The 72,089-nt window shown below is 42.1% G+C and overlaps 2 protein-coding genes and 1 long non-coding RNA gene across 3 annotated transcripts; 1 reads left to right on the plus strand and 2 right to left on the minus strand.

Annotated features, from left to right (window-relative positions):
• Positions 1 to 19,027: 19,027 nt before the first annotated feature.
• On the plus strand, positions 19,028 to 23,894 carry LOC308297751. The gene is made up of 4 exons (XR_013962684.1): positions 19,028 to 19,149; positions 20,544 to 20,729; positions 22,496 to 22,681; positions 23,732 to 23,894. It is a non-coding gene; the product is annotated as an uncharacterized lncRNA (long non-coding RNA).
• A 17,471-nt stretch (positions 23,895 to 41,365) lies between these two features.
• Positions 41,366 to 52,756, minus strand: LOC308297815 (uncharacterized protein; the record flags this gene model as incomplete). Its single annotated transcript, XM_080741382.1, has 5 exons — positions 41,366 to 41,388; positions 45,177 to 45,425; positions 47,163 to 47,282; positions 51,869 to 52,013; positions 52,739 to 52,756. The coding sequence occupies 5 exons, from the start codon at positions 52,754 to 52,756 to the stop codon at positions 41,366 to 41,368; spliced, it is 555 nt and encodes a 184-aa protein (XP_080597508.1).
• A 3,520-nt stretch (positions 52,757 to 56,276) lies between these two features.
• On the minus strand, positions 56,277 to 57,653 carry LOC308297816 (E3 ubiquitin-protein ligase TRIM65-like; the record flags this gene model as incomplete). Its single annotated transcript, XM_080741383.1, has 1 exon — positions 56,277 to 57,653. One exon carries the CDS (start codon positions 57,651 to 57,653, stop codon positions 56,277 to 56,279), a length of 1,377 nt encoding a protein of 458 aa, XP_080597509.1.
• Positions 57,654 to 72,089: the final 14,436 nt, after the last annotated feature.

Here is a 72,089-nt window from a genome sequence, read left to right on the forward strand (position 1 = left end):
CTAGATTTTTCAAAGTGCGATAACTCGGAAACCAATAGGTTTTAAGCGCCTGTCTCTTAGTATTTTGTATAGCTCTTCGAGACGAACGCGTGGATATGAAATTAATTCATTTTTTTCAGATTGTCTTCAAAAGCCCCAAAATTACATAAGGCTATAGTAAGGCGTCAAAACATAGATTTTAAGTATTACATTTCCGATAGTTTCTATCCTTTGGTATGTTGTATAGCTCGTCGAGACAAACGTGTGGATCTGTGACACATTGCTGTGCGACCCCTGGAACCCTACTTTTTTTCGACAAACGCAATCCTAGATTTTTCAAAGTGCGATAACTCGGAAACCAATAGGTTTTAAGCACCTGTCTCTTAGTATGTTGTATAGCTCTTCGAGACAAACGGGTGGATATGAAATTAATTACTTTTTTTCAGATTGTCTTCAAAACCCCCAAAATTACATAAGGCTATAGTAAGGAGTCAAAACATAGATTTTAAGTCTTAAATTTCCGATAGTTTCTATCCTTTGGTATGTTGTATAGCTCGTCGAGACAAACGTGTGGATCTGTGACACATTGCTGTGCGACCCCTGGAACCCTACTTTTTTTCGACAAATGCAATCCTAGATTTTTCAAAGTGCGATAACTCGGAAACCAATAGGTTTTAAGCACCTGTCTCTTAGTATGTTGTATAGCTCTTCGAGACGATTTTTCAGATTGTCTTCAAAACCCCCAAAATTACATAAGGCTATAGTAAGGCGTCAAAACATAGATTTTAAGTCTTAAATTTCCGATAGTTTCTATCCTTTGGTATGTTGTATAGCTCGTCGAGACAAACGTGTGGATGTGTGACACATTGCTGTGCGACCCCTGGAACCCTACTTTTTTTCGACAAATGCAATCCTAGATTTTTCAAAGTGCGATAACTCGGAAACCAATAGGTTTTAAGCGCCTGTCTCTTAGTATTTTGTATAGCTCTTCGAGACGAACGCGTGGATATGAAATTAATTACTTTTTTTCAGATTGTCTTCAAAACCCCCAAAATTACATAAGGCTATAGTAAGGAGTCAAAACATAGATTTTAAGTCTTAAATTTCCGATAGTTTCTATCCTTTGGTATGTTGTATAGCTCGTCGAGACAAACGTGTGGATCTGTGACACATTGCTGTGCGACCCCTGGAACCCTACTTTTTTTCGACAAACGCAATCCTAAATTTATCAAAGTGCGATAACTCGGAAACCAATAGGTTTTAAGCACCTGTCTCTTACTATGTTGTATAGCTCTTCGAGACGAACGGGTGGATATGAAATGAATTACTTTTTTTCAGATTGTCTTCAAAACCCCCAAAATTACATAAGGCTATAGTAAGGCGTCAAAACATCGATTTTAAGTCTTAAATTTCCGATAGTGCCTGCCTCTCCTTTGGTATGTTGTATAGCTCGTCGAGAAGAACGTGTGGATGTGTGACTCATTAATGTGCGACCCCTGGAAACCTACTTTTTTTCGACAAATGCAATCCTAGATTTTTCAAAGTGCGATAACTCGGAAACCAATAGGTTTTAAGCGCCTGTCTCTTAGTATTTTGTATAGCTCTTCGAGACGAACGCGTGGATATGAAATTAATTCATTTTTTTCAGATTGTCTTCAAAACCCTCAAAATTACATAAGGCTATAGTAAGGCGTCAAAACATAGATTTTAAGTCTTAAATTTAAATAAGGGTTCCAGGGGTCGCACAGTGCGACCCCTGGAACCCTACTTTTTTTCGACAAATGCAATCCTAGATTTTTCAAAGTGCGATAACTCGGAAACCAATAGGTTTTAAGCACCTGTCTCTTAGTATGTTGTATAGCTCTTCGAGACGAACGCGTGGATATGAAATAATTTTATTTTTTTCAGATTGTCTTCAAAACCCCCAAAATTACATAAGATGAATAGATGACACAGTTTGATAGACAACATGACAGATAATAGATGATACAGTTTGTTAGACAACATGACAGATAGATCACTAACTGACAGGACACCGCAGGGAATTGAACCCCGTCCCAGTGAACCAGGAGTTCCATACCAGTGCCTTAAGGTTGTCTTAACGTTGTGTTCTCTTTCTATTAGAGCATACTACATGTGTTAAATACAGTAGCTCTATGTTGTGATATTAATCATTGCTATAGTGTTTGTTCAGTAACAGTGTTAAATAGCTCTATATTGTGTCGAAACCCCTAATAGACGACATACTATGCCTTATGTCAAAAGTAACCCCCAAAATACGACATACTATAATAGCCTCATGTCAAAACCTCCAAAAGACAACGTACTTTAGCCTCATATGGAAACAAAGATATTCCAACTTTTTCTCAAAGTCTTCGTTCGAAAAACCCCAAAAGACAACCTACTATATAGCCTCATGTGGAAACAAAAGACGTTCCACCTTTTTTTCTCAAAGTCTTCGAAAGACAACAGACTATAGTCTTTTGTCTTTTTTGGGGTTTTGAAGACAATCGAAAAAAATGAAATAAACTCATAGTCACGCGTTCGTCTTGGCGAGCTATACCACATACTTAAAGATGGGCGCTTAAATCCTATTTGTTGCCACGTTATCGCACTTTGAGCAATCTAGTTAAATTAAGTGTGCCTGTCATGCAATGCAATGGCAAAACACTTATTGTAATCCGCCATACTTAGTTAGTTATATCCGTAACTAAGTAATGTCGCCACAAATTTCGGCATGTAATAACTGCCCACAATGTACGGCACCCCCGCAATATATACATCAAAACGTGCTGCTCGGCCGGGAATGGGGTGCTATTACTTTTCTTTCCGATCCACGTTACCATGGCGACGTAATTCGCAAAAAACTACGCGTGAAAACCCCATTGACTTTGAATGGTGGAAAGCAGAACAAAACAGATACTTTGGCGCCACGTAACTCTGCGATACTTTTGCCTAGCAAAGTGATTTCAAGCGCTCACACGACTTTGGAATCTTTCTGGTCAATAGGGACGAATTGTAATTGCTGAAGCCCCGCCACCCCTCTGTCTTCCAATTGGCTGAGCTTTAAACAGACTTTACTCCAGTTTGCAGAATGGTAACCTCTCAAAACTCGGTGTCTGAACTTAAACGGCCAATAGGGACTTATTAAAAGGATCCCTGGCTAATATGACAAAATATGCCTTATTATAATTGTCTTCTATAACTACAATGTAAAATGAAAAATACCTTAAACATTTTATTTCTTCTAGAAATAGCTAATCTTTCACTCAATAGGGGAAATGCCCGTCGCAAGTTGTCATAAAACCATGTGTGGTCTATCCCTATGGAATTTATGGCATGCATGTGCAAAATAAATAAAAAGACACACATTTGAAATATTGATTTGATGCTCATATTAACCATAGTAAGTATTACTTCTTTTTCTTTTGCACATGCGTGCCATAAATTCTATAGGGATAGATCACACATGGTTTTATGAAATCATCAACTTGAGACAGGCATTTCCCCTATTGAGTGAAAAATTTACTATTTCTAGAAGAAATACAATATTTAAGGTGTTTTAAATTTGACAATTATAATGTATTAAGGCATATTTGTCGTATTAGCCAGGGATCCCTTTAAGAAAAATAAAATAAAATGAAAGAAAGTAATTATCTCCACCAGGCCGATATGCCGGGAGGAGATTATGTCCTCAAACTGAAAGGATACAAAAAAATTATAATAAAAAGAAATGACCCCCGAGTATCTCTTGGTACCTGGTGCTTGGTTAAAGGAGTAGTTCACCCCCAAAATGACCTTTTTTCTATTGATTACTCATGCCATGAAGACTTGAGTTCAATAATATATTTTTTTGTATTTGTCGGATTCCTTTGACAAAAGAATTATATATATAGTAAATTTACCCCCATTGATTATGGATGGGGACCCAAATGCATTCGGGGGTACATTTATTGTAATCAAATTATTGTCTTAGGAATGCAATGAAACACTAAAAATATGATTGAACTCAAGTCTCCATGGCATGAGTAATCAACAGCAAAAAAGTCATTTTGGGGGTGAACTATTCCTTTAATAGGAACATTTAGTCATCAAGATGGAGCCTGGAATGGAACCTGTGACCTTCTCCTTAATAGGCATCCGCACTCTAAGCATGGAGCTGCGACAGGAAAGCATAGCTTTAACTTTAAAAAATAATATTGTCCATTATAATTGTCCATTATAATTCCTGCAGGGGAAACTGCATTTCAGCTTTACACAGCTGACACTGTCATATCTGTACCAAAATAAACACATGTACTTTTGTGCCGCGTATGAAAAGCAGCATGGAATGAGCACAGTTCCTTACCTTATAACTAAAGACATCACCCTGTGCACAGCTAACTCCAGGTAAGAACTATAAATGTTTCCTCTGGAGGTGGTTTATAATTCCAGCAAGAACCGTGGAAGACTGCGTCCCGTCTGAAGACGGGTCTTATGACCCGTCTGTTGACTCTATCTACAGAGTCCTGTAACGTCCCGCAACGAAGGAGAGAGAATAGTTATTCAGTATATATTTTAGTGCAAAATAAAGGCTATTCTGAACCAAGCCCAGATTCCACCATAGGTTATTGCATTTTATGTGAATGAATACAGTTAAACCCAGTGATTCTCTGCCAATTTCATTTCAAGGACCCCTGATTTGATCAAAATTAGCCTAGGCCATTGGATATGATTTTAATCTCTGGACTCCAATCTACATGTGTTGGGTCCCTTTTACTGACAATAGAGGCTTTAGGCTACATGTGAATAACATCAATATTTATGACTTGTGAAGCCCACATTTGTATGTAAAACTAGGATGAATAAAAATAAATCCTATTTTTTATTTCTGTGTAATTTTCAACCAGACTATAGTACTTGTCCAACTTTATTCCGTCTTCCATCTTCCATGGTCTCCGAAGTAAACTTTTTTTCCCCCCGCGCTACTCCTCCCACAGTTTTGGTGGCACGCACTTGGGCCTTATGTCAAATCAATCGGCTTCATCGCCTTTTCTGAATTGTCCACACAGCCCTCCTCCGAGACACAGTGAACATTAGTGAGAACCATTAATAAGAAGATATGGTGAGAATGGAAAAAGAGAGATCAGACATTTGCCCGGGACCCAAACTAGTAAAAAGAAACAATCTACTACTTCGCTACTTCTTAAACATTTTTGCTATAATTTATGGAATGTCTTGCCTTTTATTTTATTTTTGGGGAATGTTTTTTGAAAATGTTTTGAAATGGATGGATGGATGGATGTTTTTATTTTATTTGTGACACTTGCTTTGGCAATGTAAACGTATGTTTTCTCATGCCAATGAATAGAATTGGATGGATGGATGGATGGATGGATGGATGGATGGATGGATGGATGGATTCCAGCTTATTCCTGTTTTAATTGTGCCTGCTAGTTTATTTGTTTCGCCACCTTCAATTTCATCACCATTTACCGTGCATCCCGTATCTTGTATGATTCTCTCATCTGAATGAATGAAACTGCTATACCAACCTGACCTTTACTTCAAATAGTAGAATCAACCTGAAATTGGCATTTCATTTAACCCTCGGTTCGGGTTTTGACAATTTTTACATTTTCATTTGAAAAAGAAAGAAAAGAAAAGGGTAGACGTTAAGAAAATAAAAATACACCTGAAACTCACTGGCCTTAAAGGTGTTAGAAAAAGAAGAAGAAAAACATAATAATGTTTGCCTACACCCATAAGCATTTCTTTTAACTGACATTGACTAAAAAAAATACCTCTAGGTGTCAGTGTTGGCCCACATTAGGCCTACACACTGGTCACTGCACATTTAGTGCTTATCTTTGTTTTTATTTTGCTTTTATTATCATTTGCTTTCTTATCTCTTTCTATCAATATATCTCTATATATATATCTATGAGGCACGTGCATACACAGACATCAAAGGGGGCTTGAGCCCCTGCCCTTTTGCCTGTCTGTAAAAAAGTGCCCTCTCTCCAAACCATTGATGCAGCATGTATATGCTGAAGCTCAGCGGCAGGCTTGTTGTGGCTTTTCATATTTCTTGACCAGTGATATTACAACATTATTGTTTGAATATTCTTCAGTTTGTGGAGATTTTTCTTTTATTTATCTTTTTCTTCTGTATAATACAAAATTCATAGTGTTAATTTAAAACGAAATATTCCTCTAAATCCGTTTAGAAATATACATTATGTTTCGCCGGCACCCTTTTCAAATTCCAGCCCCTGCCCCTCAAATTCTCTCTACACGTGCCTGCAAGCTTATGTGGCTGGACCAACTTATAATCATTATTATGTTTTGTGTGGTAATTAAACTAGAAAACATGCTTAAATCATTCTTGGTGCACCACATCTCTGTAGTCATGTGATCATGGGACACTGAGGGTGCTGGGGGCATGTTCTCTCCTCCGCGTTATCAGTGTCCACATCCTATAGGTGGGGTTGGTGAAAGGGCCTTTCTGTGTGGAGTTTGCATGTTCTCCCCGTGTCTCCTAGGGTAGATACCCTCACAGAAACATGCAGTAATCCTGGTCTCTAAAATGCCTCCTGGCCAGCCTGATGGAGGGGAAAAGGAACTGGTGGGAATAACGTGTTCCTTCCATGCGCTACGTCCAACCGCGGAAGCTCCACCCTGTCAGGTGAAAAGAAGCAGCCTGCAACACTCCTCATGCACTGAAGGAAGCATGAGCTCATGTCTTTGCCACAACAACCTCTACTGTCAAATGATGAGCAATGTACAGCTCCGGAAAACAATACTTGTAGGCCAATCTCAGATATCAGCTTCATGACATCATATTGATGATATCAAGGATCTGTATAATAGAGCGGACACAGAGAGACATTCATACACAAACGCACGCATACAAATATACTTGGGGTTTCTTTTCTTGGCGACAGACTTCTCCGTAGGGTCAACACACCCTTGAGTCCTCAAGTTAAGCGTGAGAAGTTCATACATAAAGATTCCGGACCCCATTTGTTTTTTTACACTCTCAGTGACAGAGCGGCTCGAGTGGCAGGAGGTGCTTCTCCGAGTTCGCTTCTACCTTTTTATAAAATCCACTGCCCGGTGATTACGTTCACCTATTCACACACACACACCCACCCACACACACACACACACACACACACACACACACACACACACACACACACACACACACACACACACACACACACACACACACACACACACACACACACACACACACACACACACACACACACACACACACCGGTGGCAGAGGAAACCATGCAAGGCACAATTCTGGCCTCTTTGCACTGAATTCCAGTTAATTTTAGCGTTCAGTTCAAGGTCCTAGTGCTCACCTTTAGAGCCAAGCACCTGAAAATCGAACAGACCTGCTGGAACTGTATGTGCCCAGCAGGACCCTAAGGTCTGCTGACCAGGGTCTACTGGTCATTCTTTGAAACAGGTTAATGATAGCCACAGAGTGTGGATATCACTTTTGTGGAAAGTTAATGAGCTTCTCCAGGTGTGAAATGTATCTCCTGCTGTTTTGTTTTGTTTCTAAGATGTATTGTAACCTTTAACCTACAGTTCTGTGTTTTGTTCTGTTTCTTATCATTTGACTTTTTGTATTTTTGTTTCTGCTTTTTTCTGTTGTATGTCAAGCACTGAAAAGTGCTATACAAATAAAATGTACTTACTTATTACTTACCCTGCACCCCAAAATAGAGCGTCACCCTGATTCCATACATGCAGCTCTGCATCCGTGACACCCCCAAAACCTGTGATTCCCCGCCTATGCCTATTGAACATGAACATTTGTCTAGGTTGAACAGACTAACCAGAGCACCTCCACATCAAGGTTGTAATCGTTTTGGATTTTTAATAATAGTTAATATATAGCGGGTTTGCTAGTTTGTATTAGTTTAAACTGAAGTGACAACGCTTAGTATAACATTTAAAAAATGTGTTCAACAACAAAAACTTCCTCTTTTATTTTGGTCTGTTCCTACTTCCTCCCTCACATAAGAGAACAATAGAGAAAAGAACAATGTTACGCCTCAAAAATACAGGGACAGTGGGTGCATGTATGCAGTGGTGGGAAAAGTACTCAGTTTTTACTCAAGCAAAGGTATCAATACTCCAATGTAGAAACACCCTGTTACAAGTAAAAGTCCAGAATCACATTTTGACTTGAGAAAAAGTACACACACACACAAACACACACACACACACACACACACACACACACACACACACACACACACACACACACACACACACACACACACACACACACACACACACACACACACACACACACACACCTGTCTGACCAGGGTAACAGCTGAGTGCTCCTGGGGGCTTGCGGGGGAGGTGAGTTGGTGGTGGTTGGTCATCATCATCAACATGTATAGAGTGACCCAAAAAAAAAGAAAACATATCTGATGTTACTTTGTTTCAACAATAGCATTCTTAATGGCCTATCTAGGTCTCAGTCAGAAATTACAAGTTTCTGTTTTTAAAGATTTTCATAAGGCCTATGATTCCCATCATTGTAACACATTAAACAAACCAATTACAAATAGGCTATAGCACGTAAGTAACGAACACATCAGGCAGCCCAGCACTCACACAGCCAGGTTGTGCAGAATAGCAGTCACTACGATGACCTGGCGGCGCTTAAAGGGGGATCGGCGCAAGGCCCACCCGAGGTGTGATGAGGTATTGGTGCGGAGGGGGTAGAGCAGGGTTCCCCAAATAGTTTTCCCCAAGGTCCGAATTATGTCTAGGGTACCAAGCCGAGGGCCACAACATTGCATGGGGCGACGGTGGCGTTTCCACTACTCCAGCGACAGTTCACATATCGTCACTCTCGGGCAGAAACCTTGTATCTCCAAGTTTCAAATATGTACATTTTTGGTAAAGCAAAGCCCTGCTTCATCATACAAGATCATCTCACAAAACTAGTGAAAACAGCAGATCTACAAGCACACTCCTTGTAGATCGGCTGTTTTCACTAGTTTAGTAAATTTTTTGATGATAAATACAAAACAAAAGGTTTTGGACATACAAGGTTTCCACCTGCTAACGACGATATACTAGTGTTTTTGCTGCTCTTCTACCACCATTATTACCAGTTGGGGTTGGTCGGGGCCAGACAGTAGCCCGCCGCGGGCCGAAAATGTCCCGCGGGCGCCTATTGTGGAACCCTGGGGTAGAGCCAATGTCACCCAGGAAGATGCTCCCACCGAACTCTCCCATGCATGTGCATGCTCTCTCCCACAGAAGAGTTCTCCCGCATGAACATGAGCGTCGTGGCTGGCTCCTGGCCATCTGGCGACGTTGCGACGATGTCCACTATGACAGTGGTTCTCAACCTTGCAATTTGCGAGTTGGGAATGATGCAATGCTATGGGTGACCAATAAACACCATTAGTGTGTATTATTGTTCTGGGAACTCAGATTAGTATTAATGGAACACCTTAAAGACCTTAAGTTAAAGTACATTTAACAAATATACTTAACAAATATACTTAAACATGATACTTAGATACTTTCCACCAATAGTAGAGTATGACAGTATAGTATGAATGTGAGGCATAGGGCTTGTAGATCGCTTATTGTTGAGTGTGTGTGTGTGTGTGTGTGTGTGTGTGTGTGTGTGTGTGCGTGTAGGGTGGTCAGGGCTGACTCTCTGTACATGTGACAAACTTTACATTAAGAGCAGTGACATGTCAATGTGACACATGCACGCACGCCACACACACACACACACACACACACACACACACACACACGCACACACGCACGCACGCACGCACGCACGCACGCAAACAAATGTAGCGGAGTGATTCACAGTCTTGGTCCATATAGGTATATCCCTTTGGATCAATGGTTAAGATGTTGGACTCTCACGTGGGATACCCGGGTTCGAATCCCGGGGGTTACACATGACATGGCGTGGAAACACTATTGGGGACTTGTAGGTGTGGGTCTTCATCAAGTCTGACGAAGATGAAGACCCAGACGAGTGGAAGTGTTACGGATCAGTGAGCGAACTTCCCTTCTGCTCCATTGTACGTATTTTTGTTCCGCACTTTTGTTAATTTTTTTAGATGTGCGTGCTTCCCTCTTGAACTATTTCTATTGTTTTATCATTTAACCCTCTAAGGCCCACGGTTGTAATATTCAAACGTTTGTATTTTATCCAAAAAAAGGTTTAAATCATTTTATTTTAGCTCCCCTTACCACCTAAACATCACCATTGGATTCTATTGTTTAGTATTACAATGCCATTGGCCACAATATTTGCATATAAATACCCCCCACAGGGGCTGACATTCACACCCGCCACACCCGCTGACATTCCAGAGTTTTGACGAACAACATCTCACTTTTTCATGGAAGCTATTCCTCACAAAAACATAAGTAAAATGCCTGTAGTATTTTTTTTGGTGATCATTAGAATGTCTAGAACATGTACGTATGTTATTATTGTGAAAAATATCCCCCATATGTAAATTAGAGCATGATTTATGATTTATGGCTATAAAACCTTACAAAAACATTTTTTTGAAAAAAACATTACATTTTCCTCTTATTAGGACTCCTACAACACCATCTGATTTTTTTCAATTTTTTATTTCAAGTATTTCTATATTTGGGCCTTAGAGGGTTAAGGAACTTAAAGCATGAGCAAAAATCGACCAGATAAAATTGCATGTCTCTTCAATATTCCGACACAGCTCTTTTTGGGCAGACGTGTCGTGTAGCAGAGACCAGAGAGCGCAACGTTACGTTCTTCAGTGCTGACCGCAGCAGGGTAGATTTAGAGAATCCTGTTATTTTTTTACGCCGATGTCCAAACCGAAAGTTTATGTTGCGTTCATAGGAGGTGAGAAGAAGGCTGTCCTGATGGACAGTGTGAGTGTCTATTGTGTGCTGTCTGTAGAAAATCTTGTTTTGACCATTTTTACATTTTCATTTGAAAAAGAAAGAAAAGAAAAAGGGAGACGTTGAGAAAGAAAATCCACCAGAAACTCACTGGCCTTAAAGGTGTTAAAACAAAATATCTGTTTAGAAATATAAAATGTTTCGCCGGCACCCTTTTCAAATTCCAGCCCCTGCCCCTCAAATTCTCTCTGGACGTGCCTGCAGGCTTATGTGGCTGGACCAACCTATAATCATTATTATGTTTTGTGTGGTAATTAAACTAGGAAACATGCTTAAATCATTCTTGATGTACCATATTTATCTCTGTAGTCATGTGATCAAGATGTATCCGGCTGATTTCTCAGAGTCAGATTCCATACCGATTGACTATTGACTACCGATTGACTACATTTTTCTTTCAAAGTTTGCAGGGAAAAGGGGGAACTGTTGCCTCACAGCTAGAAGGTCCTGGGTTTGATTCCTGACGGGGGACACTGAGGGTGCTGGGGGCATGTTCTCTCCTCCGCGTCATCAGTGCCCACACCCTAGGTGGGGTTGGCGAAAGGGCCTTTCTGTGTGGAGTTTGCATGTTCTCCCCGTGTCTCCTAGGGTAGGTACCCTCACAAAAACATGCAGTAATCCTGGTCTCTAAAATGCCTCCTGGCCAGCCTGATGGAGGGGAAAAGGAACTGGTGGGAATAACATGTTCCTTCCATGCGCTACGTCCAACCGGGGAAGCTCCACCCTGTCAGGTGAAAAGAAGCAGCCTGCAACACTCCTCATGCACTGAAGGAAGCATGAGCTCATGTCTTTGCCACAACAACCTCTACTGTCAAATGATGAGCAATGTACAGCTCCGGAAAACAATACTTGTAGACCAATCTCAGATATCAGCTTCATGACATCATATATTGATGATATCAAGGATCTGCATAGAGCGGACAGAGAGAGACATACATACACAAACGCACGCATACAAATATACTTGGGGTTTCTTTTCTCGACGACAGACTTCTCCGTAGGCTCAACACACCCTTGAGTCCTCAAGTTAAGCGTGAGAAGTTCACACATAAAGATTCCGGACACCATTTGTTTTTTTACACTCTCAGTGACAGAGCGGCTTGGAGTGGCAGGAGGTGCTCCTCCGAGTGCGCTCCTACCTTTTTATAAAATCCACTGCCCAGTGATTACATTCACCTATTCTCACACACACACACACACACACACACACACACACACACACACACACACACACACACACACACACACACACACACACACACACACACACACACACACACACACACACACACACACACCGGTGGCAGAGGAAACCATGCAAGGCACAATTTTGGCCTCTTTGCACTGGCTTCCAGTTAATTTTAGCGTTCAGTTCAAGGTCCTAGTGCTCACTTTTAGAGCCAAGCACCTGAAAATCGAACAGACTTGCTAGAACTGTATGTGCCCAGCAGGACCCTAAGGTCTGCTGACCAGGGTCTACTGGTCATTCCTTGAAACAGGTTAATGATAGCCACAGAGTGTGGATATAACTTTTGTGGAAGGTTAATGAGCTTCTCCAGGTGTGAAAAGGCCTATGATCCCCATCATTGTAACACATTAAACAAACCAATTACAAATAGGCTATAGCACGTAAATAACGAACACATCAGGCAGCCCAGCACTCACACAGCCATGTTGTGCAGAATAGCAGTCACTACGATGACCTGGCGGCGCTTAAAGGGGGATCGGCGCAAGGCCCACCCGAGGAGTGATGAGGTATTGGTGCGGAGGGGGTAGAGCAGGGTTCCCCAAATAGTTTTCCCCAAGGTCCGAATTATGTCTAGGGTACCAAGCCGAGGGCCACAACATTGCATGGGGCGACGGTGGCGTTTCCACTACTCCAGCGACAGTTCACATATCGTCACTCTCGGGCAGAAACCTTGTATCTCCAAGTTTCAAATATGTAAATTTTTGGTAAAGCAAAGCCCTGCTTCATCATACAAGATCATCTCACAAAACTAGTGAAAACAGCAGATCTACAAGCACACTCCTTGTAGATCGGCTGTTTTCACTAGTTTAGTAAATTTTTTGATGATAAATACAAAACAAAAGGTTTTGGACATACAAGGTTTCCACCTGCTAACGACGATATACTAGTGTTTTTGCTGCTCTTCTACCACCATTATTACCAGTTGGGGTTGGTCGGGGCCAGACAGTAGCCCGCCGCGGGCCGAAAATGGCCCGCGGGCGCCTATTGTGGAACCCTGGGGTAGAGCCAATGTCACCCAGGAAGATGCTCCCACCGAACTCTCCCATGCATGTGCATGCTCTCTCCCACAGAAGAGTTCTCCCGCATGAACATGAGCGTCGTGGCTGGCTCCTGGCCATCTGGCGACGTTGCGACGATGTCCACTATGACAGTGGTTCTCAACCTTGCAATTTGCGAGTTGGGAATGATGCAATGCTATGGGTGACCAATAAACACCATTAGTGTGTATTATTGTTCTGGGAACTCAGATTAGTATTATTGGAACACCTTAAAGGCCAAAGTACATTTAACAAATATACTTAACAAATATACTTAAACATGATACTTAGATACTTTCCACCAATAGTAGCGTATGACTGTATAGTATGAATGTGAGGCATAGGGCTTGTAGATCGCTTATTGTTGTGTGTGTGTGTGTGTGTGTGTGTGTGTGCGTGTGCGTGCGTGCGTGTGCGTGCGTGCGTGTGTGTGTGCGTGTTGGGTGAGGTCAGGGCTGACTCTCTGTACATGTGACACATGCACACACGCACGCATGCACACGAGCAGTGACATGTCAATGTGACACATGCACACACACACGCACGCACGCACGCACGCACGCACACACGCACGCACGCAAACAAATGTAGCAGAGTGATTCACAGTCTTGGTCCATAGGTATATCCCTTTGGATAAATGGTTAAGATGTTGTACTCTCACCTGGGATACCCGGGTTCGAATCCCAGGGGTTACACATGACATGGCGTGGAAACACTATTGGGGACTTGTAGGTGTGGGTCTTCATCAAGTCTGACGAGACCCAGACGAGTGGAAGTGTTACGGATCAGTGAGCTTACTTCCCTTCTGCTCCATTGTACGTATTTTTGTTCCGCACTTTTGTTAATTTTTTTAGATGTGCGTGCTTCCCTCTTGAACTATTTCTATTGTTTTATCATTTAACCCTCTAAGGCCCACGGTTGTAATATTATAACGTTTGTATTTTATCCAAAAAAAGGTTTAAATCATTTTATTTTAGCTCCCCTTACCACCTAAACATCACCATTGGATTCTATTGTTTAGTATTACAATGCCATTGGCCACAATATTTGCATATAAATACCCCCCACAGGGGCTGACATTCACACCCGCCACACCCGCTGACATTCCAGAGTTTTGACGAACAACATCTCACTTTTTCATGGAAGCTATTCCTCACAAAAACATAAGTAAAATGCCTGTAGTATTTTTTTTGGTGATCATTAGAATGTCTAGAACATGTACGTATGTTATTATTGTGAAAAATATCCCCCATATGTAAATTAGAGCATGATTTATGATTTATGGCTATAAAACCTTACAAAAACATTTTTTTGAAAAAAAACATTACATTTTCCTCTTATTAGGACTCCTACAACACCATCTGATTTTTTTCAATTTTTTATTTCAAGTATTTCTATATTTGGGCCTTAGAGGGTTAAGGAACTTAAAGCATGAGCAAAAATCGACCAGATAAAATTGCATGTCTCTTCAATATTCCGACACAGCTCTTTTTGGGCAGACGTGTCGTGTAGCAGAGACCAGAGAGCGCAACGTTACGTTCTTCAGTGCTGACCGCAGCAGGGTAGATTTAGAGAATCCTGTTATTTTTTTACGCCGATGTCCAAACCGAACGTTTATGTTGCGTTCATAGGAGGTGAGAAGAAGGCTGTCCTGATGGACAGTGTGAGTTTAGGAGTTCACAATGAGGCATTTGAGGACAAAGAGACAAAAGCTTCGACATTACAACGACAACACTCCATCAAGACTCCACCACCAACATGCCACCAACCAACCAGCAAAGGTAGAGTAAAGACTCATTTATGCACCCGGTCTCTGGACTAGGGCATTCACCAAATATTCGAATATTCGAATATCAAAGTCACTATTCAACGTTGTTCACCGAAGTCGAATATTCGCTTATTTTTTTTTTTTTTTTATTGTTTTCTCTTTTTTCACAATGTACACCTCTTGCTTACTTAATATTTGTAAGTTTGGCCAGTCCTGACGAATATTCGACTATTCGAATACTTTGAGATCGAATAATTCGAATACTAAAAATCACTATTCGTGAATGCCGTACTCTGGACCGGGTGTCGCGTGGCGAAAGTAGCACACCTATAAGCTTGTAGGCCTGCTATTTTCGTCCCGCGACTCCACGTGACAAAGTATGAATCATGGCTCAGGGGTTGATGCGTCTGTCTTCTTAAAGGGATACCTTTTTTATCGATTACTCACCCCATGGAGACTTGAATTCATGGATATTTTGCACTCCATTTGATGACCAGCAGTGGTTCTGTTGTGGAGGTTTTTGGACGTACATACATTTCAGAGGCAAACACGGTGCTGAGAGTTGTTTCAATAAGAAGCACTGGGTCGGGTTTCTGATGTATTTATTTATCACGAACATAGCATTCTGTCTCATTGACAGAGCATGTCAATGAGATTAAGCATAACATACTGTAGCAAGCATACTGTATGTCCGGGCACATTGTCTACTGACAGCACGTGGCTGTCACTAGAGCCTGGGGTGCCGCGACGGCAGTCCAGGGGTGCCATAAGATAATTTGATCATATTTGACATTTATTTGGGCATTTAAAAATTAGTATCATTTTAAACTTGAAGTACAAAGTTATTTTCAGTTGGTTCTAACTAAAATGGCTAGTATCTTGCTTTCCTCGCAACATAATCGCTAAAGTATCCTATAAATATAAGGTGCTGGGAGTGAAAATTATAGGAATATAATAATGTAGGGGTGCCTCAGAAGAAAGAAATATTGATAGGGGTGCCCTGAGCCAAAAACGTTTGGGAACCCCTGCACTAGAGGATGACACCCCGAGTTGCAACAAGACACTTCTATTTATGCCAGGTCTGCTCCTCCTTTTGGGGGAAGACTTGGGATGGGCCAATTCAGGCTAGAGATGTGTCACTCATAGTGGAAATCATACAACACACAAAATAGCACAAAGCATATTTCATTCTGTACATACATTGATTGTCAATCATCAGACAAAAACAATACAATGGTACATGAAGTTACACTACATGAAAATACATACTGTAAGATAGACAGATAGATAGAGATACCGAGACACAGAGAGACAGAAATAGGGAGGTGGAGAGTTAAGGGGTTCCACACGGTACGCAGTCACCGCCTACTAGTAATTCATTTTCAATGAGAGGCGGGCGGCTTTTTCGGCCACGCAGCAAAGTTTTGGGGCGGCGAGGCGAGCGCCGAGCGGGCACGGTCCCGTGAAATCCACCGCGAGCGTGCTCGTTTGTGCATGCGTACGTGGGCGGTGAGAGATGGATTGTGTTCATCTTTGTGAAATACCGTGCAGCGTTTACTCACTGAGCGAGTGTGTTTGTGTCTCACCGCGGTGCGGCCACCGCTGATCCTAGCGGCAGCCCCGACGGCAACCGCGTACCGTGTGGAACCCCCTTTAGTTGAACACAATCCACCAAGATGAACACAATCCATCTCTCACCGCCCGCGTACGCATGCACAAACGAGCACGCTCGTGGTGGATTTCACGGGACCGTGTCTGTCCGCTCGCCTCGCCGCCCCAAAAAAAAGTTACGTGTCATAAATAGCAACTAGTCCTAAATGGCAATGTTAACCATTTGCCATCCATGTCTTGGGTTCAAGTGAGAGTAATACTGCAGTCATGTATATAACTTATATTTATATACTGTGTGAGCTTGAAGAAAATTTCAACCGTAACCCATGCATGGACACACAAAGAGTCGTCTCAAATGGTTGGTTTAGGAATGCGACAAAAATAAATAAATAAATAAATAAATAAATAAGGCATGGGGTGAGTAATCGATAGGAAAATAAAATTGGGGGTGAACTATCCCTTTAAAAGGTTTACAGTAATGTTGATACATTGATATCTTATGAATGTAAATGCATTTCCTTTGGGTAATCGTAGACTGTAGTCGGGTAGACTGTGTTTGATATTCATGATGGATGATATCACACCAAGCGCTGCATAAAATTGTACATGAGTTGCCTTAACTGTATCTCACAAGTGGGCACACCAACAGAAGTGAACAACTGACTGGCACTATGCCACCTAGGAACACAGAGAAGTAACCTCATATTTACATTTGAAACCCCATGAACCTAGATGGGGGCCGCTCTCCATTCGGACATGCTGCCATTCAGACATAATTGTCTGAGTGGCAGCACTTCCATAGAGGTTAGGGTTATGGTTAGGGTTAGGTAGGCTTAGTGTCAGAATGGGGCAATGTCACCAGTGCTGTAGTAGAAGTAAAATGATTGAAAATGGGAAATACTCAAGTATGTAAAAATACTCAAAATTGTACTAAAGTACAGTACTTAAGTAAATGTAGGCCACACGTTACTTTACACTAGTGTTTACATCACTAAAATGGTGTGCGCCTCCCTCCAGTGTGTCACGGGGTGACGACGGGGGTGACATACTGACACAATGCTCTGAACAAATGTTAAATTTATTTAATGACACACACACACACACACACACACACACACACACACACACACACACACACACGACAAACAGATGCTGTATGTTGTTCACAGTTACTTTATTATACCTTTCAGAGAAGAAGAAGAGCAACTCCAGGCTTCTTGTGGTGGGTGTGGGTGTGGTCATTGTGCTCCTAGTGGCTGGGGCGATAACTGCAGGAGTCCTCTGTAAGTATTCATAACCAGGATTATAACGGTGAACTAAAACTATATCTATCTTACTATCTATCTGTCTATCTATACAAATCACTATTCACAATTACAGTTAAAGGACCACTCCACCCATTTCAACCTATCTTCTAATTGCACCTCGTTAATACTGGAATTGCTGGTAGGTTTTTTAAAGGCAAACGGGAGGTTTTGATGTCAGCTACAGCTAACAACAAAACATTAGCAGCTATGCTAGATAGAAGCAACTGCCTCTCTTCAGTTCAAAGTGGTCCAAAATGGATTCAAACGTTATTTCAAACATAATAAATAATGTTATGTTGTAATTATTTCATTCATGTGTGGGGGAAAAAACATTATTGCTATGGGACTTTATGGTAGTCTCCGTGGCTACCCGGTAGTTCGGGCCAGGTTTTCCAGAAGGCTTAAGCCATGTGAGGCCTTGCTGAGGGAGATAAATTGACCGAGTCACCAGGCCGAGGACGTTTTCAAAGTTCGCTTGAGCCGACTCAGCGCAGTTCAAGTTGCAAGTAGGGACATAATAGTAAATTATCCCATTTTCCATTATCATTTGCATTAGTGAGGACGAAGGTTGAAAATGGGTGAAGTCGTCCTTTAAGCCAGTTTTAATACTTAAAAACTTTAATACTTCTTTTTCCTCTGCAGTCTCTGCAAAACTGAGCACCAGTGGGGACAAGATGGATGGTAATTTGATCTTTTAAGGATAGATATTATTCTAAAAATACTTTATATTATACTAATATAGGCCTACTTTATATCAAATTGATGTTGTTTTCTAAATGTAAAGCGCACATGTATTTATGATTGGCTTAATGCTAATATTGTGATGATTTCAGCCCTCCTTGCTCAGCTGTCTGCCATGGAAACTAATTCTAACTAAGGTCTGTGCGTTGTTTTGTTTTTTTTGGTCAAAGTTGATCCCATGGCAAAGCGCCAGCGCTCGGCCAGCAGTCTGCTGTCACCCAGGCGGATGCAACTTATGAGAAGTTCCCGAAAATTGCCTGAAAATCTAAATTACATCTCTCTCTCTGTCTCTCTCTCTCTCCCCCCTATATCCAGTACATGGTAATTGGACAGAATGGCCCAGTTGGAGTCAGTGTTCAACTTCCTGTATCTCAGAAGGCCGTAATTCGACCAGGACACGTTCTCGTTCCTGTACTAACCCCGTCCCTTCCTCCTCCGGCAACAGCTGTGTTGGAGAAGCCAAAGAAACAGGACTCTGTAATCACCTGCCTCCCTGTCCAGGTACAATATTGACAACCCGGTCAACTTGCTCCCTAGTCTCGCGTGGCCAGACTGTTGCCTCCGTGATTTGGGCAAATGCTCCCGGCATACAGTCTGGCAAACCGGAGAAGAAACGATGAGTGCGAGATAAAGCGGAAGTGAAGCCTCCTCGTCACTTCCGTTTCCGTCTCACATCGCACACATTTATCATTATATAAATAAAAATCATATAAACATGTTTAGCTTGCTGCTTAGCAGAAATGACATTTTAAAATATATTTTTTTGAACAGTAATGCCCGTTTCCATTACTCGCCGTTCGGGAGCTGCTGTTCCAGACTCTATATAGCATTCAGAGATTGTGGAATAGTTGTCTGGCTACGCGAGACTACTTGCTCCCTATCAGAAAATGGCTTTGCTGATAACTTTTCAATCAGATGGGCTAGAAATGCAAACTTGGTGTCTATTTCATGGTTTCAGAGCATGGTAAACTGAATGAAATACTTATCTTTATGACTGGATGTACCTGGACCTTTAATTTTCATGTGTTAAGATGGATGCCACCCGAAAATGAGTTTTACTGTGACTTTTACCGTGACAGATGGCTGTTATGGCAAAAAGTCAGCTTTTTAAGCAATATGAACACATTTGGTCAGTTTGAGTTTTAATTTCTATGTTGTCAATATGACTGCAGTCATAAATATTATAGGGTATTACATTTTCCCTCTGATTTTATCTAGAGCAGGGGTCTTTAACAGGGGGTCCGCGACCCCTAGGGGGTCCGCTGGGATACTGCAGGGGGTGTCTGAAATTGTTAGAGAAAAAAAGTTTTATATATTTTTTTAAAAATATAAGACAAAATAAAATTTGTCTTTAAAGATAAAAAAATAATTCTGTCTCTTTTGATATACATGATTCAGTCATAAATATTGTAGGGTATTACATTTTCCCTCAGCATCTATCTAGAGTTGTGGGGATGATTGCAGAGAAAGATCTGAGAAAATGCCCACAATGTATCGTAAATATGACATTTTAATAAAAAACTACAATAAAAACACAGACCACAGACATCTACCGTATGATGTCAGTCAACTCTATATTTGGGAAAATAAGGCCACATTATTTCACGCTTCAAAAAGTTATCACCAAAGCCATTTTCTGATATCTTGGCCACATGTTGTCCAACTTAAACAACCAACAAGGTCTGTGCTTTTTTTGGTCAAAGCTGATCCCATGGCAAAGCGCCAGCGCTCGCCAGCCTGCTGTCACCCTGGCAGATGCGACTTCTGAGAAGTCCCTGAAGATTGCCTGACAATCTAAATCTAAATTACTCTCTCTCTCTCTCTCTCTCTCTCTCTCTCTCTCTCTCTTTCTCTCTCTCTCTCTCTCTGTCTCTCTCTCTCTCGACTATATCCAGTACATGGTAATTGGACAGAATGGTCCAGTTGGAGTCAGTGTTCAACTTCCTGTATCTCAGAAGGCCGTAATTCGACCAGGACACGCTCTCGTTCCTGTACTAACCCCGCCCCTTCCTCCTCCGGCAACAGCTGTGTTGGAGAAGCCAAAGAGACAGGGCTCTGTAATCACCTGACTCCCTGTCCAGGTACCACACTGATCACATGACTTACTGTCCAGGTACCACACTGATCACATGACTTACTGTCCAGGTACCACACTGATCACATGACTTACTGTCCAGGTACCACACTGATCACATGACTTACTGTCCAGGTACCACACTGATCACATGACTTACTGTCCAGGTACCACACTGATCACATGACTTACTGTCCAGGTACCACACTGATCACATGACTTACTGTCCAGGTACCGTACTGATCATATGACTTACTGTCCAGGTACCACACTAGACTTAGTCTCTGTAAAGATAGATGTGAAGGTACTGAATGACTGTTTATTTATCTCTATGTGAAGGTACTGAATGACTGTTTATGTATCACTGTGAATGTACTGAATGACTGTTTATTTATCACTGTGAAGGTACTGAATGACGAATACCAGAAAACTCGCCCTCTTTCAAAGTCACCCCAGACTCGTTTCCCAACGGGTCTGTGGCCTTAAGCTAGATGCAGATTAGACTAAAATCAAATCTGTGCTTCTGGGGGTCCCTAGAACAAAAATGTTTGCAATAGGGGTCCATCCGTGGAACAAAATATTTTGAGATGGGGGTCCACGGCCAAAAACACATCTTGGGGGTCCTTAACCACTGATAGGCACATTCTACAAATGTTTTCTAAATCATAACAATTTTCTGAAAAAAACCTATGTTGCCATCAGTGTTTCTCAAACTTTGTCATGTGAAGGACCCCCAGAATGATATGTATTTGGCTACGGACCCCCATCACAAAATAATTTGTTCCAGGGACCCCCAGAAGCAAATATTTGATTTTAGTCTATTCTGCATCTAGCTTAAGGCCACAGACCCGTTGGGAAACGAGTTTGGGGCGACTTTGAAAGAGGGCGACTTATCTGGCTACCCTGAATGACTGTTTATTTATCACTGGGAAGGTACTGAATGACTGTTTATTTATCTCTGTGAAGGTACTGAATGACTGTTTATTTATCACTGTGAAGGTACTGAATGACTGTTTATTTATCACTATGTGAGTGAGATTAAGTCATGCAAAGGTAAGGGTTAATGACATACAACACTATATTATGAGAATGTGTCCAATTGGTGATAACATTTCAACCAGATGGGCTACAAATGCAAACTTGGTGTCTATTTAATGGTTTCAGAGCATGCAGAATACTTATCTTTATGACTGGGTGTATCTGGACCTTTAATTTGCATATTTTAAGATGGATGCCACCTGAAAATTAGTTTTACTATGACTTTTAAAGTGACAGTTGGCTGTTATGGCAAAAAGTCTGCTTTTTAAGCAATATGAACACATTTGGTCAGTTTGACCTTTCATTTCTATGTTGTCAATATGGCTGCAATCATATTGTAGGGTACTAATTTTCCATCAAATTCTAGCTAGAGTTGTGGGGTTGATTGCAGAGACAAATCTGAGAAAACACCCCCAATGTACTGTAAAGATGACATTTTAAATTTGTAATATAAACTACAATAAAAACAGTCATCTCCATATTTGGCAATATATGGCCACATTATGTCACGCTCCATCTATCTTGACCTCATTTTGTCCAACTTAATTAAATTCAATTAGACCAACCAGGTCTGTTTTTTTTTTTTTTTTTTTTCAAAGTTGATCCCATGGCAAGGCGCCAGCGCTCAGCCAGCAGTCTGCTGTCACCCAGGCGGATGCAACTTATGAGAAGTTCCCGAAAATTGCCTGACAATCTAAATTACATCTCTCTCTCTGTCTCTCCCCCTATATCCAGTGCATGGTAATTGGACAGAATGGTCCAGTTGGAGTCAGTGTTCTACTTCCTGTATCTCAGAAGGCCGTAATTCGACCAGGACACGTTCTCGTTCCTGTACTAACCCCGCCCCTTCCTCCTCCGGCAACAGCTGTGTTGGAGAAGCCAAAGAAACAGGACTCTGTAATCACCTGACTCCCTGTCCAGGTACAATATTGACAACCCGGTCAACTTGTTCCCTATCAGAAAATGGCTTTGCTGATAACTTTTCAACCTGATGGGCTAGAAATGCAAACTTGGTGTCTATTTCATGGTTTCAAAGCATGGGAAACTGAATGAAATACTTATCTTTATGATTGATGTACCTGGACCTTTAATTTTCATGTGTTAAGATGGATGCCACCCGAAAATGAGTTTTACTGTGACTTTTACCGTGACAGTTGGCTGTTATGGCAGAAAGTCAGCTTTTTAAGCAATATGAACAAATTTGGTCAGTTTGAGTTTTCATTTCTATGTTGTCAATATGGCTGCAGTCAAAAATATTATAGGGTATTACATTTTCCTCTGATTTTATCTAGAGCAGGGGTCTTCAAAAGGGGGTCCGTGACCCCTAGGTGGTCCGCTGGGATACTGCAGGGGGTCTCTGAAATTGTTAGAGAAAAAAAGTTGTATATATTTTGTATTAAAAAAGAAATAAAAAAATGAAATGTGTCTTTAAAGATAAACAAAGATCCTGTCTCTTTTGATATACACGATTCAGTCATAAATATTGTAGGGTATTACATTTTCCCTCAGCATCTATCTAGAGTTGTGGGGATGATTGCAGAGAAAGATCTGAGAAAATGCCCACAATGTATCGTAAATATGACATTTTAATAAAAAAACTACAATAAAAACACAGACCACAGACATCTACTGTATGATGTCAGTCAACTCTATATTTGGGAAAATAAGGCCACATTATTTCACGCTTCAAAAAGTTATCACCAAAGCCATTTTCTGATATCTTGGCCATATTTTGTCCAACTTAAACAACCAACCAGGTCTGTGCTTTTTTTGGTCAAAGATGATCCCATGGCAAAGCGCCAGCGCTCGCCAGCCTGCTGTCACCCTGGCGGATGCGACTTCTGAGAAGTCCCTGAAGATTGCCTGACAATCTAAATTACATCTCTCTCTCTCTCTCTCTCTCTCTCTCTCTCTCTCTCTCTCCCTCTCTCCATCTCTCTCTGTCTCTCTCTCTCTCTCGACTATATCCAGTACATGGTAATTGGACAGAATGGTCCAGTTGGAGTCAGTGTTCTACTTCCTGTATCTCAGAAGGCCGTAATTCGACCAGGACACGCTCTCGTTCCTGTACTAACCCCGCCCCTTCCTCCTCCGGCAACAGCTGTGTTGGAGAAGCCAAAGAGACAGGGCTCTGTAATCACCTGACTCCCTGTCCAGGTACCACACTGATCACATGACTTACTGTCCAGGTACCTCACTGATCACATGACTTACTGTCCAGGTACCTCACTGACCACATGACTTACTGTCCAGGTACCTGTAATGAGCTCCGAGTTACTAGATACCCCTTCACCTATTAGGGGACCCCCCGACGCCGTCCGGAACCCTCCTCAGGTCCTAAGCCCAAGAAGTTACCAGATCTTTTTTAACAAAACACTATCACTAACACTACACTATACCTTTAAGTTAACACAAACAGGTGTTATAACCTTTCTCATTTGCATAAACCTACTATTACACATATACATATACATATTTACATATTTACATTACATATACTTATTTAACACTAACATAAATACACTTCTCTGAATGAAAGCTGAGCTATCAATGAGACCCTCTTTAACTGGTGAATATTATTACTTTCTACAGCGACTATTTATTTTAGAGACCAAGATATGCACCTTACTTTAGAAATGTAGACCTTAGGTCTGAATGGAGAATGCAAACCACAAAGACCATGTAAAGTATGAGTCTGACACCTAGCTCTCACCAGGGGCTCGGGAGCGACGCCGCTTGACTTATTAGTACAAACCGTCCAGTGTGAACATCAGTTCATCCGGTTTAAGGGGTTTGGAGATTTGTACTTATATTCTGCCAAGCTCGCCCACCAACTCAGCACGCGCTGAGTTGGCTTCTGAGAAGGTGAAAAGACTTTTACCTAAGAAAACACTCTTGTTGATTCTTACCAAAAACCTCACTCAGTCCCACAGCCAGGAGATGATTCGAGTGCCTGAAGGTGTTCAAAACCTTCCTCCCATAAGTGCAGCCTTCCCCGTAGGGAAGGAGAGAAAGTCAGACCTTAAAAAGTTGTAAACTCTTAAAAAATGAGTTCAGACAGACACCAGATAAAAGTGAATAATAAAAAGCTTTACTGGTAAAAACGGTTACAAAATATAAAACCACCAATACAGTAATTGGCAATGAAATAATGAAGAAGTACAATATAAGTACTTGACTAAAAACAGAGAATCTAACAGAGTCAAAGTCTCTCTAAGTACAGGAACAAGTGGTGCAGAAATTGCACTAAGTACAAAAAGGTCCATCCCCGACCCCTAACGGGCCGGGGATAGCTGCAACAACTCAACTCTACAAAAAGACCAAGAACAACTAAGAAACAAGACTGACTAAACAGGAGACACGAAGCAGTCTCCTTTATACAGTAGTCCGTTGCAGTCACAGTGACGTGATTTACACACAGAACATATTTTAGCACACACACGTTTGCACGCTCTCACGCACTTCTGCATGCACTAACACGCACATCCTTTCATAATCGAGACGGTGAAGGTCAGGCTAGACTCCCCCATCCATGCCAGGTTGGGGAGTCGTCCGTTCTCACATCAGAAGCTTCTGGGAAACACCTCTCTCCCAGGATGTCATATCTCATGTTGACGTGATAAGAGATAACAGCACGGCCCGAACGTTAGGGAGGGACGGGCACCTGTCTCACTCACGCTCAGTCCAAGGTTGGTTTCCCAGACAGAGAGAAGATAACAGCTCGTTAGCGTGGCCAGCTGCATTTGATGAGTCATCTCCAGTCCAAGGCCATCTTGGAGCTGGATGCCTCTCTCTCTCCACTCAGCAGACACAGTGCACAGGGTTCCAAAAGACAGGGTGCCATACACCTGGGGTCACAGGCGGGACCCCTAACACCCCCTCTGGCACCCTGGATCCTCTCATCCGCAGCCACCACGGAGTCAGGTGGGTAGAGTGAAGTGTCTCGGGCGATCTTCCGAATCCCCAGTTGGGGCTCAGCCAACTTCCCTCAGATCCAAAGACAGCCCCCAGACAGCCGAAACGGTTCTGGCCAGCCGCCTGTGTCTCGACGGTAGCCCACACCATGCCGTGCTGGGAACGCACCTGTTCCTCCGTGACTTTAAAGATGGACACACAGGCGGGGTTGATGGAGCGCAAGTTGTCTCCGACCAGGCGTGTGATGATCACAGACGTCTTGATGGAAGCGGCTTTCATCACCCTGTAGTCATCCCAGGGGGGCATCATGAACGGCTCCCTCCGGGGCAGGTGTCCTCTCCGGATACCCACGATCTCCTCCCAATTCTGGGGGAACTTAAGATCATCATCTCTGAGTTTATGGCCATTGGTGCCATAAAACTGCAGTCTTGGCATATTAGAGTCCTCATCGTCAGACAGAGACTCTAATGCAGGCATGATTGCACTCCCAGACCCCATCAGAGGGTCCAGGAAGCTCAACAGGCTCATCCATAGGAGTGACAGAGCCACTCCGGTTCTCCACCGGCGGGTCCTCAGCGAGCAAGCCAGGCTCCGCAGGGTCCGTACCGAAGAGGACGTCATCTTCCATGTCCCCCAGGCAAATGATCTGGTCGTGTTTCTCCTTCTATGCAGTACATACAGTGCATATGGTTTCAAAGGACAGGGGGCCATATTCTTGGGGTCACAGGCAGGACCCCTAACACCCCCTCTGGCATTTGCATTCGGCCAGGGCAATGCCCAACCATGAGCAAGAACATCTGACCACAGCTTCAGTGGTCATAACAGGATAGGCTGCCAAGATGATGCACAGTCCATACAGGACGTAGCACCGCGGGCAAACCAATGCTCAACATCCCCTGGGCCCCTCCTTGGGCCCAAAGGTAAAGGCCTCGCCACCAGGGCGAAGGAGAGGCTTGCGTGAAGCCTTCCCTGGCCAACTTCACCACACCATCGGATACGCCTAACCGGCGCTGGCACTCTTTCCAACTCCACTGTCCCCAGGTGGCGGGGACCGTCCTGGCGCTACACAGATCAACACTTCATATCTGGCACACTCCAAGGCAAAGGGCATCTCCTTACGAGAACAACAGTTACCTGTCCCATGCCTTGGCGCAACCTCTCCATGCCTAACTAGGGGTGTACAACCCAAAGCTTCGGCCATTTCTCAGTGCTCACCTGGTCTTGCGAACTTGGTCAATATGTACTATTACCGAGTTCTCCAACCTAAGCTGAGCCAATGTGGGCTCGCCCTGCCGACCGCTCCCTGAGGTAGCATTATCTAAGAGGTAGTTATTGAGGTAGTTATCTGCGGCGGTGGGATTGGCGGAGTCCATGCCCAAATAACTTAGGTTGGTCGCAAAGTCGTTATAATATTATTAGATGTTCTCAACTGCTATTTTATCTAGTTCCTGATGGAGATGTTTTTACCGAACTGGCCGTCGGCTGTACACACCGACCTCCACTTCACTATGTTCAAAATCTCCGACGCTCTGGGGAGTTTTGTGAATAAAAAACACTTAAGCCTTGATAATATTAACTATCCTTTACTTCTGTAGTAAATAACTATACTCCAAGGGTCTCTCGGCTATTCTTTATGTGGCAGTGGACACGAATTTAATCAATCAAATATGCCTATAATTAATCAATTACTAATCAATAATATTATGCCTATAATTAATCAATTACTAATCAATAATATTATGCCTATAATAAATGAATTACTAATCAATAATCAATAATCAATCAATGCCCACCCAGGGACGCCATGTAATGAGCTCCGAGTTACTAGATACCCCTTCACCTATTAGGGGACCCCCCGACGCCGTCCGGAACCCTCCTCAGGTCCTAAGCCCAAGAAGTTACCAGATCTTTTTTAACAAAACACTATCACTAACACTACACTATACCTTTAAGTTAACACAAACAGGTGTTATAACCTTTCTCATTTGCATAAACCTACTATTACACATATACATATACATATTTACATATTTACATTACATATACTTATTTAACACTAACATAAATACACTTCTCTGAATGAAAGCTGAGCTATCAATGAGACCCTCTTTAACTGGTGAATATTATTACTTTCTACAGCGACTATTTATTTTAGAGACCAAGATATGCACCTTACTTTAGAAATGTAGACCTTAGGTCTGAATGGAGAATGCAAACCACAAAGACCATGTAAAGTATGAGTCTGACACCTAGCTCTCACCAGGGGCTCGGGAGCGACGCCGCTTGACTTATTAGTACAAACCGTCCAGTGTGAACATCAGTTCATCCGGTTTAAGGGGTTTGGAGATTTGTACTTATATTCTGCCAAGCTCGCCCACCAACTCAGCACGCGCTGAGTTGGCTTCTGAGAAGGTGAAAAGACTTTTACCTAAGAAAACACTCTTGTTGATTCTTACCAAAAACCTCACTCAGTCCCACAGCCAGGAGATGATTCGAGTGCCTGAAGGTGTTCAAAACCTTCCTCCCATAAGTGCAGCCTTCCCCGTAGGGAAGGAGAGAAAGTCAGACCTTAAAAAGTTGTAAACTCTTAAAAAATGAGTTCAGACAGACACCAGATAAAAGTGAATAATAAAAAGCTTTACTGGTAAAAACGGTTACAAAATATAAAACCACCAATACAGTAATTGGCAATGAAATAATGAAGAAGTACAATATAAGTACTTGACTAAAAACAGAGAATCTAACAGAGTCAAAGTCTCTCTAAGTACAGGAACAAGTGGTGCAGAAATTGCACTAAGTACAAAAAGGTCCATCCCCGACCCCTAACGGGCCGGGGATAGCTGCAACAACTCAACTCTACAAAAAGACCAAGAACAACTAAGAAACAAGACTGACTAAACAGGAGACACGAAGCAGTCTCCTTTATACAGTAGTCCGTTGCAGTCACAGTGACGTGATTTACACACAGAACATATTTTAGCACACACACGTTTGCACGCTCTCACGCACTTCTGCATGCACTAACACGCACATCCTTTCATAATCGAGACGGTGAAGGTCAGGCTAGACTCCCCCATCCATGCCAGGTTGGGGAGTCGTCCGTTCTCACATCAGAAGCTTCTGGGAAACACCTCTCTCCCAGGATGTCATATCTCATGTTGACGTGATAAGAGATAACAGCACGGCCCGAACGTTAGGGAGGGACGGGCACCTGTCTCACTCACGCTCAGTCCAAGGTTGGTTTCCCAGACAGAGAGAAGATAACAGCTCGTTAGCGTGGCCAGCTGCATTTGATGAGTCATCTCCAGTCCAAGGCCATCTTGGAGCTGGATGCCTCTCTCTCTCCACTCAGCAGACACAGTGCACAGGGTTCCAAAAGACAGGGTGCCATACACCTGGGGTCACAGGCGGGACCCCTAACAGTACCTCACTGATCACATGACTTACTGTCCAGGTACCACACTGATCACATGACTTACTGTCCAGGTACCACACTGATCACATGACTTACTGTCCAGGTACCACACTGATCACATGACTTACTGTCCAGGTACCACACTGATCACATGACTTACTGTCCAGGTACCACACTGATTTGCGAATCTCTGCAAAAATACGCTCCATTCTCCATGAAAAAATCGATAGTGGAAAAAATGCATTTGTACGAAATTTTCAAAAATTTTAAAAGAGCAGTAAATATTCGCCCTTTCAGAAAATGGCTTTAGAGATAACTTTTCAACCAGATGGGCTAGCAATGCAAACTTGTCTATTTCATTGTTTCAGAGCATGAGAAACTCAATGGAATACTTATCCTCATTATTGGGTGTATCTGGACCTTCAATTTGCATATTTTAAGATGGATGCCACCCAAAAATGAGACTTTTACAGTGACAGTTGGCTGTTATGGCAAATAGTCAGATGTTTAAGCAATATGAACACATTTGGTCAGTTTGAGCTTTCATTTCTATGTTGTCAATATGGCTGCAGTCATAAATATAGTAGGGTACTACATTTTCCCTCAGATTCTATCTAGATTTATGGGATGATTGCAGAGAAACATCTGAGAAAACGCACACAATGTATCATAAAGATGACATTTTAATCTATGATGTCAGACGTCAGTCATGTCCATAATTGGGAAAATGTCACATGTCACGCTTCATATATCTTGGCCACATTTTGTCCAACTTAAATAACCAATCAGGTCTGTGCATTTTCTGTGCATTTGGTCAAAGCTGATCCCAAGGCAAAGCGCCAGCGCTCGCCAGCAGTCTGCTGTCACCCAGGCGGATGCGACTTCTGAGAAGTCCCTGAAAATTGCCTGACGATCTAAATCTAAATTACATCTATCTCTCTCTCTCTCTCTCTCTCTCTCTCTCTCTCTCTCTCTCTTTTGACCAAATCCAGTTCATGGTGGTTGGACAGGATGGTCCAGTTGGAGTCAGTGTTCTGCTTCCTGTAAACCAAGAGGCAGTAGCACACCGACCAGGACACGCTCTCGTTCCTGTACTAACCCCGCCCCTGCCTTCCACGGCAGAAGCTGTGTTGGAGACACCAAAGAAACGGGACTTTGTAATCACCTGACTCCCTGTCCAGGTACCACACTGATTTGCGAATTTTGCAAAAATACGATCCATTCTCCATAAAAAAAATCGATAGGGAAAACAGGGATAGAAACCTGTGGAAAAAATGCATTTGTAAGAAATTTCCAGTAAAAGAACAGTAAATATTGTCCCTTTCAGAAAATGGCTTTAGAGAAAAATCTGAGAAAATGCCCCAATGTATTGTAAAGATGACATTTTAATATAAACTACAATAAAAACAGTCATCTCCATATATGGCAAAATATGTTTTTTTTTTGTCAAAGTTGATCCCATGGCAAAGCGCCAGCGCTTGGCCAGCAGTCTCCTGTCAGCCAGGCGGATGCAACTTATGAGAATTTCCTGAAAATTGCCTGACAATCTAAATTACTTCTCTCTCTCTGTCTCTGTCTCTCCCTCTCTTCTCTCTCTCTCTCTCTCTCTCTCTCTCTCTCTCTCTCTCTCTCTCTCGACCAAATCCAGTTCATGGTGGTTGGACAGGATGGTCCAGTTGGAGTCAGTGTTCTGCTTCCTGTAAACCAAGAGGCGGTAGCTCACCGACCAGGACACGCTCTCGTTCCTGTACTAACCCCGCCCCTGCCTTCCACGGCAGAAGCTGTGTTGGAGACACCAAAGAAACGGGGCTTTGTAATCACCTGACTCCCTGTCCAGGTACCACACTGATCTGCGAAGTTCTGCAAAAATACGCTCCATTCTCCATTAAAAAAAGTCGATAGGGAAAACAGGGAAAGAAACCTGTGGAAAAAATGCATTTGTACAAAATCTTCAGAAAAGAGCAGTAAATATTGGCCCTTTCAGAAAATGGCTTTAGAGATAACTTTTCAACCAGATGGGCTAGCAATGCAAACATTCTATTTCATTGTTTCAGAGCATGAGAAACTCAATGGAATACTTATATTCATGATTGGGTGTATCTGGACCTTTAATTTGCATATTTTAAGATGGATGCCACCCGAAAATGAGTTTTACTATGACTTTTATAGTGACAGTTGGCTGTTATGGCAAATAGTCAGATATTATGTAGAAGTAATATGAACACATTTGGTCAGTTTGAGCTTTCATTTCTATGTTGTCAATATGGCTCAGTCATAAATATTGTAGGGTACTACATTTTCCCTCAGATTCTATCTAGGGTTATGGGGATGATTGCAGAGAAAAATCTGAGAAAACGCCCACAATGTATCATAAAGATAACATTTTAATCTATGATGTCAGATGTCAGTCTTGTCCATAATTGGGAAAATGTCACGTCACGTTCCATATATCTTGGCCACGTTTTGTCCAACTTAAACAACCAATCAGGTCTGTGCATTTTCTGTGCATTTGGTCAAAGCTGATCCCATGGCAAAGCGCCAGCAGTCTGCTGTCACCCAGGCGGATGCGACTTCTGAGAAGTCCCTGAAAATTGCCTGACAATCTAAATCTAAATTACATCTCTCTCTCTCTCTCTCTCTCTCTCTCTCTCTCTCTCTCTCGACCAAATCCAGTTCATGGTGGTTGGTCAGGATGGGGTAGTTGGAGTCAGTGTTCTGCTTCCTGTAAACCAAGAAGAGGCACCGCGAGTACACCGACCAGGACACGCTATCGTTCCTGTACTAACCCCGCCCCTGCCTACAATGGCAGAAGCTGTGTTGGATCTACCACATCTACGGGATACTGTTATCACCTGTCTTCCTGTCCAGGTACCACACTGATCACATGACTTACTGTCCAAGTACCAGACGGATCACATGACTTACTGTCCAGGTACCTCACTGATCACATGACTTACTGTCCAAGTACCAGACGGATCACTTGATTACTTGATTGATTGATTGCAGTTTGCATAGGAAAAGGTACAGTTTCATGACGGTAAAGATGTGCCATTTCAAGACTTTACATGTCCTGTCATTGGCAAGAAAATAGATTTTCAGGGGATTTACAGAGCATTGAGCTTGTATATTTTTACTATTTTTACGACTTTTACGACTCTGACTTCGTTTAAATCTAGCTATGAAGGTGGATTCTGCTGGTGGATTCTGAGTGGTGTCTTGCCATTTGAGAATTTCTGCAAAAAAATTCTCTCCAATCTCCAAATAAGGTAAAACTGGGAAAGAAACCTGTGGAAAACATGCATTTGCAGGACATTTTCAGGTAAAGAGCAGTAAATACCGAAGAGCTGAAACGGCACGTCTCTACCAACGACTGTTGTTGAGTTCTAGGTTAATAAGCTAAGTGTTGAGTTTGGAGGGAATGGTATTTATTGCTAGCTCTAGTGACACTAGACTTAATCTTGTTAAAGATGATGGACAATGGGAATCACCAGCAGTATGTGAATGTACTGAATGACTGTTTATTTAAACCCTAAGTGAAGGTACTGAATGACTATTTATCACTATGTGAAGGTACCGAAAGACTGTTTATTCAGAGTGAGATCTGGGCTGTGTCCGAATTGCGGAACATGTCCCCTATAGTCCAGGCGTTTCGGGCAGTATTTTGATGGAATCGTGCACTTTATGAAAGAAGCATGAAATTTGGCACACAGTTAGAACATGCCATATGGAAAATTTTTGGCTATAGGGGCATCGCAGATTTGTCTTGGGAAACTTGTGGGAGCCAATCAAAGTTGGGCTCTCATAGACTTTACTATAGAATAAAATAATACATAAATATGCTTTAAGTAGCATGTGAGGGGTCAAACTAGGTGTTTTTCGGGATTCTGAATCTAATGCAAACATTTGTTTTGCAGGAAAAACATTCCTTGGGCTAAAATCGGACCCCATACAAACTATGGTTTAGTGATGAGTCATCACTTTTCACAGTTTTAGGGTTGTTTTTCGTGCAAAAAAAATGCTTGCATTGGATTCAGAATCCCGAAAAACACCTAGTTTGACCCCTCACATGCTACTTAAAGCATATTTATTTTTTGTATTATTTTACTCTATTGTAAAGTCTGTGAGAGCCCAACTTTGATTGGCTCCCACAAGTTTCCCAAGACAAATCTGCGATGCCCCTATAGCCAAAAATGTTCCATATGGCATGTTCTAACTGTGTGCCAAATTTCATGCTTCTTTCATAAAGTGCACGATCTTTGCCTGAAACGCTCCCACTACTACTCCCTAACCCTAAATGAGGGATCCAGATGTAGTGTATATTGTAGTGAACTCATCAGCGCATTTCGGACACTACTCCGTCGCCATCTGGTTGCGTCATCGCTGTCGCACAGTTAAAACGCTCAGAGCACTGGCTTTTGAAGCAATAAATAATAGCCAATCTACAAGCTCTCAACACAGGGCGAAGCGACGCGTTGTGAGCTTGTAGATCAACTCCCCAATGCTTGTTGATTGTAAATAACATACCAACATGTTGCAGTGTTATTATGAGAAATAGGCCTATATAATTATGTTTTTATTTATCGGAATTCAATAAAATGTTGTACTTTTTAAACTGTTTAATTCATGGATGAAGGAATGAATAGTAGGCCTATGTATATGTGTGTGCCACATTCATTCATTTGTCTCACATGCAGATATAGGCCTACACCCATTTTTGTGATAAAACAGGTTATTGAAAATTTAAACAAAATATTAGTATTATGATTATCGTTATCAGCTGTGGAAGGTTGGGAAGAAAAGAGAGATCGAAAAACAGCCTCCAGCGTCTATTCTCATATATTCTCTTCATAAACAACTTATAGCTTTCTTCATAATTTGTTCTCTGTTGACAAGGCTGTGGACATTTGTACGAGTTGTTTTCTTTAGCCGGTGGTTCTGCAACGGACGGCTCTGTTGCGTTTGCTCAGCAACAGGTGGGTAGGGCTAGCTGCGTTTGTTGCCTCCTGCCCAGAGAAATGTCTGCAGTGTGTGTGTGTGCGTGCACACTGCATGCGCGTGCTCAAAGCGCAAGACAGCGGCCCCAGTGCAGTGCATTGTGGGGCAGGAGGGCTTGAATAGTGGCAATCGAATGCGCCCTACAAATCCAGATGCATTGTGGGATACTTCAGTACACTATATTAGGGTAAAAAAATGCTCACTATACATTCTGACACTACTTCAAAATGGTGGAGCTCCCTTTAGGGAATAGGGTGGATTTCGGACGCAGCCTAAGTCATGCAAAGGTAAGGGTTAATGGCATACAACACTATATTATGAGAATGTTTCCAAGTAGAGCATTAAAATAAATAATGACTTGAAGCAGTTATGGCTGGTAGCAATTTGCGCTGTTTTTATTTTATGATACTCAATAGTCTTTTTAATGTGACATGTAGTGATAAATCATAGTAAATCTACAAATTAGGATAACTTGTAACTAAAGTCTTTAGTGTAATAAATGTAGTGGAGTAAAAGTACACTATTTGAATCCAAGATGTAGTGGAGCAGAAGTAAAAATGTTGGATACTCAAGTAAATTACAAATATCTCAAAACTGTACTTAAGTACATTTACATACTTTACACAACTGCATGCATGCACGTATGTCTCTGCAATGTATGACTTTAGCATTCTTTGGCTGTGGTTACTACAAAGGTAGGGTAAATGATTTCATTTAATTCAAATAATAACAAAATGGGTCTATGTTCTAGTACTAGTTTTTGGTCCATATTTGGACTTCAGCCTCATCCCCTGTGCGGAGAAATAGGCCAGTCAATCTAAGCAAGGGGCCTGACCCAAAATAAATTGCAATAGTAATGGTTCAAGGTTTTTTATGATCCTTAAGGCTCATTCCCACCGGCAGCGATAACGATGACGATAGCCATAAAATATCACAGCGATAATTATGCCTTCACATTTATGTCCGATAAAGTTATGGGACATCAATGTGAAGAGGCGTCAATTAACAACAGCCGCTCGCTCAGTGCGCATCGCGAGCTATTTGTCAGAGACCCAGTTCCATATCACTGTGATCTTAACCACATCGTTGTTGATCCTAACGATGTAGTTGTCGGCTATCGTTGTCTGTATCGGTGTTGGGTGGATGCTGCCGATCCACTTCAATTGAAAACCCACTTTTTAAAATCGTTATCATCATCGTTATCGCTGCCGGTGGAAATGAGCCTTTAGGGTCATCCAAAACACATGTTAAAAATCTTCCAAAATATTCTTAGTGGATCAAGGTAAATTCAGGGGGTTCGCGTTTGGGTCCCTTCACTTACTATACAGGAAAAAAAGACCCCCAAAAAATCCTCTTTAAGTAGCATGTCAGGGGTCTAACTAGGGGTTTTTCATGATTCTGAATCCATTCCAAGCATTTGTTTTGCACCAAAAACATTCCTCGGGCTAAAAACTGACCCCCAATACTATGGTTTAGTGATGAGTCATCACTTTTTTGTTGTCAGCTCAGTTTTGCTGTGTCCCTTTTTAGCCCGGGGAATGTTTTTCGTGCAAAACAAATGCTTACAATGGATTCAGGATCATGAAGAACCCCTAGTTAGACCCCTCACATGCTACTTAAAGAAGTTTTTTTTCGAGGTCTTTTTTTCCTGTAAGTGAAGGGACCCAAACGTGAACCCCCTGAATTCACCTTGATCCACTAAGAATATTTTGGAAGATTTTTAACATGTGTTTTGGATGACCCTAAGGATCATAAAAAACCTTGAACCATTACTATTGCAATTTCTTTTGGGTCAAACCTCAGATTGACTAGCCTAAAAAAGCAGTTTCAGTTGCTCCACCAAAACTGTTGGGGGACAGGTTTTCCTCCAATCAGGATACAGTGGGGCCTTCCTCCAATCATGGTTTAGTGGGGCCATGTGCACCAAGGCCCGCCCCCACTTGATCATGATTGGAGGAAGGCCCCCGCCTGTCACTTACCCTACCTTGGGTTTGCTCTCTGACAGAAACAGGCAGAGGAGAAGGTGGTGTCTGTTTGACTGACTGACTGACTGACTTGACTGACTGAGAACTAACAGATACTGTAGCAACCTAACTTACCCTGATTCATCTCTCTCTCTCTCTCTCTCATGCACAGAGAGAAGAATCTCGGTCACTAATGGCGGGTATTGGGGTTCTTGGTATAATAAGGATATGTGTCCATATGGCTCACAAGCTTTAGCCTTCAGCATTCGGGTGAGAAAATCTACTTCTTACATTAAAGTTTAATGTACTATTGCAGGGGTTCTCAAACTTTTTGATATCACAACCTCATATTATGAGGCGACCCTCATCATCCATAAGTAAATCGTTAATGAACAGCTAAAATGAGTTTGTGTGCCTCAGATTGTGCTTTGAATCAAAGGGTTTGTGTGAATGTGTTGTCTTGACATAGGCGGCGGGTGAGCCAAACGTTTGGAGAGTCTGTTTATTTAAAAATGTATTTATTTTTTACACAATGGCATAATAAAGACTTTTTAGCATAATTTCATCAATTTATACCCAGTATGAACTAACAAACAATAGTATATTATAAAGAATAAAGAATCTTAAAGAGGCGGTGCCATAGTTTTGTACTTTTTCTGGTTTTCATGTGTCTAGGAGGTTGACAGTACTTCATTAGACCCCCTGGTGTGGTTCTTATGAGCAATTATGTAATCTCTTAGTATTTGGGTTTTTAGCTGGAGGCTGCCACCCTGTGGGTCAAACATGCTGGTCCAAAAACACAGATACTTATTACATCACAGAATCAACCCCTCCCCTAATTACCATTCACCCAACACACGTGGGTGTGGCTAACTTCAGCTGGGTCACCACCCACCATGACAACCACGCATACCAATGAACTGGTGGGTGTGGCCACATAAAAACATAATTTTAACTCTTTCTGTACACTTTTTTGGAAAAAGAATCTTCCTCCTAGTATAATCATAATAGTAAATAATCATGTTTTATAGGGGGAAAATCATGGCACTCCATCTTTAAAGATACCATAACAACAAGGTTTCTGTTGTATATCAGGCACTTTCGGCATGCAACACATCGTACTACGTAGTATAAGTGAGGCTTTACTTTGGAGATGTGTGTGTGTTGGATGGACATGGCGATTGCACACAGCGCCGCAAAATAAACATCCAATGAATGGACAGTATTGGAAAACACTGTGCCGAGCTACAAGCTCCCTTCGGCTGTACGCCACGTCTAATCAAACCATAACACTGTCTGGAGCAGAAATATGTATTAACCTTTCTGGAAGACCAGGACACTATTATTATAATATAATATTGATCTGTACACATGATGGACATGACAACAATATGTCACAGGGACTTATCCTTAATCCAACTTTTGATGCTGAGTGCCAACTGCCAAGCAGGGAAGCAATTGGTAAATGGTTGGATCTACTATTTATTTATTTTTATTTTACTTTTGAAACAAAATATTTTTTTTATTTCAATCCCTTTCAGATGGCGGCCAAATAAAAAGTAATTTGGGAGTCCATGACAAAAAAGTTTGAGAACCACTGTTTCTATTCTCTTCTTGGTCTGCATGTCTCACACAGGTGGAGGGCCGTCAGGGCGGGGGTGATGACACGGCACTGAATGGCATCAAACTGTACTGTTACAACTACAAGTCAGGTAGCTACGTCGGTACCGTGACATCAAATGACGGACAGTAAGTACAATGTCACCTCAGAGTCACCACAAAGCTTTGTCTCTGTAGCCTGGGATCGATACCATTTTCGGTTTTCTAATCCGGTCTGGAGCGGAAATAACTTCTGCATTCTGTGCAACTCCAAATTTTAGATTTTAAGATTAAAATGTGTTTGGTATAATCAATTGTTTTGTTTTCTTGGTAGTCCATCTGTTATTCAAACTCCTAGCGCGACAGGCAAGACTAAACTAATTGAAACACATTACAATTTCCAATTTAGGCATTTAGCAGACTTACATTAAGCAGGTAATACATCAATACATCAAATGCATTTTTCTTCTTGGGTTTTTAGTGAAGGTTCTGTCAGCATCCCTTGTTAGCTGATCTGAATGAACGGGTGGGGTTGTAGGGGTTGATCAGGCTTTGGAGGTATGGAGGTGTCCTACCTTTGGCTGCTTTGAAGGCCAGCATAATTGTTTTGTATTCTATGCGGGCCGCGACCAGGAGCCAGTGGAGGGACCGGAGAAGTGGAGAGACGTGAAAATTTTGGCTGGTTGCCGCGGCATTTTTGTGAACCCACCACTGGAACCCTTTTTTATTATTTCTTTCAAAACCGGATCACAAGGCTCAGTTTTAGAATGAATACCAGGCTTTCCTCTGTGGTGGTGGAAAGCCTGGTGACGCGAGGTTATTGTGTATTGTATTTTTTTCCCATTCTAATGTTTGTTTCAGTATATTTTATACACATTAACAATCCATAATGTTTATTTCTTTTATTTTTTCCTCCTAGCTGGGGTGACTGGGGGTCACTAAGGTGGTGCAGTGGTGGTAAGCTGGTAGCTTTCCAGCTGAATGTGGAGAGCCCCGGCGGTGATGACACGGCCGTCAATGACATCAACTTCATGTCAGTGGTGTAACTAAGTATAGCTTCATTTACTCAAGTACTGTACTTAAATACATTATTTTACTTTACTGGAGTATTTCCAAAGTTCAGTACTTTTACTTCTGCTCCAGGTGTGACTACTCTGTGGTCAGGGGCTACTCTGGCCTGAGCTGGGGCTCCTGGGGCAGCTGGAGCAGCAAGTGCACCACAGGAATCTGTGGCATCATGACAAAGGTGGAGGGGAGGCAAGGTGGAGGAGATGACACCGCATTAAACAATGTGCAATTTTATTGCTGTTAAAGGGCCTGCTTATCTGCCCTCACTGTCAAACTGTCACTCTGTCACTGTCTGTGGTAAATTGATACAGGTGCCGATAGAACAAACTTTCCTTGGGTAAGATAAAGGGATATTTCACTTTCAAAAAAACATTTGGTAATTTTATCATCTAATCAGGCTTTTATGAATACCCTGAACAGTTTTTAATTAGCTTGATTGAATATTTAGATATTTGATGTTAATGTTACCAGGCCCTCCAGGCCCAGGGCCTCTCCCCATACACACCCATTGTAACTTCAAACTTCATTTTAACCATGATAGATTCATTAAAAACACCCATTATTTTTTCTGGTGACTCATACTACCCTCATAATATGTGTGCAGGCCGTGTTTTTTCGATAACTTTTTTCATTTATTTTTAATAATTATTTATTTGTATTTCATTTTTTCCATTTTCCCAAATAATTATTCATTAAAAATACATGAAAAAAGTTATCAAAAAAACACGGCCTGCTCACATAATAGGAGGGTAGTAGGAGACACCAGAAAAAATAATGGGTGTTTTTAATGAATCTATCATGGTTAAAATGGAGTTTGAAGTTACAATGGGTGTGTATGTGGAGAGAGGCCCTTCCACTGCTCTCTGTTGAAAGTGGAATATCCCTTTAAGTCCATGAGGTCAGATGTAGAGGTATTGACCAACTCCATATATGGAGATCTAGGTGATGATCCAGTCGTCTCCGTGTATGGATATTGTGATCTTCATACATGGAGATCCAGGTGATGATAGTCAGCATGTCTTAATTTGCAAATGAATTCTGTCATACATGGAGTGTTGATGACATCAGGACAGGGATCTCCATATACTGTATGGGCGTATAAGGGACAAGGACGGAATTCATTTGCAAGTGTGACTTGTGTCACGGCAACCACACTTTTCTCTGTTTCACAATGATTTGTTAGAACATGCATTAAATGTTTATTAATTTCAATGTGTAGAATTTTTGTGTGGCCCTTAATCTAAGATTCCAGTTCAGTTTATTTTCTGCTTTAAGACAAAAATAGCCTATACATAACACATATCTGTGGTACAACATTGCAATTTATGAACAATGAGTGTGTCTGAAACGAGTCCATGGTACAATAGACAGGAGGTCAAAACAGAAAATTCCTTCAGAAATGACTTGTGACTATGTTTGGGTAGAAGCTGACATGTTTTTTTTTTCTTTTTTTTAAGAAGGTACCCATAGAAGAAGTTTTAAGGTATAGAAGAACTTTTAAGGTGGTTGTTATTTTGAATTTATTTTCTGTTGACTTTTAGAAGCCCTTCAACATTTGAATGCCCATTTCATGCTATATTCAAATAATCTGATTACACAACATATGCATTTTCTTAATTCTTTACTTTTAAATGTATTTTTTGCATGTTATATTAAAGGAAATCGATAAAAGAACAATATGGAAAGTTATTTTGAATGTTATTGCAACAGATTTATAAATATTATGGTGGTTTTGTCCATTTTGAATATACAAGAAAGCACACAATTCAAAACACACATCACACCAAAATGGATAACATAGCAGGTCAAAGAATGACAGCAAGACTAAGAATAAGAACATTTACAACACTGAAAATGTGTCATGCTAAATAGACAATGACAACAGGCAATGTTGATGGCAAACTGTACCGTCTTGGGTATTATCTAGTAGTGGAAATAATGTGTAATCAGTTAAGAAGCATGTGTGTAACAGTAATATGTATGCAATAACAACTCTTGAGTTTCACTAGTGAGGCACTACTCCTAATCAAGGTCTATTTCTTCATTGTCAAATTAGTTGTTGTACCAAGCTGCACGGGCACATCCAAATGCTCCACTGCAGTAAATTCCTCTTTTACAAGATGATGCCCTGTACTGCACTGATTTCCACTTGCCTTGCATTCACAAACTAAGTTCCAAGCATCTGACCTGAAGAGTTTCTTAAGTTTAAAGCTGGGGGACCAACCTGCCTTCTACCTTGTGCCAGCCACAATTGATTGGTGAGGGTAGCTTTGGACACCCTTGTTGATAGTGGGTCCTCATGATGTGCAGAGTCAAGGCATCACTTGTTGGCGGCAATATAACAATATTGGCTTTTAGTTTTCAAAACAGTCCACAGAAAACTGCATGAATTGATTTGCTGGTTGATTTGGGGTCATAGAGTGTGCATATAAACTGCCAATGAGATAGTAGCTGTAGGCCCACTTGATACTTCATCCTCACCAAAGTTGTGGGGAAGTTGAGGGCTGGAACAATTTCCAGGCTCTTTTTTCCTATAGTGAACTGGCCGTGAGAGCCAGTAGCGTAGCGACCCCCCGCCGGGCCTCAAAGTGAGGTTTTCACCCCCCCCCCCCCCCCTCTCCCGCCTCCCGACTGATCCTTCAAAATCGGTCAGAAACAGCGCAGCACAGCGGCTGCCAACACAATAAAATTCAGTAGGAAACAGCGGACAGTATAAATCAGGGGTCTTCAACGTTTTCAGGTGAAAAGGACCCCTTGGTTAAGAGAGAGATGGAGCAGGCAGGGACCCCCACAACCTTTTCATAGATTCCACATAGTCTCATTGTTTGACAGCACAATCGTCAGTGTATTTTGGATTCATGTCAATTTGTGTTTCGGGTATTTAACCACTTGAGCCGTCATTACCTAATAAACTGGACCTTTTACTCTGTGAAAAAAAACCTCTTTGCCGATCTACAAGCTCACAAGCTTGTAGATCGGCTAATTTCGGCTCCAGTTCTCAGAATATGGACACTAGGGTTCAAGTGGTTAATATAAAAAGGATTGGAAGATTTGGAAGAGTTACCTGTAGTAACTGTCTGAGGACCCCTGTTGAAGACCCCTGGTATAAATGCTATTAATTACCTTTGAGTGGAAATTATTTTCCTAATCCTCCCGAGTCACGGATGGATCAACAATATCCTACTTGCTTCTGTAGCCTACAACTCTTTCTTTTTTAATTGGGTGGCGGGCCCACCAAAGAAATCAGATAGGCCTATTAGTTTCAGAGCCATGCTGTAAAAAACAACTGATAACAGCCCTAAAGACGGCAGGTCTCACTCACAGCTGAAGAGAGAAAATTCTTCATGCCTACCTAAAAGTAAACAGGACACAGCTGTCCTCAAGCAACTGATCACATTGGGCAATCAGTAGCACTCGTCAAGAGGGGCAATAGAGAGTGTCTTCTCAATCCGGTAAGCATTTCAAAATACAAGTTTCCCCGGAGCGGTGGCGGGCCTCCTCCCTCCCGGGCCCTAAATCGACTGCATCGGCTGCTTCCCCTATAGCTCCGCCCCTGGTGAGAGCATTAGATGCTAACAGATCATTTAGTATCTCACTGGACATTTTGATATCTTGAACTTTTTCATGTATCCAAATGTCTCGTCTCAGATATGCAAACACAAGAATTAACACCAGCACATCTGTAGCCATGTTTCCATAAACGTATTCGAATTAGGGAAGCGAATTATCAGAAATACGCATTAAGACAAAGCGAATTTAGCCTGTTTCCATTAAACTGATGAAATGCGATTCTTGGGAGATCCTGCCTGGGTCCGCCTGACCGACCTGCTGTAAATACTTCCCGTGGGCTTCCACCTACACAGTGCACAGAGCTGGGATGGGGCGGATTTTTTACAGACCGAATCCAAGACGTGAGCACTGCTGTGACTCGCTACACAGTACTACACACTCATCCTGCAGCGTCGCTGATGCGAGCTGCTGTGAGCTTGTAAATCGGCCACTTTTCATTTGGCACGCAACACGGTGTGATATGATGAAGTGTCACTCCGTGTGTAACAACCGGTTTGTTTTGTGGGCTATACAATGGACGTTAGTACAGTATGAGAGTAACAGCTTCTTTATACTTAATATGAAGCCTACAGTTGAGGAACATAAATCAGTGAATCACAGATGACACCATATCAATTTCCTGACCATAATAATAATAAAATATAGCTGCAAGCAGCGATAAAGTGGCCAAGCCAGAAAAAGCACGAAAGCAAAAAAGCAGCAAGGGAAAGCAAGGGAAAAGTGGGAAAAGAAATCAAAGAAAAAAATAGAAGCAGTGCTCTTCCGAGCACTATAATATGCAATTTAAATAGTCTGCATGAGGTGAGACTTGAACCGGTGACCATCGGCTTTAAAGACACTGACTGGAACCTGTAAAATAACCTCTCTAAATATCTTGTGCAAATTACATTTACAGGAGGAAAAATACCTTAATAGTGAGAGTACCACCTTTTTTATGTAAACCTGACAAGTATCACCAATTTATTTTATGTTCTTATTGCTTTGATAATACAATAATCGTAGGTAGATCAAGCTATGGGGGAACAGGGGGGTGTGTGTGTGTGTGTGTGTGTGTGTGTGTGTGTGTGTGTGTGTGTGTGTGTGTGTGTTTAACGGTTTCCAGAGTGTATGCATGCATACACACAACCTTGAAATACATGGACACCACTGCTTAGTTCACACTGGTGTGATGGTGTGTGTGTGTGTGTGTGTGTGTGTGTGTGTGTGTGTGTGTGTGTGTGTGTGTGTGTGTGTGTGTGTGTGTGTGTGTCAATAATGCATATTACCAGAAACACCCCACCCTACTAAAATATTTAGTGTAATATATTTTCTACTCGTATATGCATGATTCACACAAATTACCTATTTGGATTTATAAAGGCGATTTTTGCCAAAAGTCTACACATTTGCGTGCCTGTAAGATAATGTCTGGGTTGCTCAAAAATGCATAGACATGAAAATGACTCCAAACATTATTATTTTTTTCATCTTTACTAATCATACATTGCCTTAAACATATTTTTTCATCTTAAAATAATTTGAAAATAATGACAAACAGATACAACATCATACTTTGTAATTGTAATTTAGATCGTTTGTATAACATTGTAACAAATGTATGACTCGTTATTTAAGTCTGGGTGCTGTTTGGTTTAGTAAATAATCCCAAATGTAAGCATTTTAAACAGAGAGGGAAGTCATGACAATGTTATAATAGTCATGACATGACATTTTCGTATTATTCCATCCCGATATTGTTTTATTCTTTCTGCTGTTAGTTTTACAACACATGTATTCTTAATCTCAACCCTTTTGTGGATTTTTAAGCTGTACTTTTGACACTCAGTGTCAATGGCTTTACCCCGAGGGTTTATCTCCTGTATGAGACTTTGTGTGTCTGTTTAGTTCATTCTTCAGGCTAAAACCTTTGCCACAAACTGGACAAGTAAAGGGCTTATTACCTGTATGAGTAAACATGTGGTATTTTAGACGACTCTGAGTAACAAAGCCTTTGCCACAAAATATACAAGCAAAGGGTGTTTCCCCAGTATGAATACTCATGTGGAGTTTTAAATAACATGAGTGAGTATAGCCTTTGCCACACACTGTACACATAAATGGTTTTTCTCGTGAATGTGTGATCAAGTGTTTTTTAAGATTACCGTTGTCATTAAAGCATTTCCCACAAACTTTGCACATGAATGGCTTTTCTCCAGTATGAATTATCTTGTGCCTGTTCAGGGTTTCCTTGCGATTATACGTTTTGCCACACTCTGTACAAATAAAAGTTTTCTTCCCTTTGTGACTGCTCGTGGTTTGACTTCGTTTTGAATACCTCCGCAACTGGGAACGTTTATTTTCCAAAGACAATCTAGGTTCTTCCACATTCTGTGATTTCAGTTTGTTTAACTCTTCCCACGCTTTGAACGTTCACGTTCACCCGATTGCGCAAGACCTTACCGCCAATACGGCGCTCGTTCGGTTCGTTCGTCTGATGACTGTAAGCTGATGAGGGGTCGCGCGGCCGTCTACTGTAAACACATTTTCCGCGGTGATGGTGTAAAAAAATCCATTATGCGTTAGATCAACGGAGAACAATTCACTTCCTTGTTGATTTCCTCTGGCTGTAAGGCTCTGGGGCCAGTGACTGGTCTTCTTCTTCTTCAACACATAACAGGCAAATTCACATTCATTCTCGCATGACGCCGCCCTCTGCTGCCTGGCAGACCAAAGTGCACTATTGCACAACCAAAAAAAATAAAAAAATAAAAATAAATGTCTGTCTGTCTATCTACTATAACGTCGCAAAGGTAAGCCGCTTTTTGATGGCGCCAGACCCAATAAATAAATAAATGATCTGGCAGTAGGAGAGTTAAGGTTGAATGATCTTCCATGGTCTCCTCCCACTCACCACCTTGTTCACTGTCAGATGGAGAACAGTGTGAAGAGAGGAGCTGGTCATCTCTAGTTGGTTTTAATGTTCCACAGAACTCTGCTTGTTCTTTCATGTATGCAGTTGAGGTGCTGGCAGCAGGCTGTATCGTTATTTGTTCATCATCACCTTCACTCATCACTTCTAGTAATGTCACTGCTGGCCCATCAGCCGTCTCTGGTCTTTGAAGTAGCTCCTCCTCCTGTTCCTCTTTGATCCGTGGAAGCTCTGGGAGAGAGAGAGAGAGCATTAGGGGTGGGACGATTCACTTACCGATTCGATTTGATTTTGATTCATAGGGTGGCGATTCGATTTATATCAAAATTATAGCTTTTTCGCGATTATTGAGATTTCTTCCTACAATATACATTGTTTTTTATATACTTTGAATTTAAAATGTTTTGGGTGGTGGTCGTAGTACCACAGCACTTTCTTCTTCAGGGTTCCCACACATTTTTACCAATGAATTTCCAAAACCTTTCCAGAATATTTAAACCAATTTCCAGGACTATATACTGTAACAATAATTCAGTGCAATAACGAGTCGCTTACTCCTGTGTGCAATGCCCAAAGACAGGCAGTGTAGCAAAAATAAAGCGTGCATGCTGCGAACGGACCATGGCATGCATGAGGATCGTGCACGATGGAGACAAACCGGAAAGTGCCCACGTCAAGAGGTACGGAAATCGTGGCAGGGAACTCTCACAGTCGATTTATGGTGAGGCAGTAAATTAGTTAACAAAATCAATAACCAAAAACAATGCCTAGCCATTTTTTCCTTGACCTTCCAGGACCCTTGATCAATTCCAAAACCTTTCCAGTACTGGAAAAATATTTTTCTAATCTCAAAATATTTCCAGGAATTTCATGACCGTGGGAACCCTGCTTCTTTCTCTGTTTAAGGAGTCCCACTATAACTACAAATCTGTAAATGAGTACACAACCTTTCTTGTGCAGGCCAGAGTGCTTCCTACAATCAAATTCAGTCCTTTTTTTATTGAAGTGATGAACATGAATATTAACGGAATATTCAGAACATATCAAGGAATATTGAAGTGATGAACAATAATGAAATATTCAGAACATATCAAGGAATATTATTTTAACTACCTTTTTGGCTTTTACCATGGGCCTGTCTCTGAGTAGCTATTTTTTTCCTCCAAAATATAATTTAAGGTAATGAGTCAGATAGCCTATTAGCCAGATATTGTTTTGCATTTCTTGCAATGCTGGCAGTGTGTGTGTGTGTGTGTGTGTGTGCGTGCGTCACGACACAACTTTTCTGAGCAACTGTGTAAAGAGGTCAGGTCACAAAAATTTACGTTTCAGAGTACTTCAAAAGAAGTGAACAAGCGGCAATTAGACCACATTCCACTAGCTACGCTGCTCGATGTAATGCAGCAGGTAGGAGAGGCAGAGACAGACCCGTCTCAGGGGAGGAGGCAGAGGACTGCAGCTATACATAAGAGACACTTGTTCTGAGACGGTATGATTTTAATTTTTGAAACACAATGTAAATTATTTCATCTAAAAAAAAAAAAAAAAAAGAAAATTAAATAGATTCTAAACTTTGAAATCGATTTAACTGAATTATGGCATTAAAATTGTGACATAACCCACACTCTGAACATATTTTGGAGCACATATCTTCGAACGGGTAAGGTCTAGTTGATATAGAAGTCTAGTTGATATAGAAAGAGCAAGTCATAGAGTTTAAAATGAAAACAAGGGTATTGTGCAGTCACAGTTACCAACAGCGCTCAAAGTGTGTTAAGGGTTGAGAGTTAATGTGTGATCATTCTGTGGTTAAATACACAGACTAATTTGTTCACAAAGGCCATTGAACTCGAGCAACGAGTGCTTGTTACTTTGATGTTAACAAGGCAATATACACATTTGTGTTGAAAATATATCCTCCGCAGTATTGAGCATTTGATAAAAAATATGTTTTACATTCACACTCACCTGTCTGGGTTTGGGAGGTATTCTGACAAGGTAGAGTGACTGGTTCCTCTTTAATCTGTGGAAGCTGTGGCTCCTCCTGGACCAGATTGGGGCTCCTCTCCTCATGTTTTTGGAAAACGTCTTTAAGACAGAAGGAGGAGAGAAGAGGTAGCATTAGCCCAACAACTTACTCATATACATTAGATCAGGGGTCTTCAACGTTTTCAGGCCAAGGACCCCTTAGTTGAGAGAGAGATGAAGCAGGGACCCCCACAACCTCTTCATAGATTCCATACAGTTTCATTATTTGACAGCACAATCATTAGTGTATTTTGGATTCATGTCAGATATTTAACTACTTGAACCGTCCATACTTAATAAACTTGACCTTTCTACAAGCTCACAACGCCTCAGGCGTTGTGAGCTTGTAGATCGGTTATTTTTGGCTAAAGTTCTCAAAATATATTATGGACGCTAGGGTTCAAGTGGTTAATATAAAAAAGGAGAACAAGTTTCTACCACTCAAAGATTTGGAGGACCCCCTGTAGTGACTCCCTGTTGAAGACCAGTAGATGTTCCTTTTGTGCCCATCTGTGATCTGCGACTGCCACCCTTGCTGACGTCCACCCCAGGTGAGTTTGAACCCACATCTTCTTCCACATTAAAGGTGTGTGCTCTAACCACTAGATAGATAGATAGATGGATGGATGGATAGATACAAACATATCCTACAAGGAATACCAAATATTACAGAATACTGGATACCGAATATAACCGAATACTGAATTAGGCTATTCAATGTTTGTTTTGTTTTTTCTGCTGTAATTCAACTGTATGGCATGCTAATGTTTTGAGACATATTGTCTTTTATTGCTAATTTACTACACCATAGTAAATACATAATTCTACACAATAAATACATATATGTTTTAAATAACAAAACTCAATATGGACCCTTTTAAGTTTTGCCATAATCATATACAGGGCTCGAAATTTACTTTTTTAATTTGCCGGTGCTACCACTTTAAAAAAGTAGGAGCACCAGAAAAAATGTTATTGCTACCGTAGGAGACGGTGGGGGAAGGAGCGCTTCTTTTCCGTTCACCAGCGTTGGCTACTCCCCAGCGTCAGGGTTAGGTTTAGGCATAGTTTTACCGAGGTTAGGGTTAGGTTTAGGCATAGTTTTACTGAGGTTAGGGTTAGGTTTAGGCATAGAGGTTAACATTCACACCTGCGCGGTCCAAGTGACCACAGCCGAGCACTCCAGACCTCCACTCCAGCCAATCACAAGCCGCGCCTTCTAATCTATGCGACACCGTCTCCTACGGTGTCCATAATCACGGACCTACATTTATCCCTTATGCCCAAAATTATTGGATTCTGGTTTTGTAGCCATTATAGAAATAGGCCTTAATTATTTTAACATTTGGGTAAAAATAGCCAATTTTAAATTAAGGTGCCCACTCTTCTGTCCCTCATCCATCCATCTCAGAGACAATTAGGCTACATTGATTCTGATTATTTACAACAGCTTCAAAATAAACATACCAGCCATGTGTTCGATCTCTGCCTAGCCTAGCTCCAACGTGCGCACGCAAACGCACACACACACACACACACACACACACACACACACACACACACACAGTGCGCGTGCACTCGAGCTCCGCCCCCCACTGTCCACTCTCTCAACTTGTGTACACACACACACACACACACACACACGCACACGCGCACACACACACACACACACACAGCGAGCGAGCGTCTCTCCTCTCAGGCAGACTCGGAACGGATCATTTCTAAACGTCTATTGAAATAATTTACTTTCTGACACGTGGTGTCAGAAAGCACTCACCAACGCAGCAGCCTCATCAGCGCTCCATTCCCATTTGTGTAAACAATTGCTAGACTAGAAGCTAATGCTGTTAGCTACACCAACAGCTAATTGTAGTGGCTGCTGGCTGGCTGCAGAGGGAATGAGTGGATGTTAATGAGCGCTGATTTTGGTTGACTCGGTGTGTTTTTGTCGCACCACAGAAATGATTGACAGTCGTACGGGTGCTCCCAAATATATTTATAGTCACACAGATTAAATTTCAGTCGCATTTGCGACCAAAATGGTCGCAATTTCAAGCCCTGATATAGCTCGATTACAACAGAGACACAGCCATGACAGCTAGGGCTGGGTTCGGTAACCGCCGTACCGCCGTATCGCGGTATACCGCGGCCTACCGCGGTGTCAGGGTCCTTACCGCGGTCAAAAAAGACAAAAAAATAGGCTATTTTTATTGAGAACGAGCGAGTTTTAAAACGGGGGAGAAGCGAGGACCGCATGCGCTTCATGCCGCTCTGCTCTGGGCCGCGCACCACATGTTTGGAACAATTGGGAGCTTGGCCCGTCACAGTCTCCGACAGAGAGTGAGACCCAGTGAGACACAGTAGACTGGAGCAGTGCAGTAGCCTCGTAGCCTCAGTAGCGTTAAACTTTCTCCATAATCCACACGACACAACTCACACAAGTATGTTTATACATACCTCGTGGCCGTTTCTTTTTTATTCATACGGGGCGGAGCGCGAGGACTAAAGCCGAAAATGAAACCAGCGCTAGTGAGTACTTTTACAGTATAGCGCGTGTGCCCGTCGTTGTTCGACTACAACCTTTTCTGTCAAGTCTGGTAACTAAAACCTGTTTACTATGTTTATATCACCACTCAATCAATGCGATTTGAGACGTGAGTTTGCATAATCACAGACCGTACACAATCACTATACCCGTCTCATCTGGTTTGTTCACCAGCGTGCAGTAGGCCTACATGTCTGAAGCCCCTGTAGCGTCAGTTCAGCAAAAGCTAAGGTATGGCAACATGACTGGTGTCTTGCACGCGCACCCTCGCGCGCGTGCAAGACACCAGTCATGTTGCCATACCTTAGCAACAGGCACGATGTTGTACATTTTATTATTTCCCACTGTAGCTGTAGGCACTGTAGGTGCCATAGCTTGCCATACCCAATTGACGCCTCTGTAGCCTACGTTACTATAGTAACCCGACACTGCAAAGATCTACAAGCTCAGAACGCGTTGCGAACGCGACGCATTGTGAGCTTGTAGATCTGCTACTTTCAAAAGCCAGACCCACTGTGCTGTACGGGGAACTCGAGCAGTCGGGCTTATAGGACTGTGGAGCGACGCATTTTGGGCAGATGATAGGAATATTTTGTCTTATCGCCGAACCTTAATTAATAGATACGGGGGTGCGGTAATTACCGCAATACCGGCGGTAAATGGGAGGACGGTAACCGCGATAACAAAATGTTGATACCGCCCCACCCCTAATGACAGCAAATATTACCAAAAAAAAAACAGCCATTCGCAACCGCATCAGTGTTATAGAACTTGTTTTACAAGCTCACAGTGTGTTGCTGATCGACACGTTGTGAGCTTGTAGATCGGCTATGTTCAGAGTGCAACGCTGTCGTACAACAGAGCATAAACTGAGTGATTGGTTGCAGCAGGGGACCTACGCTTTACTGTCTGCTTCTTTGAGTTCACTAAACATTTTAGACTCATAAGAGTAATAAGAGAAAATAGCACTAACCAAAAGCATAAAGAAGAATTGACTAACGGAGCATGTCAAATACAATTGAGAAATTTGATCCTACCTGGTTGCTTCAACGGGAAGTGTTTTTACATAACTAAAGCCTTTAAAGTGTTGACTGCCCAACAGAAGCAATTACAGTAGGCTATACTACTTTACATTCACATTTGAAAATAGCAGATCAGCAAGCTCACAATGTGTCACGTTGCGACACATTGTGAGCTTGTATATTTGCTATTTAAAAAATATTGAGGGAAAACATTTTTTATTTTTTATTTTTGAAACATTTTAACAACATAAATCTGTGTGGAGGTCCCTGGCACCACATATTTTCAGATGGGGGTCTGCGACTGTGGACAAATATGTAATCTGGGGTCCTTGATATGAAAAGATTTGGGAACCACTGGTTTAAAAAATATTAGAAAGTAAGCCCAATAACCAACTATTTTTTTAGAGACACAAATTGCTTATTATAAGCAGACATGGCACCCCAGGTACATTCAGAGCCCAGAGCCTAGAACGCCAACTACTGACACTTTAATGCAAGGACAACAGGAAACCAAATGATGTTTTTCAGGCCAGCTTTTTCAGCCTCCGCCTCTTTCAGGATATGAACAGGAAGCCAGGGGCGGGGCCAGGAATAACGTGAATACAAGCGCTCAACTTCAGCTTGACTTATTAAGTCAAAATAAACTAAACTACTTCACTCAAATCAAAGGTAGTTTAGTATTGAAAGTCTATTCTCCGCGTTGGGAAACCTCTCAGCACCCCACGCACTTCACCCGTCATGAAATAAAACGCATCCAAATCGACCGCCGCTTATTTCCGGGTTGTCAACCGTTGTGTCTGCTCGAAGTGGGTGCGTTAATTTGCCTTTTATTTCATGAAAAAAATAATGTATTTTGCAGAGTTGGTGGGGTGCTGAGAGATTTCCCACTGCGGAGAATAGACTTTCAACAATGCACAAAACTAGCCTACCTTTGTTTAGGTGAGTATTGAAGTAGTTTAGTTTATTTTGACTTAAGTTGAGCGCTCGTAGGGGATGAGCAATCCCAGTGTGGTCATTTAGCGACGGGTCAGAGGAGCTAAAATGACGCCAACACTAACACAATGGAAGGGTTGACCCACCTGCTCTGTGTAGTATGACGCGTGGCTGTAAAATGAGGTCCAGCTGTTTGTTTCGTCTCTCCAGCAGAGTTTCTAGTGTCTCCATCTCTCTCTGGAAGAGGTTGAACATGAACTCTGCAGCCAAACGGAGACGCTCGCTGACAAGCTTCACACAACAAACATCACTTTGCTTTTCCAAAACACGCAATATCTCCTCTCCCACCGACGTCAGGTGTTCATTTATCGACAGCCGTACAGACTCTATTCGACACATTTCACCTCCTTTAAAAGACGTTTTCACCGCGCTTTGTTTCTCACCCATATGAAAACAACGTTTGAACAACACGCACTCACTTCCGGGTTAAAGTGGTTCGCGCATGTGCAATGATGGATCTAGGCACGCGAGAGCAATATAGATGTAGCCTATTTCGCCCTCTGGTGGAGGAGGTATGTAACTGTCACTGAAGAAAGACAGACAGACAGACAGACAGACAGACAGACAGACACCATGTAGCCTATGTCTATTTCTATTTGGCTTATAACTAAGAAGAACTTAATAAGAAGATATGGTGAGAATGGAAAAAGAGAGATCAGACGTTTGCCCGGGACCCAAACTGGAATAAAGAAACAATCTACTATCACTACTTTCTTAAACATTTGTGCTCTAATTTATGCTTAGCCTTTTATTTTATTTATGAATGATATTAGTTTGAAAAATGATTACATTTTCTTTATTATTCATCAAAATCTTAACTTTTTGGGGTTTGTTTTTTTGTAAATGTTTTGAAATGGATGGATGGATGGATGTATTCCAGCTTGTATTCCAGTTTAAAATGTGTCTGCTAGTTTATTTGTTTCATTGATTTCAATTTCACTTCATCACCATTTCACGTGGGGGCTGCTCTCCATTCCGACATGCTGCCATTCCGACATTGACTTCTTATTGTCGGAGTGGCAACACATAGAGGTTAGGGTTAGGGGTTAGGTATAGGGTTAGTGTCAGAATGGTGTCATAATGTCAGACGTCTATGATGTCTGTCATGCCATGTCATTTCCATATTTGGGAAAAGTATATAGGGGAGAACAGGGTAAGATGAACCGCTGGGTAAGATGAACCACCCCCTTTATCTTTAAAACTATACACATGAGTTGTCATTTGACCCTAAAATAAGAACACAAACATCATTTCCACCAGGCTGTGGAATTGACAGACATGGGCAAAGTGGAAAGCATATTTCTACCCCAAAAAGTGTTTTTGCTGGTCGAAGTAAATTTTGTACTTTTGTGATATAATATTTTTTATGTTAAAGCAAATGTACCCAGGTCTCTACTTATATATCATGCATGTTGGTGATATCCCAATGTATAAAACTATGTGAATAATTTAGCTAAAGATGAGCCTTAAAGTTGTACGATGTAACTTTTTTTATAAAACAAATCTTAAAATTCTCCTAACTATTAAATCACAAAAGTTTTAGAAGATCCGCGCCGTGAATTTCAGCCTGTAAAGCCTTCTCTGTATGTAAACTGAGATCCTTGCCGTGGACCGGATCTCGCGCCAAAATTGCGTCATCACACTACCGGCCAATCACAGCGAGGGTTATACAACTGCCGGCCAATCACAGCGCATCTTGAAGTGGGGTCGCTATGGCAGCCATATTTGTTGTCGCCCGTTTGTACCATCCCTTCTCTAGGTAATTTCGCCTACCAGGCAGGGTGAAGGAGTCCGTATCTCTGGAATTACTGAACGCACAGGAACAAGGGACCCCTTAAAAGATAGATCTCAGCGAGGTGGAGGCAGACGCGGGGGTCTGAAGGTACGAAAAACGTCCGAAAGACGCGGACGCGACCGCGGTTTGCTATAGGGCTAATGACCACTAGTTGGGCATCTTACACAGTATGGCTTTAAGCATTAAGCTAGCCAGGTTTTGTCAAAATGGTGGCCGTGGGGTAAGATGAACCAAATGCCTTGGGGTAAATTGAACTATGTGAATCACCATTCATTTTTTGAGCGCGCTCCTATGAACCGCTTTTTTTTACCAAAATTATGATGTCACTAATGATGATGACAATGACATGAGTTAGCTAGACCAATGAAACACTTCGATTCTGTTGATTTGTCCATGATGTCATAGGCACAGAGGCACCCGATTGGTTCACCCTGATTTAGAACGTGTTTAGGCAGGAGAAAATACGTCATAAAAAATGATGTCATAGGCAAAGAGGTACCTGATTGGTTCACCCTTTAGGCCGGAGAAAATAAACATGGTGTCCAATAATGCTTACTTGATTATGAATTGACCAAACTGAACAGACCAATGAATTTGAATTTCAAAATTGTATTACATGAATATCACCCATAAGCATGCAGAGAAAATAACCACACTTTTAGACAGACTGTGGATAATTTCACAGGTTATAAATGATAGGCAACTAATACAAGTTTAAAATACAAATAAACAGCTTTTGAAAAAAAATGATGATGTCACTAATGATGATGACATGAGTTAGCTAGACCAATGAAACACTTCGATTCTGTTGATTTGTCCATGATGTCATAGTCACAGAGGCACCCGATTGGTTCACCCTGATTTAGAACGCGTTTAGGCCAGAGAAAATACGTCATAAAAAAGGCACGCACGCACAGGCACACACAGGCACACACACACCTGCTAACTGAAACTGTTGTGAGGGAGGATGTTTGTATGACTGTGGGGTTTCCTTTGCAGTAAGATGAAGCCTTTTTCTTTAGAAAAATTAATGAAAATGAAAATGAAAACATCCAACTCAGAGCACGGGGTTGAGACGATATGCTTGCATTGCACTGTGCATTATACTGTATATATAATGTATATGATATGCTTGGACTTGGACATGGACATTAGTTCACGTGCTAAAAACACATACAAAAGACAAAAGTCAGTGTGCTATTTTATCTTTGCAGAAATAAAAGACACTAAAAAGTGTTAAATGTAAACTTTGTAAAATGCTGGCCACAGCAAATACCAGCAATGCAAACCTCCTGAATCACATAATTTTTATGGGTGGTAGAGAGGAAGTGGGGCATGGTGACTTTTAAAGCCAAACCCCAGTGAGATGCCTCCCAGCTGAGTCACTCTCAGTGGTGGAAAAAGTACTCACCGTAAAAGTATCAATACGCAATGTAGAAATACTCTGTTATAAGTAAAAGTCCGGAATTCAAAATGTACTTGAGTAAAAGTACAAAAGTATTGGCATCATAATGTACTTAAAGTAACAAAAGTAAAAGTACAAACTTAGGTATAAAATAGGGCTAAAGTCATTAATGTATGTTTTATAATATTGTAATTTATATCTGCAAAGTAACTAAAGTTTTCAAATAATTGTATTGGAGTAAAAGTATAATATTTGCATCTGAGATTATAATCGAGTAGAAGTATTGGAAATTCTCAAGTAAAGTACAAATGACTCAAAATAGTACAGTACTTAAGTAAATGTACTGTGTTACTTTACACCACTGGTCTTGGTTTGTGTGCGCGACTGTGTGTGTGTGTGTGTGTGTGTGTGTGTGTGCGTGCGTGTGTGTGCGTGCGTGCGTGCGTGCGTGCGTGCGTGCGTGCGTGCGTGCGTGCGTGCCTGCGTGCGTGCGTGTGTGTGTGCGCACGCGCGTTAGATGATAAAGGCGAGGAGCTATATGTAGATTAGCAAATAAAACGTTTTCCAGCTTCAAGTAACGTGAGTGTGTTCACTTTAATAACTAGCGAAACCAGCCGTGATCCGCACCACCCCTCCAGTGATGGAGAGTAACCAATTAACATTTACTCAGGTAATCTACTCAAATACAATTTTGAATTCCATTTCCATTTGTACTTCTTCAACCACTGATTATACTGTAATTTCTTTTACACTACAGTGGCCAGGGAGTGGCAGGGACAGCAATGAAGAAATAAAGCACACTCAAATGCTATAGGCCTACACATACTGTACACTCACTAAAATGTATTCTACTAATATTAGTCATCCTGTTATTTTCTGTTACATTATATTGAATATAATCATTTAATGCCACATGTTTGTTCTGGTAATAAGGAACTATAGAAATAAAATTGATATGAATTGATTTTATTTCACATGGAATATCAAATCCATAAATTATGATCATAACAAGACAACAACCTTTGATACCAATATATAAAATACCAAAACAGATTATTCATCACTTTAAGCCCTGTTCAGTAATGACAAATAGCAACCTACAACCTCACAACGTATTGATTATTATTATTAATATTACACATATATATTCTTTTATTATTATTATGTCAACAGATGTTGGAGGCTGAGGCCACAGACACACAGTTAAAGCATGTGCCCTGTGCTTTAACAGTGTGAGTAAGGCCTGAGAATCTTGACGTTGAGAAAAAAACACACACACACAATTATCGCGGCGTTAGGGACAAAACAAAAGACAGGAGGTGAGGTCACACAACTTGGCGGTGGCTCCATGTGATGACATATAAAATCCAGGATGGAGGTTGTGGGTGAATGTAGCCTGGACTCTGTGGAGGAGAGTCATGGTGTCGGACACATTGTAGAAGGACAGGGAACCTGCACTGTGGTCCAGGTACACCCCTACTCTGGGGGACACAGGGCCTGGGAGTTTTGTTTTGACGCCTCTGTGTACGAAACTAGAGCCCTGTTTGGTACACAGCAAAGACCACGATTTATCGTTCAATCCAAATTCGCTTTGTCTGCTGATGTCTTTATATGAGACAGCTATACCGACATAGCCTCCGCTCCACTCCACCTCCCAGTAAGAGCGTCCGGTCAGACCCTCTCTGCTCAGAACCTGAGACCGTCCAATGAAGTTCTCTGGGTGATGAGGGTGAGATTGTGGTTTGTCCTTCCGTTTGACTTTTCTGTTCCCTTTAGACAGAGAAAGCCATCTGCTCGCTGTATTTGGATCCAGCGTGATTGAACATAAATACTGTAAGAACTCTGCTCTGGTCTTGGGTACCTGCGATGACGCTGATGGTAAAACATCCACTCTATTCGGTGTCTCTGACGTGTTTGTCTCGTCCTCTTTAAGAATGTCCTCTAGTTTGCACCTCATCTTGGACACGGCAGCGGTCACATCCTCAAAGTATCTCAGAGTGCGGACATTGCTGCTGACTGGACCTGCAGATTCATTGATGGTAGAGGGGGAAGTGTAACGCTGTAGAAATTGGAACAGGTCCTCCGTGTGCGAGTGCTGCTCCAGCTCAGCGTGTCTCCTCCTCAGTTCGGCGAGCTCCTGCTCCGCACGCTTCAACTGTTCTTCGGCGCGACTCGCCTCACATTTCTGCCGGTCTCTGATCAGCGCCCTCGCCTCCGATCGTTTCCTCTCGACGGAAGAGACGAGCCCCGCGAAGACGGCATCGCAGTCCTCCACTGCTCTGTCAGCAGAGTCGTTGATGGACTGCACCGCCTCGCGAAGCACTTCCGCGTCTTTCTCCCTTTCCGAGATTCTCTGCCAGACGTTCTGCTGAATGACGTGAAGCTCTTTCTCCTGAAGCCCGCTGGTGGAGGCTCGGAGTCCAGTCTTCTTTAGGCTCTCCACCACCTCAGCCAACAGGGTGTTTTTCTTCAGAACAGGTTTTGCCTTGAACGTCTGCCTGCATTGTGGACAGCTGAATCTCCCTCTTTGGTCGTCTTGATCCCAGTGGACCTCAATGCACCTGCTGCAGTAGTTGTGTCCACAGGGAACGGTCACCGGATCCTTCAGTAGATCCAGACAGATAGAACAGCAGAATCGCTCCTGGTCCAGTTGAACTCCTTGCTGTGCCATTTTACAACTGACTGACTAACATATTGAGTTTAATTGTGGTTTAATGTCCTCAGGGATCACATGACATGAGAGATTGCCTCTGGTTGGTTCCTAAAGACAAGCCACACTGGACCTTGTCCCTTGTGTCGATAAGAAAAGGCTTGGCAGGAATCTGCTGACACTCAGCAGGTGAGGTTCAGGGTTCAGTGTTGTTCTTTATTGTAACATGATCTTGTGTACGTCAAATTCAAACTTCTGTTCGGTTTTTTCTCAGGCATTGCAGCAGACAGGGCTGGACTGGGACAAAACAATTGACTTAGGCTTTTTGGCCCAGACCGGCCTTCCACAACCGGCGGTTCTCAACCTTTTCAGGCCGCGAATAATCATATTTGAACTGGAGACCCCCCACCCTGACGAGCACTAAGAGTTGAGGCATTACATTTGTGAATTTGTGGCATTACTATAGTAAAAATAGCTGATCTACATGCATGTAATTGGCGATTTTCACAATTTCTACCTCTAATATTTGACAATTTGGCTAATGTTTAATTTGTCATTTTAGAGGTATTAACATCTTTCTCCTCCTGGGGTGTAAAGTTAAGGACTGAGGCAGCATGGTTCGTTTCCTGAAAAAAACTAACAATAGCCTGTGTCCCAGTGCACTTTACAGTGACAGCAATAAAGAGCGTTAGGTTGTAGGTGAAAGTACAGTCATAAAATAATAAATAATATACTCATCTTGTTGAAGACGAGAGAGAGAGAGAGAGAGAGAGAGAGAGAGAGAGAGAGAGAGAGAGAGAGAGATGATAGAATGACAGACACAGGCGAAAAGGAGAGAAGAAAGGAAAGGATAGATCGATTGAGGAGATGGGAGGTTTAACATCACTGAATGGAACAGACTGTACGCTGGAACTACAAATCATGTACACTGGAACTACAAATCATCTGATTGGTTCACAACTACTGTAAATCAAAGTCTCGGATCCAGGAGGCCTTTGTTGACTCCGCACATAAACAGACTGTGTTGTAAATCTGAAATAAAACTGAATTAGTGCTTGTAATTTGTTATACTTTACTGTCTATTAAAACTGAAATGAAACTCAATCATGGCTCTTTTCTTTTTTAAAGCTCCCGTTGAGACTTGGATGGCTGCTCTCTGAGCATCTGTCAGATTGGATGAAACACCTTGTCACCTCCCCGGCTCTTTAGAAATCACCTCATATGCCTCTCGCTACTACTACTGCATTAGGAACTCCAATAAAAAGACGACTTATAACTGCATTTGAGCTGATAGAAGCGTAAATGTCAACTTAAGTGGAATCTAGTCACGGCCAACTAGGCATCAAAGACTTCCAAGAACTTTATTGTCGGAGGTACAGTGCCGCAGTATGGTGTCTTCGGTGTGCAGTTAAACGAGGCAGGGTTCATCTGATTAGCGTTGCACGCCGCATAGTTCTGTGAAAACCTCCACAGTCCCAGTAAAGCTGTGGAGTGAAAGATTTAAAACATTATTAGGGGACTTTCATTAGCAATTTGCAGGCCGTGGCAGAAGACTGGAGCGAGGAGGGACAGGGAAAGGGAGGAGGAAGGAGGTGGGGGTGGATGTGGATGTGGCTCAGTCTCAGAAGGTAGAGCGCCTAAACACTCTTGATGAGCAGGTTGGTGCCTTGCCTCCACTGTCGGTGTATGAATGTGTGTGAATGTATAATAGCATTAAGGTGGATAAAGGTGCTAAATAAATTAACCATTTATCATTTAGAAGGTGAAGAAAGTGTTGAAAAGGGAAAGGAAACTCGGCCATTGATGTTGTTTGCCAGGTGTTTTTTGTTGAAGACCGCAATGGAAATAAGCCGTCAGGCTTTCTTGTGTTCACATCCTCAGTGACTGTATGTTGGATAGTGCTCTGTGCTCTTTTTTTGTGTAACCAAATAAAATCAATCAATACTAAGGCAGGGGTCTTCAGTGCCACCTGCATTATCCTCAGAGATACTGCAGGGGGTGCCGCTAAATCTTTGTGTGAAAGGAACTTTATCTTATTATATATATTTTTTTACATTAACCACTCAAACCCTTGTATCCCTATTCTGGCGGGAACAACATTTCCGATGCGTTGTGAGCTTGTATATCGGCTATTTTAGGCGAATATTCTTTTTCAAATAGTATACATACAGACTTCCTTGTTTTCCCAAAATAGGAGTTCACTGCAGCGTTGAATTAACACTACACTGTGGGTTTTACTGGGAGCTCTAGTCAGAAAAAAAGATATTTCTTACTATTTATTTTAAGAAAAAAAGGACTTATGCGGACATATTTCTATGCTTATGGCTAAATCCCGACAGGACTTATGGTTACGGATTTGTCAAGCATTTCACTCAATGCCAATAATAAATACATAAATACAGAGCCAATCCCTTAAGATTGTCTCCAGTTTTCTATGATTCAAAGGAAACATGAATACATCTAAATGATTTGTATCAACAGCCAACAGCCTCCATTCAAATTGTTGTTTTTTCAAACATAATCCTTGGAATTAAGGATGAAACACATTTTAAGGAATGTGACTTCACACATATCAAAGATGTCTCCATCTGCTCGGGGGAGCGAGTGTGCGCGTGCATGTGTGTGTGTGTGTATAACACATTATAGACCCAACCATAATATTAATTCTTACCAAAGTAAGTTACCTGCTAATCATAAGTTTAGTAAGTTATCACCACACCATCGTCTGACCGTGTTCCATCAAAGTTTATCCGAGACTCTTTCAAAACTTATCACGACTCCTGTCTGTGTCCTCACTCGCCGGTTCAACGCTCTACCAGGCTGAGACAAATTGAATTTAGCAATTATGGGAAGTCACTTTAAAGCAAGCGATTAGGAGCTTCAGATACAGTCTACACTAAGTAATGTCATGCTGAATGTTCCTGCAGGCCTTCCGACTAAACTGTTTAGGTGTAATTATTGCATGTCGTGTTATTTGCAGAGTGTGGTTTTGGAACAAGAATGTCAAAAACTGTTACTTTTCAGGATTAAAATTCAAAACTAGCGAAACTAGCAGATCTACAAGATCAAAACACGGTGCAAAGACCTGCTGCTTTTGACGCTTTTGTGCGCCCGCAGTAATATGATCAAGTAGGCCGTTAATTTACAAAAAAAACAAATACTCAAAAAGTTAAAATATGAATATAGGCTTTCTGCCCGAAAGCAGCAATATACAGTACATCTGGACCAGAGGCAGATAAGAATGTTTGAGTAAAGTAAAGTACAGCATCACAGCATAGCATGTCACAATGGAGAGGAGACGGCTTTTAAAGCCCCAGGCTTCCATGTCTGAAGACACCTAGTAGGACTCAGTTAGCAGAGAGGTGGATGGAATGTGTTCCTAAAAGGTTGCACTTACAGTATGCACTACAAACCATTACGACTGATGCATAGAAATGCATGCATGCCCGCGCATCTACAAGCTCAAAACCTGTCACCTGTGAGTTTGTCCATTTTCAAAAGCTATCTTTGAAATAAATTGTGAAATATTTGGAAGACGCTGGCACAAAACATTTTCAGAAGAGGTTTAGATATAATTACAACATATTTGACAACCACTGGTGTAAAAAAAATGCAAAGGAAGCATGCCTAAATAAGCAGCTACACTAAGAAAGAGGCCCACAAAACAACTACAGTATCACTGTCAACATTTACAGGCAACTTTACAGAAAAAAAGCTTAAAGTTGCTTATAATAAGCAGACATGACAACACTGCCTTTACATTTAGGCATTTAGACATCTTAATCTAGAGATTTGTACAGTAAAATCACGAGGTAATACATCAAATGCATAGAAATAGTAATCTAGAATCATAGGTAAACCAAGACTAAGTAAACAGTCACAGTCATTCTTGATCATTTGAGGCTTTAGTGCACATGCCGGCCGGGGAGAGTTGCGGTAGTCAAGTTTTGATATGAATGACATGTCTGGATAAGGAGCTGGGCTGACTCCTGGGTGAGGAAGGGTCTGATCCTCCTCTGTGTAAACCTGTGTCTTTAAGTAAGACAAAGTATTGCTGGTGGTGTGAGTGTAAGGCTCTGTTTTACAAAAAGGCGCTAATCTATTTACTGTTTATTTGACCATTCAACATAGGAAGTTGCTGCCAGCACTTGAATACTCCCTCTGTCACTCTCTGTCTGTCTCTGTCTCTCTCTCTCTCTCTCTCTCTCTCTCTCTCTCTCTCTCTCTCTCTCTCTCTCTCTCTCTCTCTCTCTCTCTCTCTCTCTCTCTCTCACTCTCTCTCTCTGATGGATCTCTCCATCAAAATAAACAGTGTAACAGAGAGGAGGAACCTTATAGATTAGATCTCCATTCATCCTGGCCCTCCCTGTCAGCCATGATTTAACAGTCTTATGTAACGGTCAGTCACTCCTGACGTCCAGCTCTAACACCATGCCCTGCCCAGCGCTCTCTGGGCCCAATTAAGAAGGCGGTAATTAACGCCCGTGCTAAGGAGATACCGACTGCCGACGATCGCGTTTGACGCATGAATAACGATCAGCAGCTGATTATGTGATTTGCGATGATGGTAATTGTGCGCTCACCACGTGAAAAATTATTCATGGGCGTGCTAGGCCCTTAATTTATGCCAACCAATCAGCGTGGTGCCTGCCATCCCCTTTAAAAGCGGAAGCGCCACTACAACAACAAAAATATCAAACATGGCAGAGGAACTGCAGCTATCACCACCACCTCGGCGGAGAGCGGTGAGGTTCTCCGCCGAGGAGTCGCAAAAGCTCGTGCATGAGGTATGAATTGAATACAAAGCCACCCCATTTTAAACAAGCCCAAAAACTTTCATGAGGTGTTTTTCTCGTTTTAGTCAATTGTGTCAACTGAAGACCTAACTTTTCCTATCAAACTTATAACAAAGTATTCCATTTAGGTCAAGGCACGCGAGCGTATTATTTTTGGCACGGCCAAAAAGGGCCCAAATATGGCCAAATCCAAGCAGGCGTGGGAGCGGGTGCGGGACGCAGTTGTGGCGGTTGGTGGCGTCCCCAGATCCCTGGAACAAGTTCGAAAAAGGTTCCAGGATTTAAAAAGAACGGGGAAGACCAAGGTACGTTGTTGCCTGAATATGTAGCCTATGGCTCTTGGTGATTAAATCATGTGGCTCTTTTTATCAGGCTCATTCATTAAATTCATTACAATTAAATTATCAAAATATTCCCTCCAAAGGTCGCCGCCAACCGCCGTTGTAGGCTGGCCACGGGAGGAGGACCAGCTACGCTGGAGGTTCTTACTCCAGCAGAGGACCTCGCCGCCTCTACACTCCCCCCCGAGATGATAGAGGGTTTCGGGGGGGTCGAGGTCGGCGGGGTACCTGGTAATGCCATTTCCTTCCAATTCCACCTGTGGTTATAGGTTATTTCGGGGGTGAGCGAGCAAAGTAAAGCCATGCGTAATACGATAGAAACAACAGCCATTTTAATGCACAAAGGAATGACATTCTTCTTATAATTATTATTAATTTCATTATTTTGTTATTGTTATATTACTACTGCCATAGCCTATTATAGTCCCATGGATGGGTGGGGGGGTTGTGTGTGTGCTTGCGTGTGCGTGCGTGCGTGTAGTTGTACCTTTATATGCAAACTTCTAATAAAGTCTTCAAATCAATCAATCGAGGGCCGGCAGATTGTAGGCTCTCATTCCAACGAAATTAAAACAACCGAAGGTTTGCATAGTTCAATGCAAACGAAAAAATATAAAGTCAATTTCCAATATAATAACCACACGAAAAAACTCAACACGTGAGTGTTCCAAAATCTAAATATGACAAGCCTCCCAAACTTCGCCCAACTAAAGATGCAATCCAACTCACATGAATCCCTCATTCGAACAACAGTAGTAAAGTGTGGTTCAACACGTAGGCCTATATGGCGGAGGCATTTAGATAGCATTTGATATTAAATAATAAACTATCTATATTTCCAAATTAATAGAGACATTTGAAAACGAAAATCGCAAATTAAAAAGCACTATGCCTGTATTCTTACAAAGATTACACAGGGGAAAGGAATGAATCTGTAAACTAAATTATTTATTGTGAATTCCAAAAAAAAAAAAAAAACAATGATATAATGACATGAATGTTAATGGCAACGTTATTTCCACAGCCTCCAGCGTAGCTGATCCTGGCCAGGAGGAGGACGGGCCCGAAACCTCCACAGCAGCAACGGGGGGAGAGCGAGAGGACACGGAGATGGACACCGACTCGTCTCCAGAAGAGGAGGAGGTGGACCCGGGGGAAGGGTCGTCGATGGGGGGGACTCAGGCGACGGAGGCGAGTCGTCCCAGGTCGCACCGGAGCCTCGCCAGGGATGGCGACCAGCCATTCTTGGCTATTCAACAGGCGGGGTTCCGGATGCTGGAGACACAGCTGGGGCGGCTCGCCGGCTCATTTGAGCGAGCCGTTACAGTGCTGGAGCGCGTTGTGCCAGCCATGGAGGGGCTGATCGAGCCCCTGGCGCGCAGCGCGTCAGCACTGGAACGACTCGCTCATTTGGGCACCCCCCCGCCGACCCAACCTCCACCTCCAGTTCCAGCTACAGCTCCATCTCGCCCTCCTCCCGCTCCCAGCGAGGCGAGTGGCCCTCATTTGGGCACCCCCCCGCCGACCCAACCTCCACCTCCAGTTCCAGCTCCAGCTCCATCTCGCTCTCCTCCCGCTCCCAGCGTGGCGAGTGGCCCGTCGCACCTGATACACGTGTTTCCTCCTGGTCTCTCCCGTGGCCAGCCGTCCCGCAGCCATGGCCCACGCCTGCGGCTGCCAAGAAGGGGGGGGAAATGATTTAGTTTATAATTGTTATTATTGTTGTTATTATTATTATTATTATTATTATTAATGTATTGATTAATTGGCATGCCCTTGTTTAGATTAGATTTATTTTGTTTATGTTTATGACATGCAAACATGCCGTTTTGTTTTTATTAAAGCATGTAAACTCCAGCCTACCTGTTTTCTGTGCAAGGGAACTTTACAGCTCAGGTTCAAATGTGAACGGGTCAGCGGGTTCAGGGTCAAGTTCAACTGCAGGCAAGGGGGAGACTGAAGTGAGACTGTAGCCTATAGCCTGACAAAATGGAATAGCTTTGAGATAATTTCTGAATGAACACACCAATAGGCCTACCTCGCAGGTGGAATGTGGAAAATACGCAGTGGAATGTGGAGAAAAAATAATAAAAAAATAAATAAAAGCAGGCCTCTCCCGTCTGTAATAAAGCATACAACTAAATTACCATAGAGCATAATAAAACGCAGCCTAGGCCTATGCCTACATTAAATGCAACAATTTGCAGAAAGAAGCTTGCTTACCAGGCAGATTACTAACGGCGGCGGCGGCGCACCAGGTCAGCTGCCAGCTGATCCCTCAGTGCCGCTGCGTCTGCTTGCACTATATAATTATGTGGTGGTGGTGGAACTTGCAATTCAGCTTGCTGCCTTCGGTAGTCACGTAATACTCTTTCCTCGTCGAATTCTAACATCACTCCATGACGCATGGCAATGTTGTGCAACACACAACATGCCACACAGAAGGATGCTATTTTCTGAGGTGTGTACTGCAAGACCCCACCTGACCTGTCTAAGCAGCGGAACCGCTGCTTGAGAAAGGCAAATGTTCGCTCGATCACTACACGTGCCCGTGAGTGTTTGGTGTTAAACGAAGCCTCACGCACAGTTATTGGAGTAATGTATGGCACTATCAGCCACGTCTTCGAAGGATAACCATTGTCTCCTAACAACCACCCGTCGGGAGGGGCGTCCCTCCCAAAGATTGTAGGTATAACAGAGTTATCCAAGATGAAAGCGTCGTGGCTTGCTCCAGGATAGTTTGCAAATACACTTGTGATGTTGGCATCTGCATCACAAACTACCTGGACATTGATGGAATGGGTCCCCTTACGGTTCACATAACATGCACCATGCTGAGTCGGAGCCCTAATCAGAATGTGCGTGCAGTCGATGGCACCCAGAACCCCAGGGAACCCATATTTTGCCACAAATTGCTGTTTAACCCTACGTTGATGGTCAGGTGTTATAGGGAACGTGATGAACTTGTGGGCATGTCGTATTAAGCTGTTAGTGACTGCCGTTATAGCCAGACTTGCGGAAGGTTGTGATATTCCTGCAAGTGAGCCGATTGGTTTTTGGAAAGTCCCACCAGCATAAAAATATAGTGCAGCAGTGACCTTAGTTGCTACAGGCAAGGCACGGGGACCAGCGGCTTCGATGTCATCGTGTACCAGGTGGCATATATCAGTTACTGCCTGACGGGAGAGGCGCAGCTCGTCAAAGCATTGTTGCTCTGTGGAATAGATATTGCATCGGTAACTGTTGGATTCAAATTAAAAGCGCAAGTGCCGCTGCTATAGGCATAGGCACGCACAAGGAAAGGCCAGTGGGAGCAAAATAAATACAGAAATAAAATAATAACAAGAGGCAAAGATAAATAAATACGTAAAAAAAAAGAAGAAGAAAAGAGCCAATCATCATCATAATAACTATTATTTGCTCCTATAAATGACAAAGCATGACGCCTGATATGTTTGGTTTCAAGGAGCACTTTTACCAAGCCAATTTGAGAATTTCCTAAATCACTGGAATATAAATTTGAGAACTATATAGTTGAGAACTAGGCAATAGCCAACCTGTGAGCCCCAGATAATTCCTTCGTGTTCTGTAGATACGCTCCTGCCGGGGGCGGCGTCTCCTCTCATATTCTCTTCCCAGAATATATTCCATTGTTTTGTCTCACTCAGCCACAACTTTGGTGCTATTTATAACAGTGACATAATTGAGGTAATGGTGTGCAGCAGTGTGTGTTCATGTGTGCACACATGAACGCGCATTGGGAAAGGAGGCACGATCATGTGGTCAAATAAACATTTCATTTAGCGCATAAAAGGTGACCCAAGCACGTCTAAGGATATGCGTTAATTGTTTCAGCTACTCGACCTTCATAATTGCACTGAGCGCACAGCGCAAGTTGATTTGCATATGTTACCTCCCAATACCTTAAATATGCGTGCGGGCGCCGCACAGCACGTTCATATGACTTAGCTCCAACTTCTTAATTGCAAAACAACGCATATGAGGGAGTTATCGCCACAATCATATGCGACCGGACTTAAATACTACACTAGCGCATAGCATACCGCCTTCTTAATTGGGCCCTCTGTCTCTCTGAGCTGGCCAAATTCAATGACCACTTGTCAACCCCCATGAACCTCCACCAACCACTTTAAAATCTCTTTTAAGAGCCAGCACCCTAAGCCAGCATCACTTATTGGTTTGTTGCATTAGTGTCTTATTCTGGTGTTTTCTTGTATTGTTAAACTTTAAAACATTTAAGACAAGTGCTAGCTAGTGCCATGCATATGCTTACCACTAGAGGGCATCACTCAAAAGGACAAACATATCCCTACCACTAGACTCTGACTGGTACATATTTTATGTCCAGTGCTATAGGCAAGCTTAGGGCAAGGGTCTGGTTTGTCTCTGTAATGCATGAAGAGCAACAATTACAGAGAGAAAGTCTCTGTCTCTGTCTCTGTCTCTGTCTCTCTCTCTCTCTCTCTCGTGCATGCACGCACACACACACACACACACACACACACACACACACACACACACACACACACACACACACACACACACACACACACACACACACACACAGTTCACAAGGCGAAAGACAGTGTCATTTTAGATTTTTGCATCTGCCTATTCAAAAATAGCAGATAAGCTCCCAGGCTTGTCACTTTGTGCCACGCTGCGAGCTTGTACCCTCTACTATATTTGAACATTCATGAAAAATCTTTAAAGTGAAGAGATAACCGATTTAGAATGCATTTTGTAGAATCGGACAAAATGTATTATTTATTAACCCAGAATTTATGGGTTAATCATCGCCCCTACAACCCAGCTCCCTGCCCTGCAGGATGCATTCATGAGAAGGAAAAAAATATATATAAAACTTGCAGATGTTCGCATTTTGGGCAATGCAGGGATCAATTCTTATGCCACAGAAAAGGGCAAGAAAACAAATTATGCAAACATATTCTCCGCTGAGAATGTACACTCAGTATGCTCAAAATGAAGTTTTTGCATTACATATCCATCATTATCCATGAGGAGTCTGTGTGTGTGTGTGTGTGTGTGTGTGTGTGTGTGTGTGTGTGTGTGTGTGTGTGTGTGTGTGTGTGTGTGTGTGTGTGTGTGTGTGTGTGTGTGTGTGTGTGTGCGTGCGTGCGTGTGTGCGTGTGTTTGTGTGTGTGTAGCCTACTAGCATTGTTTTATGCATGTTACATACTGTACAGTGTGTGTACATTGTGTAGGAAAGCGTGCATGCATACCTGTGTTCATTCATTGTAAGAAAAAAAAACTCATTGTAAAAATGTGCAAGCCTTGCCACAGCTCATGCTTCGTAATGCAGTAGCTGATTTAGTGGTGATCTTTTTTTTATGAGCAAACAGCCTCCCTCATCCAGATAGTTGGACGTTAAAACAAGCAGCCAGCAGGTGTATGCAGTTTTATTGGAGCGTAAAGCAAATTAGTGGCTTTGCGAGGGGATCAATTGCAGCAGAGCTGAAATTATAAAGGGTCCCTTTTTAATGAAGGTGGATATTTAAAATGTCACTTGACCCGTACGATGGATGTGAGAATTATATGACATGAGAACAACATGTTTAACTTTTACATTGACATTTTCCCTACAAATATTCACAAGCACATAATCTGAATTTGAAGTCACAGAAAGAAAACAAACTCCCCAAAGTGTAGATGTTTTTTGTTGCTTGAGCCCATTTTCCAGCACCCTTCACAACTACAACTGTGTTTACGATCGATGTCTCAAATGAGTCGCTGCCACTAATGTGCTTTCAAGCATCACAAATGAACAATTCTGTTCTCCTTGACTTTCGCAACCGATGCAAAAGGAAAAATTCACCTGTATGTGGGATTGTGGGTGGAGGTGAGAGAGCACTATTGAGCAGGATATGTTACAAAATAGGACAAGGGATGTCCATATTTTGAATGTTCGGAGGGTTGAACTTTCCGACGTGCAAATTTCCTTCCGAACTCTCATTTGGTCTCATGCTTTTCAGAAGTCGCGAGTGACGTCATTTTGTAGTCGACCTGGACCTTTTGACCGAAAAGGGTGGTTTCGGTCCAAGTATGGACAGGCCTTAACAGTAGCAGAGATAAGTATCACAGAAACATAAATAAGATCAAACTATTTCCAATTATGAACAACAACATGGGTATACTGTACGGAACCTACTTCAACTCAAAGATTGTAGATTGGCTAGCTTGTAGATCGGCTATTTTCACCATGCAACGATGTGTAAAATCAGCCTTTACAATGCCATCAAGGCCCGCCAAAATATTTTTTTGTCGTAAAACTAGACTAAAACATTTCAGACGACTAAAATGCGACTGAAACTGAATTAAATTGTATTCAAAAGACACTGAGTAAAACTAGTGATGGTTTCCTGTCAAAAGCAACACTGGCAGGTGCTCTTTTTTTTCTTGGTCCCATTATTTCGCCATGGAGGGCGATAGTCCGCAATTTTTTCCCACACTTATTTCTCGGTCACCTGTCTGCGCAAACTGTCATTTCACACCACAGGGTTACTTACTTACATATGCCATTAAGAGCCCCTGGCCTCCACAAAGTGGTCACTCTCGAGCCGCCTCCGAATGGCAATCAGTAAATATGTGGGTTCTGCAAAAACAGACAAACAACAACATTGAATGTGCTTAAAAAAGAAGGGAAAAAAACACATGTAGGGGAAATTATGGCCCTAATTATGGAGGAGGCGTTTGTGTGTGGAACGGAAAACGCATTAGCTCAATCATATCACAACAGCGTCGTGGGGGTGCTGTCACACCGATATGAAGATAATTACATGAAATTGAGTATGTAATTAACCAACACAATTTGCTGTGAAACTCATAAAGCTCATAAATTCAAATATAAATTATAAACCTGTTATGTATTGAGGGAGGGGGTGTTCTTTATCATGCAGAGTAACATGAAAGTGTGTGCGTGCGTGCGTGTGTGTGGCACATGTGTTCTGTGATCTGTACAGCATTGTTATGTCATAATGTCCCGTGTCACTTTAAGCCATTAAATCTGGGCAATAAGCCTCTGTATAATTTTTTACTTTTTTTTTGCATTGGCTATTCAAAAATGGCAGATATACAAGTGTACATCTGCTGTTTTTGAACTTTCTTAGAAGACATTTGCAGAATTGGCCTCATGTGTTAAAGGTAGGATAAGTGATTTAATTTAATTAAAATAATAACAATATGGGTCTATGTTCTTATAGTAATTACTATAAAGTGTTTGATGAGCAAAAAGAAGCAGTTTCAGTTGCTCCACCAAAATTGTTGGGTGACAGGTTTTCCTCCAATCAGGATAGGGTGGGGCCTTCCTCCAATCAAGGTCGAGTGGGGCAGGCCTTACACACACCAAGGCCCGCCGCCCCCACTTGATCATGTTACGCACATGCCCCAGACCTGTCAGTGTGAAATCCCTTACCCTATCTGTTTTTGCAGTTTTTTCCACTATATCCGCCCTATACAGTCCGACTCTCCCCCACGATAACAGAAACAGTGATGTTCACACATGTGCTTTGCCGACAGTTGACGGCAGAGTCGACACACAGGTTATCGGGTTCAGTTTGTGCAGAGGAGATGAGAAGTGAGATCTCCATCCTCTTTGTTTGTTTTTAAAAAACAAACAAAAAGGGATGACCTTGTTAACACATTGGCCGCCATTTTAACATTGACTGTATGGCTCCCCTGCCATTTTGTTTAATGAAAAAATTGATATATTTTTTTTATATTGACATTTTTCCTAAATTCTGTGTTTTTTCAACAATGTTATACCGTACCTGACATGAAAGAAGACAAGCTCTAGTCTCATCAAAAAATAAAGAAATTGAATAAAAAGCTTTTTTTTCTATAGTTGTAGCCATCTCAAAATAGCCATTTTTGACCGAAATCCAGCTATATTTGAAATAACAGGAGTTATTCACCTTTTTGTGATTGATGGCTTTTCGAGCGAATAACTCTGTTGATATTTGTATTTATGGCGTCAGGCACTTATCAGATAAGTGTACTAGTGTAATAAGTGTAATTGTGTAATAGGGCAATAACTGGAATAGTGTAATAGGGCTGTAATAGGTCACCTCTTGCCCTTAGGGCGTCTTACTGACTTCACACAAATAGAAATAAGCTTTTTACCTTTTATTCAGCATTCAAGTGTTTTATTTTGCACAGATCACACACGCACGCACGCACGCACGCACGCACGCACGCACACACACACACACACACACACACACACACACACACACACACACACACACACACACACACACACACACACACACACACACACACACACACATAACTTTATATAAGGCCTATGTGTATAACTGTAAATATGTTCCCCATATTCAACTTTTTTATTTATTTGTGGCACTTGCTTTGGCGATGTAAACGTAGCCTATGTTTTCTCATGCCAAAGCAAAGCCCTGCTTCATCATACAAGACTGTCGCACAAAATAGCAGAGTAACTTCATTGCTATCAGTTCTCTATATGTCGTTGTTGGGTGGAAACCTTGTATGTCCAAAACCGTTCGTTTTGTATTTATCATCTATAAAATGTACTAAACTAGTGAAAACAGCAGATCTACAAGCACACAACGCCGGCGTTGTGTGCTTGTAGATCTGCTGTTTTCACTAGTTTAGTACATTTTATAGATGATAAATACAAAACGAACGGTTTTGGACATACAAGGTTTCCACCCGACAACTAGAGAACTGATAGCAATAAAGTTACTCTGCTTGTTGGTGATCCGGCCTGGGTCTGTACCGGATGCGGAGACGTTTCTTGCGTGCATGTGAATGTTACATAACCGGATACAGTAGGCGGGCTTTAGAACGGAACAGACTGCAGCGATCACACAGACACCCACGCCCTCCTTCAAGCTGCAAGCACTCCAAGCAGTTGTTGCGCGGCGCGCCTCAAACACGAGCACATGCGCGATTGCGCGTGCACGCCATAGGGAGGACGCACGCTGCTGCTGCTGCTGCAGCAGAACAACAACAGTATAGTTTAGGTTAGGATGTAAACCACAACAGTAAACTTACTGACAATGACGATCGCCGTGTTTGAGTTTCTTCCTGTTGGATTCCACTCGGTCGCGACGTGTTGTAGATCTGCTATTTTCACTACTTTTCTTTTGTTACACCGCTGGTAGTTTGGACGCAACCTTCTTGTGAGAACTGGAATATAATACTCCTCATCAGCCTCCATGGTCACGCTTGGATGCAAGGCGTTGTGTGCTTGCATATCTGCTATTTTCAGCAGTTTTGTTACATACCGATGGAAGTTATAT

Source organism: Nannobrachium achirus, assembly GCF_963921795.1.
Source record: "Nannobrachium achirus genome assembly, chromosome: 14".
NCBI classification, from domain to species: domain Eukaryota; kingdom Metazoa; phylum Chordata; class Actinopteri; order Myctophiformes; family Myctophidae; genus Nannobrachium; species Nannobrachium achirus.